Source organism: Papio anubis, chromosome 8 (genome assembly GCF_008728515.1).
Source record: "Papio anubis isolate 15944 chromosome 8, Panubis1.0, whole genome shotgun sequence".
In the NCBI taxonomy this organism is placed as follows: Eukaryota; Metazoa; Chordata; class Mammalia; order Primates; family Cercopithecidae; genus Papio; species Papio anubis.
Window position 1 is genome coordinate 112189889 of NC_044983.1, and position 72089 is coordinate 112261977.

The 72089-nt window shown below is 38.3% G+C and overlaps 1 protein-coding gene and 1 long non-coding RNA gene across 4 annotated transcripts; one reads left to right on the plus strand and one right to left on the minus strand.

Moving 5' to 3' along the window:
* Positions 1-17405: 17405 nt before the first annotated feature.
* RAD21 (RAD21 cohesin complex component) lies at positions 17406-46367 on the minus strand. 3 transcript variants are annotated; one of them, XM_003903092.5, is made up of 14 exons: positions 46193-46367; positions 38251-38426; positions 34783-34912; positions 33527-33626; positions 29964-30070; positions 28884-29090; positions 28275-28400; positions 27782-27904; positions 25863-26086; positions 24197-24356; positions 23605-23753; positions 22279-22428; positions 20327-20410; positions 17406-19161 (listed from the first exon to the last, which is right to left on the minus strand). In XM_003903092.5, exons 2-14 carry the CDS (start codon positions 38392-38394, stop codon positions 18970-18972), a joined length of 1896 nt encoding a protein of 631 aa, XP_003903141.3. In that variant the 5' UTR covers positions 38395-38426; positions 46193-46367; the 3' UTR covers positions 17406-18969. The 3 variants fall into 3 exon arrangements, with proteins under 3 accessions (XP_003903141.3, XP_021798270.1, XP_021798271.1); XM_021942578.2 differs by having other exon boundaries at positions 18805-19161; positions 45945-46199; XM_021942579.2 differs by lacking the exon at positions 46193-46367 and adding an exon at positions 45892-46001 and having other exon boundaries at positions 18805-19161.
* LOC116276401 lies at positions 45766-48447 on the plus strand. Its single transcript, XR_004185913.1, has 2 exons — positions 45766-46556; positions 46987-48447. It is a non-coding gene; the product is annotated as an uncharacterized LOC116276401 (long non-coding RNA).
* The last annotated feature ends 23642 nt before the right edge of the window (positions 48448-72089 follow it).

Sequence of the window (72089 nt, forward strand, 5' to 3'; positions counted from 1 at the left end):
TCTCTGATCCTGTCATTCTTTGACCACAAAACTCGCTGACCCAGAACTCTCTTTTTCTAAGATTAACTCAATGACAAAACTTTTCAATCTCTGTTACCTGAGAACATTTTTACTGCACACAACTCATTTTCTGGTTTAACTGTAGTAATGAAAATGAACATTTTACAGTTTATAAAGTGCTTTCTTTTTTTGATACATTAGTGAAATATTTTATAGTAATAAAAATTTTTACTTAGGAGCAAAAGAAGTATGTTATCAGTCTCAAGGTAACGCTCTTTAATGTGGACATATAAAATTCCAACTGTATGTAGAAGAGCCTCTGGTTAAATCTAAGTGGTAAGAAGTCATACTAATTAAGAGAACAGATGTGAAAATAATGAAATCCTGCCATTTTCAGCAACGTGGATGAGCCTGGAGAACATTATGTTAAAAATAAGCCAGGCACCAAAAGACAGGTATTGCATGTTCTCACTCATGTGGGAGCTAAGAAATTTGATCTCATGGAGGCAGAGAGCGTAATGACAGCTACCTGAGTCTGGGAAGGATGTGTGTGTGTGGAGGGCTGGGATGGGGGATAAAGAGAGGTTGACTAATGGCTACAAACATACAGTTAGCTAGAAGGAATAAGTTCTAATGATAGATAGGACAGTAGGGTGACTATGGTTAACAACAATGTATTGCGTATTTCAAAAGGGATAGAAAAGAATATTTGGTTGATATGATAGAAATGATAAATGTTTGAGGTGGTGCATATCCTAAATACCCTGGTTTGATCATTACCCATTATATGCATGCATCCGTATATCATGTGTACCCCATAAATAAGTACTACTATTATCATATATTAATTTTTAAAAGCCATGTTGGTATGGTCTAAGAGTAGAGGATCAGTGTTGATGGAATGGTCAAAACTTATCATTGTACCATGCTTGTCACTTAGATCACCCTCCAGCCTGGCCCCTGAAATGCATACCTGAATGATAGGGAGATACGCTGAAAGAGCGTTCCATTAAAATGCCTGTCAAACTCAAGGATGGCAAATTTCTATACTTGGGGGTCTGTGGACCCTCGTGAGCATAAGCCAGTGGCTTCTGCAGCAACAGGAAACCATGCCTGGGCACAGACTAGCAAGCTTCATCAGCAATGGCCATTCCTTAGAATAGGCACAGCAGGGGGACCAGCTTCACAGGAGCAGGGGCCCCTTTGCAGCAGAGTCTTCACCTCAGCAAGGGGAGCTCAAGGAAAATGAGGGGTGCTGCATGGAATCCGAGAGTGCCGAGTTCATAAGTACACATGAGGTTCACTTTAGGAATCCCATACAGAGCTGAGACTTATGAGCATGATAAAATGCTTTCTTAGTTATGATTTCATTTGATTCTTAGAGCAATTGTGGACATCAAGTTTTCTTGCTCCCATTTGACAAATGAGATATTATAAGCCCAGAAAGGTTCAAGGCTAGCTCTATAAATGCACTAGAATTGGAGCTAACCTAGGATTCCTGCCTCCAGAGGCAACGCTAGTTCCACAGCCCTGTACTTCCTGCTTTAGGAAAAGGAAAATGTGCTAACACATGAGACCTCAGTTTGCTGGCTTGTCTGCTCTTTGTGTTGTGCATATTGGTTTTGTTTCTCTCAAACAATGTTTTATAAGAATTCGTATGAGTTTCCAACATCTAAAAATTTGTAAATTTCACATAAAAATCTATAATCCTGGCCTGGAGCAGTGGCTCATGCTTGTAATCCCAGCACTTTGGTAGGCCGAGGCAGGTGGATCACCTGAGGTCAGGAGTTCAAGACCAGCCTGACCAACATGGTGAAACCCCTTCTCTACTAAAAATACAAAATTAGCTGGGGCGTGATGATGCATGCCTTTAATCCCAGTTACTTGGGAGGCTGAGGCAGGCGAATCGCTTGAACCCTGGAGGTGGAGGTTGCAGTGAGCCCAGATTGTTTCATTGCACTCCAGCCTGGGCACTCCATCTCAAAAATAGAACAAAAATATCACAAACCAAAATCTATATTCCTGATCTTTCCCCCTTCAAATGAATTAAAAGATATGGCCATATAGGACCCACATTACCCCAAGGCAACCAATAGCTTGGTCTGAGTGGTGGTGCTCCTTTTAGATGGCATGTGAATTTTCCAGATACTGTGGAGTCCACCAGTAACTATTGTCCTAATATTATGACTATCGGTTATCATTTATTATTGTCTTTGTGCTGTTGTTTTTCATATAGTAGATTTAAAAGAGGAACGAAAACAGTTCTGGAACTCACTTCCATCTCAAAAGTGGAGAAATAAAATATGAACCTAGATAACTTTTTGTTTATTTTTAGACTGAATTGCGTGGGTCCATTGTAATCATTTGGGAAGCTTTGAAAAAATACAGATATCTGGGCTACACAACAGACCCATTGAATCAGAATCTGCAGGAGTGGGCCCTAGGAATCTGTAATTTTTAAAACTCCCCAGATTATTCTTACTGGGAAACCACTGATTTAACTCTTATGATCCCTTTTTTGGGATGTGCTCTGATGGAAAGCAGATGTCACTTTCTCCGAGGTTCTTTTAACAACCCTGTGCTAGGAAACCCAGGTAAGCCAGAAATTGATTGTCAGCTGAAGGCAGCCAGGTGGAAACAACCCATTTGGAGTTTGTAATACATGGAACATCAGTTGATTCACTAGTTTGGCCTATAAGGTCATCAACAAAAAAGGCATCAGGAGATCACATTAGTGCTGATTCCTACCCCTTGGCTAATCACAGAACAATATCCTGATTCATGCTGAAAGGAACTGCTGTGGTTTGAATGTGTTCCCCAAAATTCATGTGTTGGAAGCAATCCTTAATGCAGCAGTGTTGGGAGGGGCCTAATGGGAGGTGTTTAGGTAACGAGGGCTCTGCTCTCATGAATGGATTAATGCCAACTATAAAAGGGCTTCTGGGAGTGAGTTTGACCCGTGCTACCCCCTGCCATGTGAGGACACAGTATATCTCCATTCCAGAGGATGACAGCAATAAGGCTCCCTCTTGAAACCCAAGATTGAACCTTCCGGTGCCTGGATCTTGGACTTCCCAGCCTCTGGAACTGTGAGAAATAAATTTATCATCTTTGTAAATTACCCAGTCTGTGGTATTCTGTTAGAGTAGCACCAGATGGACTAAGACAGAGACCTAAAATCATTCAGCATTTCTGAGAAGTTACTTCCCTTCCCTGTCTCCAGTTTCTAAATATGAAAAATATTAATAAAAGTATAAGAAGAAACAGAGACTAAATCAGGGCTTGAACACTGGTGTCCTAAGTACTAAATATGATTCTTCCAATATGGACTTCATTTCATAGAACTGGACTTTTTCTCTGAGAATTTTTTTAAAACCAGATCAGGATGGCCTAGGCTGGAGATAAATGTATATACCTTAAGGCAAAAATGAAAAATTGGAACTTTCTTGTAATTTATTTGCTGCCAGTTTTCTTACACCAAAGACAAATTTGTTACAATGCTGAATACCCTGTTGTCTGGGCCAACTATTTATGGGAATCAGAGACATGTTTTCTTTCAGGCTTTTTGGAACAATAATGATGGTAGTAGTAGTTGTAGATACCTTTTATTGATCACTAATTCTGTAGCAAGAACTCCTCTCTTCACTTTTTATACATTATCTTATTCACTCTTTACAACAACCCTCTGCAGTAAGTATTTACTTCCATATTTTACATATGAGAAGTTGGAATTGAAGCTCTGAAAATAAAGTAACTGTTTAGTATTTATTGGGCAGCTACATGGCACAGAGTACGTAAGTGGCAAAGTTTAAAATTTGAATCTCACCTTCTGATTCTCAAACCCATGCGACAGTTGTTTCTTAGGGCTCTGTTTTGTCTTTCCCTTTGGTCCCATGCTGGCCTCCATTCTGCCTTTGGTTCTAATAACATTTCTTTTCTTTTCTATTTGTTGTTGTTGTTGTTGTTGTTGTTGTTGAGACAGTCTCACGCCATTGCCCAGGCTGCAGTGCAGTGGCATGATCTCGCCTCACTGCAACCTCCGCCTCCTGGGTTCAAACAATTCCCCTGCTTCAGCCTCCTGAGTAGCTGAGACTACAGGCATGCACCACCATGCCTGGCTAATTTTTGTATTTTTAGTAGACTTTTTACCATATTGGCCAGGATGGTCTCAAACTCCTGACCTCAAGTGATCCTCCTGCCTCGGCCTTGACCTCAAGTGCCGGGATTACAGATGTTAGCCACGGTGCCTGACCCTAATAACATTTCTTAATATTAATTTCTCTACTTTATTTGATAAATATCCTGTCCAGAACAGGTCTCCAGAGGCTGGAGCCAGTCAGTGCGTGGGTAGGGTGCACAGGGGTGGGTGGAGGGTAGAACAGGAAGGGTTAAGCTCTGGATGGTGGAGGGTAGAACAGGAAGGGCTAAGCTCTGGATGCTGGGGCACCTCTAGGAATAGCCACAGGGAGGCTGCTGCACTGAAGTAGGAGTGCTGGACACATCTCCACAATGTCAGGATTTACCTCTTAAGGACAGGTGAGACAGGGTCATCACATCATAAATCTAGTGGGTCATGAGTCAAGCAACACTTCCCTATAACTCAGAAACAGACCATAGTCTGAGTGAATTGAGTGAAGGGATAAAGTTAGGAAATACCAAAATATAATGAAAATTATCAGCACATTGAGAGGTTAACTTTTAAAGCATTTCCACATACATGATTTTATTGGATGCCCAATTAATTCCAGTAGCATAGCAGAGATTCTGTATTTAGAGTGGGTCAGATACTGTTGACAGCTACCATGAGTCATCCTCCCTTTAGCCTCTCAGGAGCCCTTTCATCCCTAATCAAAGGACTGCAAACAAACCACACAGATGCTAGGCCAATTCCTGAACATAGTTCAGTGGAATACTTACATTATGTGTGCATCATTATAGAAATGGTTTCTGGGTGAGAGCAAGAGTGTTGCTTTTGAAAAACCTGAGGTGGCCCTTGGTGGACAAATGTGAGGGTATTGAGATCCTGGGAGACACTGGCAAACAAATGTAAAAGTTGCAGGAAAAAAAACCATTGAGGTGGTATGAGACAACAAGGTAGGCAGCTGAAAAGGATTTAGTTTTATGCCAAAGGAACAGAATGTTGGAACATAATTACCCTAGAGCACATGTTACAATATGATCCTTGGGGAAAGCTGCGCATAATCTAGCTTCTGTATGTGAGGATAAGCGTGTATCATTTTAATGGAATTTTGATAGAACACCAAAATTTAAAAGTAACAGGGCTGTGCTTCTTTCAAGAAGTAATTCTCTTCACAACCCATTTTTCATTTCAGTGTGCAATGGGGTGGCTCACTCATTGCTCTTTCTCTTTTCTTTTTCATGATCATCCTAAGTATATTTTTTTTTCCCAAAAAACAACCACTGACAACCCCAGAGCCATTGTTCCGAGCTCTTACTTCTGTGAGTGTTTCGGGTAATACTGTTCTTAGCATCCCATGTCATCTTTCTTATCCTTTCATTTACTTTCTTGGCTGCCAAAAGTCTCCCATTTATCTGTCTCCCCTCTCTGCTGTCTGAGAGGTAATTTTTCATCCTGTCTGTTTCCTTATCCCAATGGTCCATTCATTTCCTTCAGGCTGCTTTTCCTTGCTCCTCCATGCCCTCTTCATGACAGCACTTTCTCTAGTGAAGTTTTAAAGCATTCAGGAGCTGACGGCTGAAGATGGTGATTGGGCTGGAATGAGAGGATGAGCTGATTTAATAGCTATTACAGGGTTTCAAATCAGTCAGGGCTCTTGGCTGCACGTGATGAAAACTCAGCTCAAGTTAGCTTAAGGAAAAAGGAACGTATTGGGTCACTCATCAGAAAAGGGTATTTTGGTAAAGCAGAATGGAAGGAATTACTATAGGAACCAGGACCTCTTAAACTAGAACCAGAATTAAATGCCCCCGGGTCACTGCCTCCAATTTCTCCTCCCTGTTTTGCTGATTTGTTTCACTCTGTGGACAGGATTTCTCTATATGCTGGGAAATATGGCGGTTGACTCTTAGCTCCAGATTCATATCCTCCAGCAGACAGAGGGTTCTCTCTACCCCACCCCAACCCATCACTCCCAGGGAAAGCATCTGATTGGTTCTGCTTGGTCATGTGTTCTCTTCCTGGACCAGCCTCTGAGGCTTAGCCAGACCCAAGTCAGGAGGTAGGATGGAAAAGACTAGGATAGGGCACTGTGACTGACAACCCCACTAGAATCACTGTGTGGAGACAAGTGGTTCTTCAAAGGAAAGGATGCTAGGGAGACAAAAACAATACCCTGCAGAATTAAAACAATGCATTTTCAAATAATTTGTTTTCTTGCAACAGTGTACAGGGAAGAAGTATTTTTTTTTCTGGTGTTACCTTGAATTATTATAATTTTAAAAATTGCTTTGAGGAGAATTATAGTACAGAGGGCTCCCAAATAGTTTAAAACAACAACATCATGTTGGATTATTTTTTCAAATGTCTACAATAATAATCCCTTCCCTGAATCCACACTGCTTGAGTACCACGCTCTCATACTGAGTCTGGGCTTAGAAATTTGATTTGTGGCCGGGTGTGGCTCACACCTGTAATCCTAGCACTTTGGGAGGCTCAGGTGGGCAGATCACTCGAGGTCAGGAGTTTGAGATCAGCCTGGGCATCATGGCTCTACTAAAAACATAAAAATTAGCCGAACGTGGTGTAAATTACAGCCGAACCTATAATCTGAGCTACTCAGGAGGCTGAGGCAGGAGATCACTTGAACCTGGGAAGCGGAGGTTGCAATGAGCCAAGATCGTGCCACTGCTCTCAGCCTGGGCAACAGAGTGAGACTCCATCTCAAAAAAAAAAAAAAAAAAACCTTTTGATTTGCTTTGGCTATTTAGGCTATTTAGACAATAACAAACATGATGAAAAGCTGAGCTTTGAACCATGTTTGTGCATTGGGGCTTGTCCTCACTCGCTGCTCTTGACAACCCTGTTAAGCCTGCTAGATTGTATGTGGCGCCTTGTCTAGTTATTTATGTCCACCAACCTTGAACACGGTCGCCAAATACCAGACACGTGAGGGAGATTATGGACCACCAGCTGACCACAAATACAAGAGTGAGTGCTTGAATGTTTTCTTATAAGCATGTAGCAAGTTGTCTGCTAAATTTAAGGAAGCCGAGGGAGGGAATGTGAGCAGAAGATTTGGGGAAAGTCTTTTAAATTAATCATTAAAAGTACAGGCACTCGTGAAGGAATTCACCAGTAGTATCAATTAGTGCTGAAGGTAGAAACCAATCTATAATTGGTTAGCATAATCCTGTGTGTGTGAGACAATAGAAGGTTTCCCCTATCATCATTGATCGTGAAGTTTTACCACACATCTTAGGAAGGCATAGAGGGATAGAAGAGGAGAATGAGACTATAGGATCCCCTGCTGGTTGGAATTTGTACAAGCATCTATTTGATGCCAAAGATAAAACAATGCTACACGAGAGTGCTTGCTCACCTACCTAAACACCCATTGCCGTCTTTGCCAGATGTTGTGGTAAGGAAGAACTTAGTTCAGCTGAATAGACCCTAGGAGAAGAATGTGAGAATGAACTCCCCATAAAAGGGCAGTGCTCTCAAGAGCTTGGGAACAGGGGACCTCAAATGGAGTTGTTCTTTGAGAGTTAAATTATACAATCAGCACATAATGGACACAATGTAACTCTACAGAAGACGGAGAATGGTTCCTTAACCAAAGTAAGCTTCAACTATCACCAGGTTGATGACAACAATATGTTTGAAGAAAACAAATGGATCAGTTTTTCAGGGGAATGACTTCATTCCGAAAGATAACACTGGCAGTGGAAAATCAGTGGCCAAACAGTCTGGAATACTTTGGTCACTATGACAGGTACATCTGCATTCTAAAATGATGTCATTAAAATATTTAGCTCATCAGATACTGTCCCTGTTCAAATGCATGCTCACCAGGCAATATTCTACACATAGTTTGCTATACGTATAAGCTGTAGAATAATTATTTATCTAAAACAAATATCAAATATCTTCTATGCTTTAAGGATTTTTGTTTAGGTCTTGAAGATACAGGGGTGAATTAATTAAAACCTCCAATCCTCATGAAGTTTACATTTATCATTTATTCTAATGGAGATCCATGCATGTATGGGCACGCACACACGCACGCGTGCACGCGCACACACACACACACACGCACACACACTACATAGTACTTTAATTGTGGGCCATGGAGAAAACTAAAGCAGAGGAGAGGTACTGGAATTGCTAGGGGTGTTTCCGTTTTTGTTATGGTGGTCAGGCAAACCCTCTTTGAGAAGGTCAATTTAAACAAAGACTTGAAGAAGGCGAGGAAATGAGCCATGTAGCCATCTGAGGGAAGACCGTTCTGGGCAAAGGAAGTAGCCAGTAGAAATAATGTTGAAGTGGGATGGGTTTGGCTTGTTCTAGACATAACAAGGAGGCTTGTTCTAGACATAACAAGGGGTGGAGTGAGCAGGGGGGAAAGTGGTAGAAAATGCTATCAGAGAGATAACGGCATGGGGTGGGGGAGAAGGAATTACTATAGGAACCAGGACCTAGAGAAGTTGCATGGGACCTTTATCGTCCACTGTAATGACTGTCGTTTACTCCAAGAGAGATGGGAAGCCACTGGGAGGTTTTGAACAGACGGGCGATGTGATCTGACAAACATAATCACTCTGACTTCTGTGTTGGGGAGAGTTTGAGGGAGGGGAGTATGCTAGTGGAAAGGAACCCCAGTTGGGAGGTGACTGCAATGATCTAGGGAAAGAGAGGATGGTGACTTGAATTTGGATAGTAGTGATAAAAGTGGTAAAAAGTGGTTGAATTCTAGCTATTTTTTGAAGCTAGAGCAGTGGGATTTGTCGGAGGGCATGAAGTGGTGTATGTGAGAGAAACTAATGAGTCAAGGGCTATTCCAAGGTTGTGGGTCTGAGCAACTGACAGGACAGTTCCACTAATTATTATGATGAAGCAGCAGAAGAGCTCATTTGTGGGTGAAGATCAGGAGGTCAGCTCCGGCGATGGTAAATTTGAGATGGCTGTTAGATATCCCAGGGGAGATATCAATCAGTCAGCCGAGAGTTCAAGAGAAAAGTCACAGCTGGAAGGAGACATCAAGTTAAGAGTCATCAGCACGTAGATGGCATTTGAAGTCCTGAGAGTGGAAGAAATTGTCATGGGAATGTAAAGATGGAAAAGAGAAGTCATGGACTAAGCCTTGCGGTATTTCAGTATTAAGAGCTGGGAGATGAAGAGGAATCAACAAAGGAATTTAAGAAGGAATTTAAGAATGAGCTTCCAGTGAAGCAGGAAAAACAAACATCAAAGAGATTAAGAGTGAGATATTGCAGAAGTCAGGTCAAGAATTAGTCTTGGGGATGAACGAGTGATCAACTGCATTAACTGTGAGAACGTGCTGATTAGTCAGGTCAACAAAATCATTGTGAGCCATGTGACAACCATATTTTTTATTATAAGCTAATAACTTGGATGTATTCATTTATGTTTTAGAGACAGGGTCTTGCTCTGTCTTCCAGGTCGGAGTGCACTGGCGTCATTGTGGCTCACTGAAGCCTTAAACTCCCTGGCTCAAGCAATTCTCCCACCTCAGCCTTCCGAGTAGCTGGGACACAGGCGTGTGCCACCCAGCCTGGCCAGTTTTTATTTTTATTTTTATTTTTTGTAGAGAAGGGAATCCCAGGAATCCCACTATGTTTCCCAGGCTGGTCTTGAACTTTTGGGCTCAAGCGATCCTCCCACCTCAGCCTCCCAAAGTGCTATGATTTACAGGTATGAGCCATCATGCCCACCCTCAACACGTCTTAAATACTGGCAAGGATCAAAAGACAAACTACAAATGTGTCCCAGGCCACTAGACTTAGTGTTCTGCATTTTGGGACGGGCAAAGATTGAGAGCAAACAGAATCTCAAGCTGTTTCTCCCTTTCCTGGCTACTCACCTAGAAGCCCAGGTAACAGACAGACTTTCTCTTTTTTCCAGAAAAGCCCAGCCCTGGTTTTCCCCACTCTGGGGAGAGAAACAGCTCAGCAAGCTTGTCCACCCACTGAACCATCACCCACACTGTCCCTTTAAACCAGAACTCTGCTTCCCACTCTCCTTTCCTAACTCTTGTGCATCCTCCAAGGCTCGGTATTTGTCACTTCGTCCAGAAATGTTTCCTGACTCCCCAGTCTGAGTCCCTAACACCTGCTGCATAACCCAATCCTGGCATCTATAAAATTGTTTCAATTGCATTCTTATTAATCTGTGTTCCCTAAGATACTGTGATAGGGCCGGAATGGTGTCTTGGATATCACTGATCTCCAATCGGTGAGCCACCATGCCCAGTCAACAAATTGGATTTCTGATTTAAGTCTCCTGTGATCTGGATACTTACTCCAAGTTGGAGCATTTAGAGCAAAGAATCTGCTTTGAGTTTCCCTATCCAATTGGGTAAGCCCCAGGCCGGGTGCAGTGGCTCACGCCTGTAATCTCAGCACTTTGGGCCACCGAGATGGGAGATTTGCTCGAGCCCAGGAGGTTGAGGCTACAGTGAGCTGTGATCGCACCACTGCGCTATAGCCTGGATGACAGAGCGAGACCCTGCCTGAAAAAAAAGCAAATTGGGCAAGCCTCAGGGTCTGAACCATGGTAAATTTCCGTTACTTTGTGAGGCTGTTTGGCGACCACTGTGCTTGTACAATAGCTTTAGTGACAGTTAAGCTTTGTCACAAGGAGGGTCTACTTTGAAATTCAGTCTGCACATCTGCCTCTAACCAGCCTGCGCTGTCAGAGCTCATCGATTAGCTGCCATGAAGAGGCATCCCAAATGAGTTGGGTCTTTCATGGATAGGTTCTGAAGTCATTCCTACATACCAGAGTGGATAGTGCAATGGAAGCCATGGCCCTTATCACAGATTTGGATTTGTGTAGTAGAAAAAAAGACTTGTCTGGGAACCAGGAAATTGTGGTTCTAGTTCCAGCATAATCACTTAACTCAATCTATAGTTACTAAATTTCTTGAGGCCTGGATATACTAGGTTATGTGGCAATAATAAATTAACACTGACCTCTCAGTGGCTTCACACAACAAACGCTTATCTCTTGGTCCTCATGTGTATCTATTCCAGTTCTGCGAAGAGGCTCTCTTCCCTCCAGTCACTCAGGGACCCAGCCTGATGGAGGTTCTATCACCTAGTAGTTTCTGTAGCATTTCTCCCCTCCTTAACCACCAGTGGTCCAGGAAAGAGAAAGATGGAGGAGACGTGCACATGGGCTCTCACGGCCTTAATTCAGAGCTGTGCTTCACTTCTTCTCAGAGCCCATTGGCCAGAACTAGTCACATGACCTTGCCTAACTTTAGTTGAGCTGCGAAATATAGAGGAACAAGTGGAATCTTCAGTAGTCTAGGCCATATTGAGTTTCCGCATCTGTTGATAAAGTTATAATAATAATATGATTTACCTCACAGAGATGTTGGGAAGATGAATGTATGTGACATGATTAACATAGTGCTGGCTCATAGAAAGTATATTCTATGCCATAATAAGTATATTATTATTATTAAGTGGGCAATAAGTTGTAGCATTATGATCACTATATAGTTCTTCTAAAAGCAAAAGTGACTGTGCCTAAGCTCTTAACCATTTGTCACTTTTGGGCCATCCTGAAGGCATTCTGCTGTACACTGTGCTCAAGGATCAAGAAAAGGGAGACTTACAAAAGATTCTAGTAAAGCTTATTGTTGAAGTGGCTGCCCTTCTCCGCTCTACCTTTGGTCCTACCCCTTCTGCCAATCCTGGCCATGAACGCCCCTGTCAGCAACCCAGGGAAGAGTCTGAGGACATTGGAAGCCTCCAGCTCTTTCTTCTCCTACATGATTTTCCAGGGCTCAGTGTTCCCCTGCTGCTGTCAGTGTGAGACACTCCTGTGGTCTCCAGAGTCATGATGGGCCCACTCAGGTTTCCTGGCAGTAAGGCTCATATGCAAACAGAGCTGGAACCAGAAGGAATTCTAAAAATGGTCCCACTCCACAAGCACACTCTTGTCTGGAAATATTTTTCAGCTTTCTATTCTGTTTGGTGGGTTGTGGAGGTAAAAAAGAAAAATAAACAAAAACGAAAACAAACTGACAGGATCTGATTAAAAGCCAAAAAGGCTGTTGTAGGAGAGGTCGCACTTCTTGTAAACATACAAATGCACAGCAGACTCTCTGAAGGCAAGGTGGTCTTTGAGCCTAATAATTAGTAGCAAATTTAGCCAAGCTGCTTAGCCTGAGAGTGATTTCTGTCCTCTGACTGCTACCTTGGCTTAGATTCCTTAATTGGGTCTTCCAAATCAGTGTCATGCCTTTCTACCTCCATGCCTTTGCCTGTGCTATTCTTTCTTCCTGGAACGTCCTTTCTTCCTGTCCCTTGCACGCCACCTGTTGAATAAATCCCACTAATTCTTCAAGGTGTAGTTTAAATGCCACTCACTGTTTCCTTCTAATCTTTGAAGGTATAATCACAAGGATTATGTCTTTGTATGCTATTAGCACCTAGCATGGTGTCTGGTGTTCAGTAATGTTGAGTTGAAATGCCCCTCTTTTCTTCATTAATTTTATCCTTTAGTGTTTCAAGAAATTTGGGGAAAGCTGCTTCTGCCCCAGAGTCCCTTCAAGAAAAGCCTTAAGTGCTGAAATTCCCTGAGACGTTTAAGCTTGTAACACTTGCAGTGGTTCCCCCAAGAAATCAACCTGAACTATCTTGTATCCTCTTACCTTGCTGAAATTGACTTTCAAATGAAGGCATAATGTTATCTTCATCTCATATGAGGACTCTTCTTCCCAAGGAAGCTACCTTGTTATTATAGCAACTACTTTTGTGGAGCTTTCCAGATTGCAAAGTATATGTGCATACATTATCTTGTTTAGCACTCATTGTGATCCTGGGGCTTGGTTGAGCAGAGGATGACATTTCATACACAACTCCTACAATCTAGGGAATCTGGCAGCCTCTGTTATTTCAGCAGAGTCAATCTAAACAAATTTTGGATGGCTTGGGGGAAAGAAACTCAGAATTTACCACCTGCTATAACCCTCCAAACAGCATGAAGAAAATGACACTGTTGTTTTCTGGAAACCAAGGTTTCATACCCAAGAATTATTGTAGGGATTTGGAATCCCAAATCAAGTGTTCTCCTGTATTTTACCACGTATTTAAACTCGGAGGTGCTCGCTTCCAAACTGGTCAATGTAGCAACTGAATCGGGGGCCATTAGCCTTTTGTTCTGACCCAACCACCTCTGCTAGGTGGGCTCTGAACCAATTTCAAAAGGACACACCCCATAGGAGCCTTTTGATGGGTGAGGTAGGGGATAGCTTGGTGGCCCTGGAAGAAATGGGTAACTAATGTTCCAAGAGCAAACCTTTGACTCGTGGGAGATGGAAGGTGGCAGGTAAATTATTCTCCTTTCTGTTTTTTTTTTTTTTGCGTGGGCGGGGGTTGGGCGGGGCGGACGTAGTCTAGCTTTGTCACCCCGGCTGGAGTGCAGTGGCGCGATCTCGGTTCACTGCAACCTCCACCTCCCGGGTTCAAGCGATTCCCCTGCCGCGGCTCCCCAAGCAGCTGGGATTACAGGCACATGCCACCATGCCCGGCTAATTTTTTTGTATTTTTAGTAGAGATGAGGTTTCACTATGTTGTCCAGGCTGATCTCGAACTCCTGACCTCAGTCAACCCGCCAGCCTTGGCCTCCCAAAATGCTGGGATTACAGGTGTGAGCCACCGTGCCCAGCCCCTTTTTTGTTTTCTAAGCAAAATAACACACACTTACCAAAGCTTACAGGAACTGTATGTCTAGAAACTGTAAGAATTCATATTCTATTCTCAAAACCAATTTTCACAGAAATTGGCTTCATAGGAGTTATTTTCATCCTTTATCATGGTCATGCTGAAGCCAATAAGACTGATTGTGCCCTAACTCAGAGTCACACACTGGATTAGGTAGTTCTAGAATTACAGACAAGTCTTCCAAAGATCCATAGTCAGCTAGTCAAGAGAAGTAGACAGGCAAAGTATGACATATCATGTAAAGTTGTATCAGTTATGAATAAAATATCGTGGAAATAGAGAAGATGGGGGAATAGTTTCTCTGGGGAAATTGAAAGAAGGTTTACTTCTTTGGAGATGTCCTTTCTTGAACTTACCAAAAACTTATCAAAACTTAACAGCAACTGTGTGTTTTGTTCCCATCAGTACACTTAGTTCTAGCATCATTCCTTGCTCAGAGTAAAGCACTCAGGAAGTATTTTGGCCTGAAAAACAGCTAATATATAGCATTGACCACTGGCCAGGCACTATGCTAAGTGCTTTCTTTGCATTGTGTTATTTAATCCTCACAGGAGCCTTACGAGCTTCCTCAGAAGAGAACCAAGAGTTAAAGAAGTTAAGATGATCACCACAGTTTCTAGTTAGAGGCAGACCTAATCCTGAACTCACCTCTCTTGCATTCCAACCCATGTTCTCAACCACTGGACCAAACTCACTCGGTCAATTAGAGAAGCTGTGTTGCTGTTTTGATGATCATTGCTGGTGTGATTACTGGCCACCCATTGGTGCCCTTAACTCGCTTTCATAGCACATAGCAGACTGTCACAGTTGGAGTAATTAGAACAGGACCTGAGAACCCCTTTGGCCAGATGCCTTCTGGAAATAACAATGTACCAGTTTGCTCAAGTTGGAGAGCTTCATTCTCTCCTTGAATTGCATGAGAATTTCCCCCTGAACAGCTGTTGGCCAATTGAGAGCTAATTAGTCCTAGAGCATAAGTAACAGCTGATCATGGAGGGCATTTCCTACCCCCAGCCGCAGCTCCTGATGCTGGCCGAGCATTTGAGATGGCAGCTCCGAGGTAAGGCTGAATTCTGGTATCTGAAAACGATCCGAGAATTGTCTGCTTGAGAACCACTGGAGTGCTTATTAAAAATGCTGATTCCCTGGCTAAATGTCAAGCCTACAGGTTTACAATCTTCCATCTGACTCTTGAGCTAACATCTGAGAATTCCTGCATTGTTTGGCTTTGGAAGATATGAGGAAATGAGACTTTTGTCTTTAGGTTTACATTTTTCAAGTCCTGCTTTTCAGAAGACATTTCCATTAGGTTGGGAATGTCATACAACAGCTGTCACACAAAGTTAGCAGGGCACACATGAAGCAATAAAGTCAGGTGAGGATGCTGCCTGTGGGCCTGGAACATCAAATAGGGCCTTAAAACCATTGGACAGCATTAAGAGGAAGCAGCCAGCCTGTGGCCTTTGAAGTGGTGACAGGAAAGAGCCCAGAAAGCCTTGCTTCTTTAAGTGGCACAACTTGCTTTCCTTGTGGTCCTCAAAGTCAGCTCAACAGAAGCCACAAACCTGAGGTTTATGAGCTGGATCTGTCTGCCAAGGTGTGCGTGGCCTTCATGGTATTCAGTTTTAAATCATATATCACATTTTAAAATCAGGAGTGAGAAGAATCTGGACCTCTGGCCTTTCCTGAGGCAATGAGGCAATCCTCTGTCTCCTTTTCTGAACTAGCGGTTAGTAACATGACCAGATGCTGTCCTCAGCTCAAAGGGGGTCCCTGCCCCATTTCATCCAGTTCAGCACTGTTCCTCCTCACCCTCCACTGCTGGTCACCTGGCTGCTTCACTCATTTCCATGACCTGCCTGGCCACCTAAGCGTTTGCACACATGACCTGGAGCACAGCTGGGAGGACAGCAGGGGGAATACAGAAAGCCGGGCAGATGGCTCCTAGGGCATGGTCTTGAAATAAAAACCTTCCTGTCCTACCTTTTTCAAAGTCCCTCTGCTGACTTGCCAGTTGACTCTAATGTGTTTAGAGGAAACAGTCTAAATTTTGAGTAACTGGAGCTGTTGAAGTCATCTCTGCAAGTCTTCAATAGTGTGAGCAAAGGAATGGTTATTTGAAATGTAGGAACAGAATCACCAGGTTGAGAGGACATGGAAGGTGAAGGAGCCACTCACCAAAGATGAAGCATTAGGAAGGTCTAAAGTAGTCAAGTAGAATTCAGTTGTAGAGAAATTAAAGTGTATGTGGTTCCTGCAAGTAGAGATGTCCATTTCATGACGTACTCTAGAATTAGAAGTTTAAAACCTAAGTGCACCTAAGCGGCATGCGCCTAAGCAGCCTGAATGAAAGCCAATGTTATCTTCATCATACAAATGTTAGTTGTTTTCCAAATTGCTTTTAATTAGCTCATACGGTTTTCACAACTCTTGGAAATCGGTGGGACTTGACTTTCATTTTTAGACCCAGATACAGAATGAAGCATCTGAAGTTTCAGGTTCTATAATCAAATTAGGATTATAGCCTGGGGCCTAGGCCTCTGGCCCATTGCTCTTCCCACTATACCACTCTGGTAATTCCAAGTTTCAGAACAGTCATGAGACTGGATTCTACTGTCTACACCTAGGCCTTTGAACTCCAAGTCAAACACTCATGGTTCTGCTCTAGACATCATTTCACTTTACTATGCGAAGCCATCTTTTACATTTTAGCAAAAGCTTTTTATCATCTGAGAATCTTTTCTGAACTTCCCCCAGGTACTGTGGCATGCTGTATTCTAGGCTCTCAGCACTTTCACATTAATCATAACTCTTTACTAGAGGTATCTATGGCAGTGAGCCCCAAATTCAAGCTGCCTTGGCTGTCAGGATAATTGGTGCTTAGTCAAATCTGATTTTTTTCTATTAAAAACAGCAACATATTTACACTCAAATCAGGGTTTAAACCATAAAATCTCAGTGCTTTAAAGCTCACAGTGGGGGCCGGGGGACTGGGGGGGCAGGGGCAGCAGGACTAGTCAAGAGGCTAGAATGTAAAAGTGGGTACATGTCAGGTAACTGAATGTCCTGGTTTTCAGTTAGGCTTCTGAGACTGACCTAGGGTATTTCTAGCACCTGCCTACCCACCTAGCTTGTTTGGAGCACCAAGGATGTACACCCACAGCATATCAGTTTGTATGTACTTAGCAGTTACACATATATATTTATGTCCCAAAGCTTCCTCTGTGCCAGCCATTTGTTAGTTTCATTTTTATTCTTAATACATTCACACATAACAGTTACACATTTATTAAAATTTCAGGTCACATAGTTCTGTTAACAAAGAAGGTTGGAGACAAGCTAGTCTGTCTTCCATTTGTAGTCTAAGACCTCTTTTGAAAAATTCATTTGGTTTATATGGACAACTATTCTAGATAAGGCAAACAAATGAGGTGTTGGGCTATAATAACTTTTTCAGCCAACTTTCCCTTGGGGACCACCACCAACTGAATAACAAATACTCAAAAAAGTACAGCTTATAACACAACTTTTATTAGAAAAGTTATACATAACATAGCATCAACTATTTTCAAGAACAATATTAAACCCGATAAGCAACAAAAACCAGACTAACAAAATGTGTAACAAGAAACTAATGACCTTTCTAAAATCAAACATTCAATTATCTACAATGTCTTTTTACAAACGGGGAAAACTCCTTGGTTTACAGGCACGTCATATTGAATATAAAGCTGCAAAAGCAATTTTATACAATTACCACTCTCAAGAAACTGAATCATTAAAACAGTAATTACGAGTTCACAAATTTAAAACATTTCACATAATTTTAAATTATTGGGTATACACTGAAGTCTGAGTTTCAAAAGTGATGTTTTTGCCACAAAAGTTCCAACACTTAAGCTGTAACTTTCAGTGTTAACTTTGCCCTAAAAAGTTAAGACATATTCTGATAATCATAATAGTCACATGATTTCTGATGCTATCTGGTCTGTTAATAATAAAGTCTTTATTTGGACGTATTTTTCTTCAATTAAATTACAGGAAACTGGATATAAGATTTCGTTGCAATGCTATTAAAGTTCCAAACACAGGAGTGTGCAGCACTGGAAAAGGAGATCAGTACTAAAACTTATAATAAATACCAGAGAAGCCATTAGTTTTTACAGCATTGTCTGCTTAAAAGCTAAGTTGACCAGGTGCATAATTTCCCATCAGTCTGTCCTTGTAGTAGGCAGGGCAATTTCTGTTTTCATGATCTGAATACTCAAATATATCCAAACATCTTTTAAAAACTTTGATTTATAGCTCCTAGAAAGTTATGTTTTTTAATAGTTACTCTACTCTAATCAGGCCTAGCTTTGCTCATTTTGGAACCTCACTAAAATAACAGATTTCAGGATAGCCAAGTTCATCAGAAAGACTCAAATGGAATGATTTACAAAACAGAACACTTAAACCAAGTCAGTCCTATCTTTTTGTAGCTGAAGGTTATCAGTCACAACACAATTTCACGTACACCTCTGCTCATTAGGGAATTACACTTAAAACGAATCTCAAGAGGGCGACCTTTGTTGTTTCAGATACCATCCCTAATCGGAGAGTGGTTAACAGGAAGATTGCCAGTGTTACTGATGGAAAGGCGTTTTTTTTTTTTTTTCTTGTTAAAGACTCACACCATAGTTTTAAATTAAACTGTCAGGCATTTTCCCAGACAGGTTTTCCTTTTCAATACAGTAATGAAGAACTAAGATAAAAATCATGACTTTTGACTGCCGCTGAACATTATTACATGCACCTATATTGCACACATCTGTTCTGAACTGTTAAAATCATCTTCTGAGTCCTTGGGGTGCAGTTTTCTCCATCAGAACACAAACACAACCCATCTAATCAGTTTCCCTCAAAGATGAAATTGACAAATTTAATGTACTGGAAAAAAATGAAGAAAGAAAAAGGCAAAGACTTTGTACAGACAAAAATCTAAGTTTTCTCAAAGGGTTCTGTGTCCCCTACACATGGGGGCAATTCGTAAGCACTAGTGAATCAAACACTAGCTATAATGTTTCTAGCTCCTCATATGATATGGAACCTTGGTCCAGGTGTTGCAACGATGTCACTGTACGGTTCTTCCTGTGTCAGCTCAATAGCTTGCTGCTTTTTAAGAACCAAGAAGCTGTAGAACTTTGCGGCAGCTTGTTTTCTGTTCGTGTTTCGACATAACTCAAGCAAACTGATAGATTCAGCTCCAGTTTTAGCAAGAGCACGCTGAAATAAAACCAAAAAAGGATAACTTAAAGTAACCTGTAAAATATAGTAGTAATTCAGTGAGGATGCTGACACAGTTTGAATATCTGTCCCCTCCAAATCTCATGCTGAAACGTGATTCCCCACTGTTAGAAATGGAGCTTAGTGAGGTGTTTGTGTCACGGGGTGGGGGTGGGGATGGGGGTGGTGGTGGATCCCTTATGAATGGTTCCCCGCAGCAATCAGTGAATTTTTGCTCATTAGTTAACAAGAGAGCTGGTTGTTTAAAAGAGCCTAGCCATCTCTCTCGCCATGTGACACACCTGCTCCCCCTCTGCCTTCCACCATGACTATAAGCTTTCTGAGGCCTCACCAGAAGCAGATGCTGGTGCTTTGCTTCTTGTACAGTCTGCAGAACTGTGAGCCAAATAAACTCCATTTCTTTATAAATTACCCAGACTCAGGTATTCCTTTAGAGCAACACAAAACAGACTAACACAGATGCTAATTTTGGTTACTGGAAAAAACAAACTATATATTCTGCTCAGGACAAAGACTGCACTTTTTAAAACAGTATATGATCCTCATGTTAATCAAGAGGGTAAAAGGCCAAAGTATGTTATGGTACATCTAAAATCTAAATAAGAAAGTCCAAGAAACCAGCAAAATTGTTCTGGCATGTATTATTAAAATAATCAATTTATTTAGACAGCTAATGTAATATAATAGCAAAATCTAGCACTTACAGTTTTTAAAGTAAAAAAAAAAATTAAATGTCAACTGTCCTATTTTAAGAAACCTTGAGCAACTTGCTTGGCATTCTGCAGATGTTCAAGGTATCTTGTCTGTGTCTAGGACATTAAAGCACAAGGAAAAGTGACATCTGATGCTACATAATGACCCAATAAATGTAATAATCCATCACATTAAATTTACTCAACGAAAAACAAGAAGGTGCAGGCATACAAAGGAGTTGTGTAATATGTCACCACGGTTCTGCTTTTCAGGCTTACTCTTGGCCTAATAGTTTATGTATTTAATTAAAACATTTAAAAATAATGTCGTTTTGGGAAAAATTTCACAAAGGTATGCTTTCTGTTTCCAGCATGTAACTTTTTTTTTTTTCAGGGAACAATGCCAAAACCCTTTGATAAAGCATTCTCCTCTAAGACAACAGCAGCAATACCTGAAGACCATGAAGCATCTGCTGAGTCCTTTTGTTCCATCTTCTTTCTTCCTGATCTTGATCACCGCCTGATGCATCTTCATCCTGAATGAAAATGACCCCCAAAAAGCTGACAAAACAAGTCCAATGCAAAATGAAGTATTTCTACATCTCCTAAAAGCTCCTCAACTACCCTGAGATTGTGTATTTTGAACTAAGAGAAAACTGTACTTAATGCTGCTGAGCAATCACTTAGCATCTAGAGTATAAACTGAAGAGTTTTTCTTAAATTACAAGGCAAAGTCCTCTGTTTATATGCAAGCAAACATTTGGCTAAAAGTATGCTTTTATACTGCAGTATAAGGATGCTGTCTACACACACTATGTGGTCTGTGGATGCTGCTGATCATGGAGCTTTTGGTTACTGGTCCCTCTTCAAGAACTTAAGGATAAAAATCAACTGTACCATTAAATATAATGTTTATTTCAACTAAATATACATACATAAATATTGCAACATGATTTTGCAGATGACTTATGTTCTGGCAGACTCCTAATCTCATTGTGGAGCAGTACCAAAGAGCCTGCAGACTAGCTAAGTTGAGGATTTATTATTGGTCTATATGGCGTTTTAAAATGAACGGGCTATAACCCTTATTATATATTTCACTTGAGCAACATAGTTCTCAGCCACGTGCTGCCTAAATGACTTTTTAAAGTCCAAGGTGGGTGCAAGGCAGCAGTTGTGATGTTCCCAGGCTATGCTGAAACTATATACAGAAACCACAACTATTTTAATACTCATTCACAACTAAGTCTGAGATAATGGCATACCCTCACACATAGGAATAGCTCTGAAGCTAATTTTGGTTGTAAAATAAGGTATTCATATTAAAGATATGCACTATTATTAGAATTAAGAACAGATGTTAATGAAAATTTATCCAATCCATAACCTTTTTTGGTCCTGAAGAAATTTAAACAGCTTCAATGCCACCTAAAGGACACCTTATTTTAAATTAAAAGGTTTAAGTAACATATCTGACAGAATATCAAACAGAAGAATAAATTCTAAGTTTTAACAACCTCAATGATCCAGAAATAAGGAAGAAGAAGAGAGGAGGAGGAGGAGGAGGGGGAGGGGGAGGGGGAGGGAGGAAGGGAGGAAGGGAGGAAGGAAGGGAGGGAGGGGGGGAGGGGGGGGGGGGGGAGGGAGGGAGTAAGGGAGAAAGGAAGGCAGGAAGGGAGGAAGGAAGGGAGAAAGGCAGGGAGGAAGGGAGGGGGGAAGGAAGGGAGGAGGGAGGGAGGAACGAAGAAGAGGAGGAGGGAGGGAGGGAGGAAGGGAGGAGAAGGAGAAGGAGGAGGAGGAGGAGAAAGAGAAGGAGAAGGAGAAGGAGAAGGAGAAGAAGGAGGACCTTCAACAGCGTAAACACGCCCCAGGAAAAAGAAACTGATTCCTAAAACACCTCTTACTTTGTAAAAAGAAAAAGTCATTCAAGGCTTCACTCAGTCTAAGTTTTTAGCAAAGTTATGCTTTACCCTGGGGTCCAACTAAAGGAAAAACAAAAACAAAACCCAGACAAGTGGAAAATGTACAGTTATCTGATTTCCAGGCCACCACAGATACAGAAGAAGTTATAAGTAGATGATAACAGCAGTTAAGAATTGACCACTGACCACAAGATAGTAAAAGCGGCTACAAGCAGTCTAGAAGTCAGGCAAGAAACCAGCATAAGGGCAATTCCATGTCCTTCAACAGCCCACAAGGGAGCCAATGAGTTACAGCACAGCATAAAATTTGATGTTCCTAACGATGATCGATACCACTATGAATTTGGTAAAATTTTGCTTATATTCTTCTTTTTATATAACTCTGATGCTCAACATCAATTAAGTTAGCCCCAATATGAAAAATAAAAAAGCTGGCTGGAGGCTTTTGCTAAAGCTGGAATGAAAATTATTAATTAGTTTACCTCTTCCTCTTCATCATCTTCTTTTTCCTTTTCTTTCTCCTTCTCTTTTTCTGGCAGAAGTTCTAACTCTGGTATTAGCTGACAGATATTTGGAGGTTCTTCTGGGGGAAGCTCTACAGGTGGTATTTCCATCTGCTCTACCTGCTGAGGCTTAAAGCAATACAAATAAGACAATTTAAGATGTATGTTTTAAAAGTAGCTTATTTTAAATATGCAAATACACAGTGGCTGAAGTTTTCTAGTTGAAAATACTGAGATTATATCTCCACACTTCCCCACAAGAAAAAATTTATTATAGTATATATTTTTTTTGATTTTTTATAAAACTACATTGAAGTAGCTTACAAAAGAAACTGACCGTTATCTTAAACCATGTTTCATTTTCATACTTACTTTTTAGGAGTCAAATGTTTTTTAACTACTAAAGCTTCTGTAAGGTTATTATATTTTAACTTAAAAATCATAAGCTTTCACTCTGAGAGTCTTGAATGTCTCACGGCAGCAAATAATAGGAGTGAGGACATTGCTTTTCTGGGTCCACTTCCTATATTTATTTTCTCTCAGGCTTAATATAAAAGAGTTAAGAACATCAAAACCAGTCTTTAAGAAACCAAAGAATTACCAGAAGGAGGGTGGTTATGCAAGTCACCTACTCATTACTGTCTTCCTAGTCCTGAGCTAATACAGAAAAATGCTCTTATTGACAACTCTTACCACCAGAGGGCACAGAAAACTAGTTCTTAAAATTGGCAAAGTATTCTTGATGGAGGCTGAACAAGAAGCCTAAGGTTATCAAAAAGCCTCCCTTTGCTCAAATTCATTTATTCTATAGACTTAAGATTGGAAAGCCCGAAACCAAACCCTACTATTTCCTCCTTCATAATTGCTTAGCTTTCCTATCCTAGCCGAACTTAATGGTAGTCAAAGTTTGAATGAAGCAGACAGATAGTGCTTTACATTTTCTCAGGTATTTGACAAGTTTATTCTGATTACTTAATAAGATGACCTAAAACTGCCTAGTACTGAAGGTATGCAGGAATGTTTGCCAAATAATAAATCAGAACCAACTTCAAAGTCAAGGATGCTCACTCTGGAGCACTCTAAAGCAATACTATTCAAAAAGAGTCGGAAAGACTGCGGAGACTCCCAGAACATATCCTCCCATTAGGAGTGGACTATCTATATCCTGTTGCTCTTCTTCCTCGGGACTCATTCCTTACCATTTTCTGTCAAAACCAAGATACTTTAAAAGGCCTCCCTAAACACCACTTGCTACTGCTGTATGAAAACCTTCAAATGACTTAATGGATAGATTTGCTTACTTACAGGCATCACAGGCTCTGGGTCAATTTGTCCAGCTTTTCGCTTAACTCCCTGAGGCGGTGGTGGAGGCATAGCTGACTCATCTATGTTTGTTCTGCTGGCCTCCATCACTGACTCCTGGAGGCGGCTTGGCTCTTCTATAATGGGCTCATCTGCAATTGGTCATATGAAGAGAAAACATAGGTCATACAGTTTTGAACATTATAGAACCATTTATTTTTTAAAACTAGTACACTAAGACATATGTAATGTTTTCTTTAATGAAGACGGCCAGATAAAATTTTAGTTCCATAAAGGTTTAGTCAATTTTTAGCAATATACGTAAAGGGGATCTTAAAAGGACAAGTCCTACCCCCAGTACGATGTAGGACAATTCTTTAGCAGACTATCTCCCCTGCCAGTTCTGAACCTTAAACCTCTGGAAAGACAGGAAGCTTCATACTTAAATAAGGCAATCAGGTCCAATGTATTTCCCTGCCCAAACATTTGAGTCTATCTTTGATTCCTCATTTCTTTCACTCTGACAGTATAAAGGTAAATGTTAAGCCAAATACTCATGTGAACTTCATCAAGGAACTATTCTAACAGAACAAACCGATAACATCACGCTGCTGATGCTGCTGTTGCTGGTCCTCTCTAGGAACCTCTGGATTTTCAAATTCTTTGAGGAATTCATCCAAATTATCTGCCTCTCCTCCTTTCCTCCTTTTCCTAAGGTCTTCTGGTACAAGCGGTGTAAGACAGCGTGTAAAGAGCTATAAGAAAAAAAAAGAAATATTTCAATGATAAAATAAATCTAACTAAAGTCACCACTGATTTATATCTTCCAAAAGTATATTCTAAGTGTATAATTTAGCATGGCTTTTATCATATTCACAATTCATTCCATCTGAAAATGATTTTAAATGAGTTTTCAAATTATAACTGCAGACATTTTAGATAAACTAAAAAAATTGTATCCATTATCTCACAACCTTAAGGGGTTTTCCATTTATCTGCCTGCAGTTTATTTTCATATTCATCAACTAAAACTCATCCTAACTGGTCTCATACCAAACAGCTTTAAATTGTGTTTTCTTCACTTACATAGTAACCTTATTAGCTATCATTCAAACTATTTTTTATTTTTATTTTTTGAGTCGGAGTCTCGCTCTGTTGCCCAGGCTCGAGTGCAGTGGCACAATCTCAGCTCATTGCAACCTCCGCCCCTGGGTTCAAGTGATTCTTGTGCCTCAGCCTCCTGTGTAGCTGGGATTACAGTGTACCACCACACATGACTAATTTTTATATTTTTAGTACAGACGGGATTTCACCATGTTGGCCAGGCTGGTCTCTAACTCCTGACCTCAAGTGATCCACTCGCCTCAGCCTCCCAAAGTGCTGGGATTACAGGCGTGAGCCACTGCTCCCAGTCTCATTTAAACTACTTTTAATGGTTACATATTTCATTTTGAACCATTCCTCTACTCTTAAAATGTCAGGCTTCTCTCTTTTTAAAACTGTGAACAAGAATGTAATCAACATTAACAGAGGTAGCTTTTCCATACTTTGAATTACTTCCTTAGGAAAAATTTCTAATAATGAAATTACTGAGTCAAAGAATAAATAGTTTAACGACCTTCTTAAAAATAATTATATGACAGTGCTTACAATAAAGAGCACAACTTTGTTGCTCTGGGATACTTTAGATTTAGAATATATTACCATATTCTAAATACACAGTAAAATCAATAGGTTCTGTGCATATCTCAACTTCAGACAGAATAGTAGCCGAACAGCACTGCTTCATTCACCAGACACCTGTGAATCTTATTTTGGAATATTGTGGAATGTGAGCAGAAAAGAGCCTATAAATGGAACAACAAACAAAAAAACCAAAAAACCTCCTGAAGCCAGAATTCTTTACTGTGGAAAAAGCAGAACCACTCATGTTTTATTCAGAAAACATTTCAAGAATTCAGATGTAAAACACACTAAGACGATATAACTAATAGTTCATTACAGACAGAAGTATTATTAAACATGTCAGTGGCTTTTTAAAATAAGGAAAATTCATTTTACATCTTTTAGAAATGCAGGTGTCACTTATCCATGTATTTCAAATAAAGTTATGCCCAGTACACTGTGATTTAAGGCAGAAAAAAGAAAACGTGCCATACGGTTGCAAAATACTTAATCAAAAATGATTCAAAGGTTTTAGAATCTTTTTTTTTTAGATGCTCAGAATGTATATGAAGTAAAAATTCTGCAAACTGTATTACCTTCAGTAGTCTGTTATTCCACAAAGGCTGAGCAGGTAAAGAAAACAATTTTTCTACTCCTCCGGTCTCTTTCCACATCATCAGTTTCTTGGTGGGTGGTGCCAGATCCAAAGTAGTAACAATATCAGAATAATCACTAAGTTGTGCTCTAATTGTCTTGCTATCCAACTCTTTGACACTGTCAACAATGAGCTTCCTCTTCCTCTTGGCTTTTGTTTCTTTAACTGGAATGATAATAAAAAATAAGATCATTTTCCTGAGAGGCCAGCATGGAACACACAGTTACAAGATCTGGCCTGACTATATTCCCTGCTTTTCTACACACAAGACTCGAGCAGGAAAGTTAAACTTCATGAGGATAGAATGTTTTAACTGATGTTTTCCAACCATCATTTAGAATAGAGGCTGGAACAAAATAGAGGCATTCAACAAAAATTTGCTGAATGAGTATAGACTTTTAGCACAAAATAAGTAAAATGATGTAAGGTCCAACACATTTTTGCCTATGTAGTTTTATACTGCAAACAATGAACATATCATACCCTTCAGAGTTGGGCTCATTTTCTCATTTGAAACAGGGCCCATCACTCAAACTCACAGACTGAGTTTTCTTTAATGATTGCAAATACTATTATTTTTATTAGAAAAGTTATAATTCATATATGGCAGTTGTGGAAGCTGCTTGATAGAATGAAACAAGCCCAGGCCCAGTCAGATAGAACTGTAACTCCATCCTAGACATTTTAAAAGAGTCATTTCTAATCCTTAAAACTTACAAGTAGGTGGTATTGTCTCACTTTTTTAAAATGCAGAAAAGCTCATGGGGTTAAATAAAATCCTCAAAATTTCACCCTGTCAGACATACCCCAAAGGTTTTTGGATCAACACTTAAAATATATATATACACAAAAAGATGTTACACACAGTGAGAGTCTCTCTCTAATCTCACTATCTAATAAAGTATATATTTTACTTAATTGTACATTTCCCTCATCAATGGGAAACCCAAAAGGGTAATCTTGTTCTACTTAAAGGTAAAAACTATGTCTAAATTACACTGTAATCGATTTCAAGTATTATTTCCTACTGTCCTCATAAACCATCTAGAAACTGTTAAGTTTTATATCCCCATTATCTCAAACTGTCATTCAGAAGCAGCCCTCCTCAAATATAAATAATGTGTCTTGCAATGTTACTTAAAAAAACTACAAGAAAAAAATTACTTATTCTAGAATTTTTGACATTTCCAGTTTTTAAATTTAAAAAGATTTCTTTTTTCAGAACGTGCGGAAAAAGGCAAATTCTAAGAGCACATAAAAAAAAAATTTTTCTTTTTGAAGAGACAGGTCTTACTATATTTACTGCCCAGGCTGGTCTCAAACTCCTGGCCTCAAGTGGTTTTCCTGGTTGGGCCTCCCAAAGTACTGGATTACAAGTGTGAGCCACCACACCAGCCTCCAGTTTTGTTTTGTTTTTTTAAAGAATACTTTTAGTTTTTTTCCAGCTCGTAGCCCAACTGTACAGCATTTAGAATTGTAATTTATTGAAAAATGCTTTTCCAGTGTTTTCTGGTTGTTACACATGTGAGCTGCTAACATTTTGGGAACCCCAGGAGACTAAGATACGCATTATCAGAAAGCTTGTTCTATACTTTTATATTTCACAGCAACTTGCACAGACATTCTACAAAATACTCAAAATTATAATTCGATAGAAGACTATGACAGATGACTATGACATAAAAGCAAGAAGCCTAGTTAACGAAAGCAACAGTAGCATATCAGTAGACAGGCAAAATACCAGAAAAAAGCGAGAAGCCTAGTTATCTAAAACAACAGTAGCAGATCAGTAGACAGGCAAAAACCAGAAGTAAGACCTTATGTTGTATGCTGTATAAATCTAAAGGTTCATATGCTCACCAGTTATATCAATAGGTTCCAATGCAAATGCTTCTTCCTCATTTGGAACAAGTGTTGTTTGATCAGTCATGGTTGGCATTGGTTCAACGGGATCCACCGAATCAGGACTATCAGGCCCACCCACTGTAAAAAAAAAAAACAAAAAACAAAAAAAAAAAACAGTCACAAAAACTTTGGTATGTAATATATATCCTACAAATGGTGGGAGAAAAATCTCTTCATGAAATAGAAAGAAATCCTATTATTACTAAGAAAAAATATTTTTCTAGTTAATGGGAAAGCCCCACCAGACTTGTAACTCAATTGGCCAAAAAATGGGGAGGGGCGCAAGATTAAACACAGAATCAGAACCAGTAATCAATCATAAGCACTGTACTTAAGGATATTTGTAATTCATTAAAAACTATAACTTCTAGTTTGTCATCTTCTATGGTAAGTATCTTTTTGGATGCCATACAATCATCCCCAAAATCACTGAACATGAAATGCTTACTTGATACATTATCATCCTCATCCATATCGTCATGTGCAGGTTGCTCTGGCAACATCACCCCTGCCTCAGAGAGGGCAGGGGGGTCATCAAAGATACCGCCATCATTATTACTAATAAGTTTGTCATCTGAAATAGGGAATGTAAGTTAGTTGTAATTTCTAAAAGAAATGCCAAAACCACAATAGCCAATCAATGGAAAAACAAAATTACGTTAAAAGGGATAAAATTTAAACATATATTCAATTTTTATCTGTTTCTCCTCCAGGTAGTTTATAAAAGTATAAAACACTTAGTATATAAAAAAATTATCATTCTTCATTTGTATTTTCTAGTTCATTTATCTATTTTAAAAAATATTTACTTAACACAGCTATCAAACACAAACAGTTTTAAGTACTAATAAAATTCAGCATTCTGATAAGCATATTTAAGTTTTGTTATAATATTTTAAGAGGCTGATTTTACCGAAATGTCTTACTGAACCAACTGATCACAATTCACTCACATATATCTAAAAGTTGTTCAAGACTCAGAATTAGCAACTGCTTCCAAAACTTTACAATAAAGAAATTCTGTTTATGTTCGAGTAACCATCATTTTCTCACATACCTAATATTCCACCATCATTTCCTTCTCCAAAATTATCATCCTTATATTGGTCTTCATATTCTAAATGGTTAATTTTCTCATTCAGATTGCTGGTGCTCTGTTCAGACTCTAATAGGAGGTTAGAAGTAGTAGTGCTTACTAACATGTCGTCATCCTCAAAAGCACTGCCTTCTCTCATTATCTCACGATCATCCATTCCAAAATCACCTAAACAAATTTTGTCATTAGTTTAGAAAGATAAGAAATAGCACTGTGATAAAACAGCTAATGATTTATTATAATTATGTCACATTTGCTTACTGAAGTCTTATCTTCAAATGTTAAAATATCTAGTTTAAACTTTAAATCTTAGCATCTAAATTTTTTAAAATGACTCAATTACACACAGCTACAATACTTGGGCATGACTAGCAAATTCAACCTTAGATCTAGATTTAAATGATCCTAAAATATGTTAAACTCTAAATATGTACATATGTTAAGTTACATTAATAGTCACAGCTTAAACTTTCTTGTTATAATGTGTTTCATCAAGAAAATAATCTGGTTCTGGGTACAGTGGCATGTGCCTGTAGTCCCAGCTACTTGAGGCTGAGGTGGGAGGATCACTTGAATCCAAGAGTTCGAGGCTGTAGTGTACTATAATCCTGCCTGTGAAGAGCCACTGCACTCCAGCCTGGGTAACACAGCACAGACCCCGTCTTTTAAAAAAGAGTATGGCTTGCTACTAGTTTTGAATACCTGTTTTTGAATAGCAAGTATAATAGGGAAACTAACCGTTCCAAAATGGTTGGTTTAAATGTGATCACTACTTCAATATTGGGACTCCTCGCAGAAATCAATATATAGGTTCTATGATTGTATATAGGGAGAGGAGTAGGTAAACAATTAGCTCTAAATATGAAAATGATGCTTAATATACTGGTAAGAAAGCCAAATTCCTTTCTTGATGAAAATGCATTACATGAAATTTTAAGTCTTTCTGTCAATGTGAATATAGTTTGGTTTTCTTCTGAAACTGCTATTAGCGGCACAATATAACATTATAAACTAATGGCTAGTAAGTTGTTTCTCTTTTACCAAAATCATTTTCTTGTAAAATGCTGATGTTCCCAACTTCTTCTCTCATGGTTATCTCTTCCACTCTACTCTGATTCAAGCTGAACTGCTGGGCCACATCGATGTCACTTTAAAAGAAGGTCAAATACATTTTAGTCTCAAGTCTCACTGTGTTTATAAGAAAAAAAAATCCCAATTCTCTCTATAAGAAAAATTAAAAAAAAAATACACATATATACACACAACCCACCAAGTTTTAGAAGCCTTAATATTTAATATCTTCATACATTCCAGTATAATCCAAGAATGCAAGTGATTTGGAAATTAACTTGTATTTAAATTTGAAAAGCATCAATAATCAGCAAATACAATGTAATATGCAGAAGTCACTAAACCAAGTATAGAGGAAAAAATTAGAAATGATGGGCTAGATAGGCATGGGTTTTCATTAGGACCCTGCAACTTACAGGCGGTGTAAACTCGAAAGTTCCCTGACTTCCCTGAGACTCAGTTTCTTCCTCTAATAAAGAATAATCTCTCATATAGTTTAAAAATACTAAAAAATAAAAAGTGTACAACGCTAAACACCAATCTAAACACTATCAGCCATATCCAGAACATTAATACCTCAAAACAACTGACGAAGTCTGTACAAAAAAATAGACGGCAAGGAAAAAAAAATAGGAGGGAGGCAAAGCTATAATAGATTCTTAGGAGACCCATAAGCTATATCAACCAGATGCAGTTTGTAGACTTTGTTTAGCCTCAACTCAAACTGGAAAGAGGGAAAAAAAAAAAAAAAAAAGCCAACATGTCAACTGGGGACAGTTGAATGCTGACTAGATATCATATAGGCATACCTTGTTTTACTGCACTTTTTTTTTACTGAATTTCACAGATGCTGAGTTTTTAATAAACCGAAGGTTTGTGGTAACACTGCCTTGAGCAAGTCTATTGGTGCCATTTTCCAGCAGCACAAGCTTACTTCATGTCTCTGTGTCATATATGGTAATTCTCATGCTATTTAAAAACTTTTTATTATCATATCTGTTACCGTGATCTTGATTAGTGATCTTTTAAATTTTTTTGCTTATTTTTTAGTAGAGATGGGGGGGCGAGATCTCACTATATTGCCCAGGCTAGTCTCAAACTCCCGGCCTCAAGTGATTCTCCCACCTTAGCCTTCCAAAGAACAGGGATCACAGATGTGAGCCACCACACCTGGCCCAGTGATCTTTGATGCTTCGATGCTACTATTTTAATTATTTTGGGTGCCACAAAGGATGCCCAAATAATATGGCAAACTTAAGAAACATTCTGTGTGTTCTGACTGCTCCTGCCCTCCCGCTCACCCTGCCCCTGCCCTCCTGCTCACCCTGCCCCCTGCAATGTTTCTCTCTCTTCTTGGGCCTCCCTGTTCCTTGAGACACAACAAATTGAAATAAGGCCAATTAATAGCCCTACAATGGCTACTATTTGTTCAAGTAAAACGAAGAGTCACACGTATCTCACTTTAAATCAAAAGCTAGAAATGACTAAGCCTGGTGAAGAAACCATGTCTAAAGTTGATTTAGGCTAAAAGCTAGGCCTCTTGCACCAAACAGCCAAGTTGTGAATGCAAAGGAAAAGTTCTTGAAGGAAATTAAAAATACTACTCTAGTGAACATGAATAAGAAAACAAAACTACCTTACTGTTCATATGGAGAAAGTTTCAGTGGAATAGAAAGTTTGGAAGAAATTAATTTTAACCCTGATGCATGACTTTGAGGGGTTCAAGACTTCAGTGGAGGCAGTAACTGCAGATATGGTGGAAAAAGCAAGAGAACTAGACTTAGAAGTGGAGCCTGAAGGTGTAACTAAATTGATGCAATCTTGGAATAAAACTTTAACAAATGAGGAGTTAATTCTTATGGATAAGCAAAGAAATTGGTTTCCTGAGATGGATTCTACTCTTAGTGAAGATACTGTGAATATTGCTGAAACAACTACAAAGGGTTTAGAATATTTCATAAACTTGGTTGATAAAGCAGTGGTAGGGTTTCAGATGATTGGCTCCAATTTTGAAAGAAGTTCTATTGTGGGTAAAATGTTATCGAGTAGCATTATATGCTACAAAGAAATCTCCCATGAAAGAGTCAATCGATGCAGCACACTTCACTGTTGTCTTATTTTAAGACATTGCCGCAGTTACCTCAAACTTCAGCAACCACCACCCATTTCAGTCTGCAGCCATCAACATGGAGGCAAATCCTCCACCAACAAAAGAACTGTAACTTGCTGAAGGCTGAGACGATCACTAGCATTTTTTTTTTTGCAGTGAAGTATTTTTAAGTTGTGCCCACTGCTTTTTTAAACATAATACTATTACTGCACACTTAATAGCTATAGAGTACAGTGTGAACATAACTTTTATAGGCACCGTGAAACCCCAAAATTTGTGTAACTTGCTTTACTGCAGTGGAACCAAACCCACAGTATCTCCAAAGTATGTCTATAATAAGGAATTACTGATAATTTTTTTAAAGGTGTGATGTGTTATGGAGGCTTTAAAAATTATTTTACCCCTAAGAGACAAATATCGAACTATTTACAGATGAAATAAGATTATCTGTTACTTAATTTAAAATAATCTGGTGGGGGCTGTGAGGTAAGCTGGGGGAAAAATAGATGTAATAAGACTGGCAATATACTTGTAATTTAACAAGCTGAATGACATCTAAGGTTCATAATCCTAATTTCTCTAGTTATTAGTTATGTTTAAAAATTTCCACAATAAAAAATTTTCAAATAAAATGTCAAAAGGAGAGAAAAAAGTAAAATAGCTAGATAGAGCCTAGAACTAATCAATACACATGCAATAACAAAATAGGTCATGAACTTACTCTAATTAGAAGCCACAGATCATTTCAAAAAGCAGAGAAATTTGTAACAGTGTAGAGTGGCTTGGTTGTCAGTTATGCTACTAAGTCCCTTGGAAAGCTACAGTCACGTTCCATCATGGCATGATAGCTGGATGGTAGGTAATGGCTTGAGAAAAGGGAAACATACTACAGTACTCTGCTATAACGGCCATTTCTGTGTAACTCTCTCCTCTCAAATGTGTGTCGTGACAATGACCCTTTGTTGCTCTTCATAAAAAGTTATCTCGCATGTTCATTTAAAACAAAAATAAAAACAAACCAGAACAGAATTATGGCTCTGAGTATAGCCTGGCCAAGAAGATAACCAGTAGCCGACTTTAACATGTAACTCTGAAAAATATCATGAAGCAACAGTTTACAATCCCTGCTATCATTATGTAACAAGCATACCTGACTGTTTCAGTTTACATAAGCTTTGGCCTAAGCGCGTCAAAACTCTCACATCTTAGCTGTGTTAAAGCTGACATCCACATGATTTTCTTACAGAAGAACAACTTTCTAGGTTTTATGTTCCGTATTTATATACTATCCTAAACAAACATACATATGCATTTTAGCTACCTGTTAATGTAAAACATTCCAAGGAAAGCTATATATTTGAAAGCTAATACTACTGCTTTTTGTAGACCAAGTCAACAATTTTTTTTAAAAGAAGACACATACTCTAAGTCAGGCAGTGGCTGATCAAAGTCATGAAATTCTTCAGGTAAAGTAATGGCATTATAAGCTGCTTCCCGATTTTCCTCAGGCAGGTCAACAACACCTAGAAAAGAAATGGTAAGCTTGAATATCTAGCTACCCATAAATTATCTAGGGATTAGAGAGAGATAAGTAGGTATAATTTCCTAAGTTTATATTCTAATAGAAAGGTTGATAACATATGCAAAATACCTTGAAGCACAAGTACTTCTCTTTTTCCATGCTCATAAATCGTATTCCTTGCTTTAGGAAAAAGTCAAAGCACTAATTATGCATTAAGCTCATAAATGTTTAAACGGACATATCAACAAATAACCAGTAATAGTTTCCTAATTAAACAGGATATTTATGAGGGCGGAAAAAGAATGACTGCAAAAGAGTACCTTAAATGTTAAAAGGAGCTGGTTATTTTAGAGAAAGAATTACACAATTTTAATTTTCTTTATATTTTTCAAGTTGTCTATAATAAATATGCCTTACTTTGAAAGACAAAAAGCATGTTATTTAGATAAAATGTGCTGTTGGTCACATGTTAAGTATTGTAGTCTTTTCCTAAATATTTTACTTTTAAATAAAATCTTAGATCTCAAACATTTTACTGTTCAAATATTGACATAAACTGAAGTACTAGAATGTATCCTCAGTAGAAACTGTTTAAGGTGTTTCTACTATACACATTATTTTCATTAGAATAAAAATTTCATCAATGCTTTTAAAAATTATAGAAAGATACGTGAATTTAAATATTAATTATCTACTCAGATGGTGGTGTGGTTGGCAGACTCCAGTTTTACAACTGATCATTACCTAAAACAAAATAACAAAAAACTACAAAGAGTATTTACTCAGGAAAAAAAGTTTAAAATCCTAAAATTGTCTTTTCTGAGCTATATTTTAAAAAATCATTACATAACAATTAAGTTTTCAACATTTCAACCTCTTGATGACTCAGTCTATGTAAGCTGCTGAAAAAAGTATTAAAAAGGCAGCTCCAAAGGAAGAACAAAAAAGGGGGTGAGCTCCATTACCTCACAGGGAGAAGAGATGCAAGTAGGTGTCCTCCCTTGAAGCACTGCCTCCCCAAGCCTTGCACTATCTTTGAAGGGTTCCTTGTATTGCAATTACAATAAAGCAAGTAGATTTAGAAAATGTGTTTAGCTAAGTAACACAAAAAAACAAGAGAAACTCCAAAGTAAAAAAAAAAACAAGTTCAACAATACCTGGCCGAAAAGCCATCTTTATCTTAATGAATGCTTCATTACAGTCTGCAAGAAGGTATTTGGCTTTCCTGTGATAGATTCGAACTACTCCCAGTAAGAGATGTCCTGATGTCCGTAATGCCATTTTCACCTACGAATAAAACATTAATCATATTTCAAAACCTGCATTTCGTGCTATTTATAGTCATTTTTTAATCTTTTTCCTTCAAAGTTGCCTTATAATCACGTACATTTCTCACTGTCCTTATCTATAAATTCCCTGAATATTGAATATCCTGAAAAGACACAGTAAGTGGTAATCGATGAATTAACACAAACATGAAGGAAGCTAGGAAGTGAGCACTAAACCATTCCATGAATTGTGTCATTAGCACATTAAGGAGCACGTAACACTTTGGTTGCCAGACCAGAGCCATTGTTTCTTGCTGGCTAAGTCAATTCTGATTTTGTTTGAGAAGCAAATGTCCCGCACATTGACAGATGTCTCATTCTTCTCTACTAATACCTGTTCATGAGTGGGCATGAAACAGTCAATTGAGTAATAGGTGAAGTATGCCAGAGAGTTTCCGAGAAAGATTTTCCCCCAAAAAGAACAACGTCTCTCTCTTCCTTCCCTCTTTCCTGCTTTGTGAATAGGTAGGGCTTGCTTGGTGCTTCACGCAGTCACCCTGTAAACCACAATGCTAAAGTATGAGGACAAGAAGCCAACACACTAAGGATGGAGAATCCTTGGATGACATAATCAAGCTGCTGAACCAATCTCAGATCTCCCTGTTTCCAAAATTTTAGTTAATTAAGTCTGTTATTTCCCTTATTAAGTTACTTTTTACCAAGTTTCCATTAATTGGAAAGCATACTGATTTAAAAACAAGGTTTGGAAAGCATACTAATTGATAAAGAACAATAGTAGCCATAGCTTTTCACCAGAAAATATACTCCCAACCTTTTTTCAAGGCAGATCTTGATCAACATTAATGAGATACAGTAGGTGGAAAAGCAGTAGTTGATAAAATAATGAGACAAGACTCCATCTAAACACAAGTATTCAAAATTACTCTAGCCATAAGGAAAATTTACTGAAAGAACAAGGCAATATGAACTCAAACATCCCCAGATACTTTCGAAAACCATGCCATAAAACGCAACAAGTTCTAAGGTAACAAAAAAAGCTTTTAAACATTTGCTTCATGTTTCAATTATGCTTAGTTTATTGTTATTTGTAAAAGAAAATATTGTATTTTAAATTTTATGTGTATTCTCTATAGCACTCTAGGACCCTGCTTATGACACTCAGGTTCTGTATTTATGAGCATTTTATGTGACTTACAGCATAAAGGATGATGTCTATGGCCATACATTTTTAGACATCTGAAATTATACCAAATTTGTGATCAGATTCAGAATGTATCAGATGATGAATCCCTAATTTAAAAAAAAATTCAAATTAAAATGTTGCTCCTAATGGAAAAACAGAATCTGTTATGTGGTGCTATAAAATTCAAAATTAATATTGACTGAACCTTCACCTAAGAATGGAGGAGGGAAAAAACCTCTGCTAACTATTATCTTATCTAGCACTAGCAACTTTCAAAAAGTGGTGTTTGGGCAAAAGCTTTCTTTCTGGATTAGTTTGGTTCAGAGTTTAGCCTAGCAGTAGGTAAAATGACGTATGGCATATGTTTTTGAGCCAGGGTGTGTTAAAGTGTAAACATAAATATAATAAAGATTTCAGGCTACATATTCTGGGAAGGCTCTGCAAAGGGGGCCAGTGGCTCTTCCAATGGGGGAGTGGAAGAGAGAAGAGAAAAAGAGTATGCAAGCTCGCAGTTGCAAATAAGCCACGTGTGACACTTATGCTAAACAACTAAACCAACATTTTCCTAACACGAACTGCACACCAAAGCAAACATTAGAAATTTCAGGCCAGCTCACTCTCTGGAAATATCTTTACATCTCGTTACCAAATAGATAAAAGCTCAGTCAGAAATGGTTTAAAAAATTTGAAGTAAGAGAAATCACTTTCTCTCATAAACACATTACAATCTTTTACATTATTCTTGAACTGTCTGCTTTCCTTTGTGGCTGTTCGTGTATATGTTATCAGATTGTCTCATACTCTTTTGTAGTGTCCCTAAAGGGGCACAAAGTACTCGGTACATATCATGAAAAAATCTGTTATCCTTTTAAGCTGAACACTCGATACTTGCTTACGGATGTTAAAGATTAGCCACACATATACTTTCCAGAAAAGAGTATGATTTCTACCTTTTCCATTAACTTATCCCAGCAAGCATACCTATTAAAAAAAAATGGAAAATACCAATGTTCTCATACAATTTGACCAGCACTGCAAACTGGTACAATCTCACCAGAACAAACTGTTAGTATTTATCAGAAATCTCAAAAACATGTACATCACTTGGCCTATCAATTATAATGCTAAAAATAAATCTTAAGAAACACTTAAGGGTGTGAACAAACATTTAACAAAAAATGTTTACTAAATGGCTAGTCTTTAAAAAGAAAACAAAACAACCTGTAATCCTACCACCTACAGAAATCTGTAATAATCTTTTGGTATGCCTTCTAGGCTTTCCTGTGTACATGTACACAAGTTTTCTTTGTGTATATACATAAAAACTAACATAACAATTGTTAGAAGGCTGCATCCAGGAAATAGAGCAAAACTTAGGAAAAGGCACAGATTTCTCATAAACACCCCCTTCCTCACACACAGACAATCTTACCCACAATTGACACCTCTCATCAGTGTTGCATTTATTAAAATTGATAAACTTATAACACATCATTACCAAAAGTCCCTAGTTCACAACAGGGTTCACACTTAGTGTTATACATTCTGCGAGTTTGGACAAATGTAAATTTGTTAACTATTATACTATCAAGTAAAACAGTTTTACTGCTCTAAAAATAATCGTCTGCGCTCTGCCTACTCACGCCTCCATTCTCTCCCCAACCTCCCATCTTTTTACTGTCTCATTTGTATAGTTTTGGCTTTTCCAGAATGTCCTACAGCTGCAATCACATAATATATAGCCTTTTTAGATTGGCTTATTTTGCTAAGTAATATGCATTTACAGCACTTCCACCTCTTTTTTTTTTTTTTTTTTTTTTTTTTTTTTGAGTCAGGGTCTCAAATAAAAGCTCCTCTAAGGAACAGGTCAGTAAACAATATTTGGGCACTGCCCTGACTGATGCTTATTTGCCATTAAAAATAGGCAAATCAAAATATCAGTGCATATAGAGAGTTTTTTAAAGAAAAAGAGAATCATACCGTAATCATATCAAATGTATCCAGAGGTGATAAGGACTTCACATAATAAAGAAAAACTTCGAAGGATTTTCCTTGCCCTCCAATGCACCTACCTAAAAAACTTTCAGAAGTTCTATTTTCACATATCAATAAAAAATCAACAAAGTGAATAAAAATGTCAACATCAAACATACCTTTGGTGAGATGATACTCTCCACGCTGCTCTCTAAATTACACTCAAACACATGGGCTTTGGTTAGCTTCTTATCCCAATGGGCCGCTAGCCAAATTTTGGCCAGCGGCCCTCTTTTACTGAGAACAAAATGTGCGTAGAACATTGTTCTGGTTGGCTATGAAAATAGAAGAAAACCTAAGGGGAAAAACAGTTAATGTAAATATCATCTGACAATTGAAATACTTATCAAGACATAAGAAATCTAAAATTTTTCTTCACTAATATAAAAACTATAAAAGGCTTGAGTAAATGTTTAATATGTATTTTAAAAACAACAGATTTAAAACAAATCTATTGTTTTAACTTTAGAGAGAAGAAAAAAAAAACAGACCCCAAAATACTAAGAGCTAAAAGTAAAAGGGCCAAGAGTCAAATTGCTTTCATGCCTTGTTTCATTTCTATCATGACTGACAGTAGAAATAGTCTGTTTACTGGCCAGAAGTTAGAGAATATATTTTTCATGGCAAGAAAAGAAAATCTATGAAGAAAGATACTCAGATACAGGTATCAATCTGTGGAAATTTCCATTTTTAGAATCCCATTAAAAATCGTGATTCTGGGATAAATTATCTGTAAAACTGCTACTACACGAAAAGTACTGTACTAAGCATTTCACATTCCACCAAGCAAAGCTAAGCAGGTGGGCTGGCCCCATTTTACAGGTGGGTAGTTTAGAAAAATCGAGGTTCAAAAAAAGGTAAAGAATTATATATATAGTTTTCTTAACTCAAGAACTTACAAAGCATTTGTCTACTTATAATTTAAATATGAAATCAGGGACCATGGTACAGCAGAAGATTTATCTTATGACTGAAAGTCTTGGAATCACAAATATGTTACTGACATTTTACTTTCCTTCAGCACTCTAATGTATTCAGAAAGGCAGCCTGAAAATCCCAGTTCAGAAGAGTATATTAGCTGCATGAATTTCCAGATTTAAAACAAATCTATTGTTTTAATTTTTTTCTAAAATGTCCACTACTAGAAAACGATATATGCCTTGCTTTATAGAAACAAAATTAAGTACATGTACAATACATAAAAAGCACTTTAAAATTTTAATTTGAAATAGTCACAGGGAGTTATACAGACAGTAGGTCCTGTGTACTTTACCTAGTTTCTCCCAATGGTGACATCTTAAATAACCACAATATAGTATCAAAACCAGGGCACTGACATTGGTTCAATATGTCTATAGACTTTTATAACAGTTTATCACATGTGCAGATTTGTATAATCACTACTGCAAAAAGATACATAGTTATTCCATCACTATAAAACTCTTCACATTCATCCCTCTCTTCCTGCCATTCCTAAGTCTTGACAAGCACCATTTCTAATTTCTAATTCTACATTTCTAATTTTGTCACTGTTTTTCTTTTAAGAGATGGGGTCTCATTTTGTCTCCCAGGCTGGAGTGCAGTGATGCGATCATAGCTCACTGCAGCCTTGAACTCCTAGGCTCAAGCAATCCTCCTGCCTTAGCCTCTCAAGTAGTTGGAACTACAGGTGTGAGTCACCACACTGGACTTAATTTTGTTGTTTTGAGAAAGTTATATAAATGAATCATATACTATGTGACTTTTTGAAATGGCTTTTTGGATCTAGCACAATGCTTCTGTGATCCAAGCTATTATATTTATCAATAGTATATTCCCTTTAACTGTTGGACAGCATTTCATGGGATGCATATACCACCATATGCTTGGACATTCACCTACTGAAGGACATTTAGTTGTTTCCCAGTTTTTGGCTATTACAAATAAAGCTTCTATAAATATTCATGTACATATTTTTGGTGAACGTTAAGTTTTCATTTCTCTAGGACAACTGTCCCGAAGTGTGACTGCTGACAAGTATCATATTTGTTTAGTTTTTAAAGAAATTTTAATACAGTTATTAAAATAAGTGAGTTTTTTTACATTTATAGACAAGATCATCAAATTTATATGGAAAAGAAAATAAACTAAAAAAGCTAAAACTATTTTTTTAAAAAGTGAGAAAAATTAGTCTGTTTGATTTCAAGACTTACTGCATAGCTATAATACTCAAGATTGGTATTGGCAGAGGAAACACAGTCAATGCAACAGAACTGAGAACCCAGAAATAGCCCGCACAACTAAGTTCAACGGATTTTTTTTTTTTTACAAAGATGCAAAAGCTATCTAATGGAGAAATGATAGATTTTTTCAACAAACGGTGCTAAAGTGATTAAATACGATCGGAAGGCCAGAAAACATGCACGCATGCACACACACGCACGCACGCACCCCCAACAAAACAAAAACGGCAAGGAAAAAACCCTCCACCTAAATGTCACACATTATATAAAAATTCAAAACAGACAAAACTTTTAAAAAATGGCAGAGGGAACCTTCAGTATCTAAAGCTTGGTAAAAATTTTGACACAACACCAAAAACACAACCCATGAAAGAAAAGTTCTTGCTCAATAAACTCGCCTTTATCAAATTAAACTTTTGCTCTACGAGAGAAATGCAAAGACAAACTATAGACTAGGGAAAAAATATTTGCAAACCACACATCTGACTAGAACTCAGATATAGAGTATGTAAAGAATTCTCAAAACTTCAGGGGTAAAAAGAAAAAAAAAAATCCAATTAGAAAGTAAGCAAAGAGGCAAGCATGCTGGCTCATGCCTGTAATCCCAGCACTTTGGCAGGCCAAGACAGGCAGATCACTTGAGGCCAGGAGTTCAAGACCAGTCAGGGCAATCTGGCAAAACCCCATCTCTACTAAAAAACACAGAAATTAGCCACATGTGGTGGCATGCACCCATAATCCCAGCTACTCAGGTGGCTGAAGCAGGAGAATTGCTTGAACTCAGGCTGTGGAGGTTGCAGTGAGCTGAGAAAGCGACACTGCATTCCAGTCTGGGTGACACAGCAAGACTGTCTAAAAAGAAAAAAAAAAAAGGTGAGCCAAAGAAGAGAAATTTCACAGAAAAAGTTTAGTGATGACAAATAAGAACATGAGACGTTCAATCATCCTAGGCATTTGAGAAACACCAATTAAGGCCAAAAACGTTATCACCACACACTTAATAAAGAGCTAAATTAAAAAATAGCGGCAACATCAAATGCTGGCAGAGACAGAGAAGCTGGATCTCTTACACCACAGGTGGGACTAAAATCTCTTTTGAATTAGCTTTTTTCTAAAAGACACAGAGTAACTGTTTTTCATATTGTCAGAGTCTGTAAATCTTAAAATGAGAATTTTGCTTACTGTACTTTCAATTAAAAATGTGCCAATTCTTTCCAATGATGTAGAGAAAATATATTTTAGTTAAGCATATCATAGGCAACAGATTTCTTACATGTCAAAAATATTTGGGAGGGTGGGGGGCTGTGGTGCAAGACTACTGCAGTCAGGTTTGCTTTATCTCCATTTCCATCACTTAACAGCAAAGAGCCTTGAAATTCTCATTCTCTCAATCTCATGTTCCCAAAGGATTATTAATTCATACCAAAAAAAATTTTCTCTCAAAAGAAAAACAAACAGGCTTTTTCAACTGTCTAATGTTGTAAACTCTTCCTCCTAAATTTGGAGTTAAGGAAGGAAGAAATTGGCTAGGCGTGGTGGCTCACGCCTGTCATCCCAGCACTTTGGGAGGCCAAGGTAAGAGGATTGCTTGAGGGACAGGAGTGCCAGACCACCCTGGTCAATATAGCAAGACTCTGTTTTTATTGGAAAAAGAAAAAAAAGAAAAGAATGAAGAAATACTATGCTCTATACTAAGAACTCAGACAAAATATTCTTAACGTACAAGCATTAACTAATAACACCTAAAAGATGCTTTATTTGCCATTTAGTATTTTACAGATTAAAACACGCTTCCCATACTGGAAGAGAGCCTCCTATGTTTCAAATCAGTGCCTACTTCAAGTCTTAAAATGTTCTAACAAAACTTAAGCTGCTCCTACTATGTTATAAAATCTAGAGAACTTCATAGAAATCCAACATGGCAGCGTTTTCTGAGAAATATAATCGCTGTTGTACAGGACAAGACCCAAGTTCCACTACGGAAGCAAGCAACTGTATCCTAAACAAAAAACTCCGTAATATTAAGCTTCTAGAATACTATCTGTTGCACGACAATTACTAAATATGTGCTTAATGAATAAGTAAATAAGATCCACCAAGTGATCTCATAATTGACATATGTAAAAAATTTTAGACGTTTTAAAAATTAAAACTACTGGTATTTTTCAACAGGTGTCAGTAGCTCATGGCCAGCACTTCAGCTGCTGGTCAGAGCACCGTGCCTAAAATATCCCAGCTATGCAGAGGCAGAGATTCCTAAATAGATGTCTGTTTGGCATAGGATGGGGCTAAGGAAGGCAGAGCGATGCTAAAATTAATGTGGGAAACAATTAGCAAGAGGAAATCACTCTAATAGCTAAAGGAAGCCAAAGGAGCAGTGGTGGATCGACTCCTGGTATGTATCTGAATAAGGAGAAAGTATAATTATAATTCCCTTTTAAGCCAATTTTTTTTTCCCTTGATAATACCAAACTTTATCTAATCTTTTAAAAAGTCGATTAAGCTCTTCAGGTTTTGAAGATTCTATATTCTGCTAAATCCTTTATGAAAACCCTGTGCAGAAAATCTGCATTTGATACCAGAGCATAACTTAGCATTTCATGATTTGAGAATCATTTTTTTCTAAAGCAGCAAGCATTTTTTTTCAATTGATCCTAAAAATTTAAAGTCTGATGTGAAACAGCAGAAAGACTGCTATTTTAGAACATATTCAAGAATACAAAAAATGGCAATTTAAGACTGTTTCAAAGAATCAGTCAAACTGAGGCTCATGCTTCTAGGATAGTATCAGTCATTACCAAAATTTCACACATTAGAAAGCATGGCAGGACAGTGGTTGTGTAAATTGGTACTGTCCTCTCTGAAGGACAATATGACAACATTTTATAAAAATTTCACTTACACTTTCTAGCCAAAAATTGCATTTTCAGTAACCAAAAGATACACTTGGAGATGCATATTACTAAAGACAAAACCAAAAATCCAAACACCAAAAAACCCCAAAAAAACTTACTAAAGCACTACATGTTTCATGTAGCCAACCTCTTCATGACTGTCCTACAGAAGTAAATACTGGCCCATTTTACAAATGGAGAAAACAGATGAAGATAAGTAAATGTCACTAGTATTTAATGGAAGTGGAACTTGAACTTCAGAATCCACACTTCTAAGTACAACACTATGCTGCCTTGCCAGAGCAGAATAGAACATTCGAAATAACCTACTTGGCCATCAATAAATGATATGATAAATTAATATACCCAAACAACGGAATACAGTCCGTCCTCCTTATCCATGGCTTCTGCATCCATGGACTAAACCAACCCAGGATCAAAAATTGTTGGGGGGGGGGAGGAGACAAAAAATAATACAAATAAAAAACTATAACAACTATATTAACTATTAACATAGCATTTAAATTGTAATATTATAAATAGAGATGATTTGAAGTATATGGGATGTGAGTAGGTTATATGCAAATACTACACTATTTCATATAAGGGACTTTGGAATTCGTGGTTTTGGTCCTGGAACCAATTCCCCTTTAATATCAAGGGACGATTGTACAGCACAGCTTTAAACAAGAAAACAACATTTGGGCTAACATGGAAAATCTCCAGGTTAAGTGCAGAAAAGTTGGAGTTTTAAAAAAGAATGCTCTTTCTCTATATATTTAGTTCTTGAATAAGCCTAAAATATCTGTGATGTACACACGAAACTGGTGATACTGGTTACCTCTGGAAAGTAGGTATGCTGGGCAAGCGAGGCCTGCCTTTTTGTACTGTTTGATATATATATATATGTACACACACATATATTTTAATTCGGGACATACACCACCTATTCAAAGTAAAAACTATTTCAGAAGACATAATCCTGCTATTGTCATTAACTAGCAGGTTAAGCCGCCTAACCTTTATGCAGTTCAGTTTCCCCACTATAAAAACCTGAAAGGTAGAAATCTGGTGATTTACCAAACCTTTGACAACATCAATACCTAACTCAGATCAGAATGGAGCTACCTCTGCAGGGGAGTGGTGGGAAGGATCTCAGAAGGTATTTCTAACCCTGCAAACTAGAACTCCATTTTGGTTCTAACATCCTTTGACTAAAGGTTTTACAATCAGACAGCCGTAGCTTCAAATTCAGCTCCCTCTTTTCTTAGTTGTTCTGTAACGGTGAATACGTTATTTCTCAACTACAAAGTGGGATAATACTCACCAAAAAAGATTATGAAAATTAAATACAAGGGCACACCTAACATAGTGCCACTGCTGATGCAGAGTAACTCTGAGGACAATCTTGCAGCAAAACATTAACCAGCTAGTATAATCATGCCTAACAACTCTGGTATGACATTTAAACTAAAACTACAGCCTTTATTCCTCAAGAATTAGAAAATTTCCATTCTGTACCAAACGTAAAAGACAGTTTCTCAGAATTTGTATGTTTCACAAAATAATAATTCACCAGAAATTCTCTTTTGTAATCCCGACTTGTGTATAAAAAGCACTATGTCTATTAGTTATGCACTGCTGTCACCTCAACTATACAAACTATTAACTTATTTGAAGATTAGATACGGCGTATGGTATGTCCTCATCAACGCCTTTCCAAGAATAATTGGTTGCCTCCGACATTAACAAAGGTATTTAATGACTTCATGATTTCAGAAACCTTCTCCTGCCTGTCTCCAAAATCCTACAGACTCGCACAGCCCGCTGGCATTTACACCCAATTTAAGAAAATAGAAATTTTTGCCTGAAAACCAATTACTCTTCTAACCAGTATAATGACAGCAAACATTAACTTTCCCTTGCAAAAAGAAGCCGATAAACACAAGCCTTCCCCAGAAACCCTTCACACAAACGCTTTTTTTTCCACGTTGAAGACACTAACAAATCAGAATGACCAAGTAAATCCCCAACGTTTCCCTCTTACAATTTGAAGAAGGCCGCTAAGTCTGGCAGCAAAACCCGACAGTGTCACCCCACACTATCAGAGGGGATCATTCGCAAAAAGCCTTTTTCAGAGACGAAAAGGGCATCAAGCATTTATCAGAAACACACACTTCCCCAGAGAGTCTCTACAACACCCGATATCCTTAATCACTTTAAAGAATGATTGGAAAAGTTGAAGGGAAAAACCAATTATGCAAATATCCTTGGAATAAGCAGCAACTTCCCTCCGTCGCTTTTTCTACAGGTCAGGGCAATATTTAGCATTCCCAACGTAAAAAGTATCTTTTTAAAAAAGGAGGGCAGCAGCAGTCACTGGCTGAGGGGCACCCACCGACCTCCCCCCCACCGCCCGCCCCACCAGGTCCGCACGTTCTTGAGCCCCGCACCCGAGTTTGGCGGAAGGTTGCTGCTCCCGGGGCTGGCACCGCGGGCGCCGGGCCCGCCACCGCCTCCTCCCAGACAGCCATTTTTACCCGCGGAGTAGGCGGCCCGGTCCCCAGAGCGGGCTTGTTCAAACCTCCTCCCCTCCCTCCGCAGCCCAGGGTTTCCCCGGCCTCCTGGGAGACGTGAGACGGACCCGCAGAGTAACAGCCTTTATAGATCTCAGAATGGATCAGAACCATTTGTTACCGAACAAGCGATGATGCGGGCCCAAGCTGCATGGGTCCGGGCCGAGGGCGGGCCCGGGGCGAAGGGGGCTGGGCGGGTGTTGCCGCCGCTTGGGCGCCGGGAGGGTGGCAGCAAGCGGGGGCGCGGCGAGGGCCGCCTTCTCCCTCGCCCTCCCGCCCCCAGGAGTCCGGCTCCCCGACGGCAGCGCGGCGGGGAAAGGGTGGGGGGAGGGAGCTGGAGGAAAAGAAGGGGTCGGCCGAGTCTCTTACCTTGCTCTCCCCTGGGAGTTGGGCGGGCTGGGTGGCCCGGGGAGGGGAAAAGGGTCGGGGGAGGGGGCGGGGAAAGGGGGGAGCCCTAGCGAGGTGTAGCTTCGGAGCAGCTCCCGCCGCCGCCACAGCCGGCGCCTCCTTTCCGATTCACTCAAACAAACAAGATGGCTGCCGTTACGCCGCGGCTCTTCCTGCCGCCCAAATCCTCGGTTCAAATCGGCAGGATGTTTACGGTCAAAATGGTACCTGTGCGCCTGCGCAGCCAGCCTAAGCCCCAGAAGGAGCGGCGCAGGCGCAATGACTATTTCCTTTTCTTTGGAACCCGCCCTCTGTTTGTGGAGTCCGCAACTGAGCAAGCGCAAAGGTGATTATCTTGCGACAGGGTCTTTGAGTGTTGCAGTGTTAGCCAATAGCGCGGGATAGCGCACGCGGAGTGCTCTACAGTGCGGCGAATATTTGCGTTTAGCTTTATTCTTGTGCTTGTTTTAAAGAGAAAAGCTGTCGTGGTGCAATTTTGTGTGCCCCCACCAAAAAATTCATTTTATGGCTCTATAGGGATGAGATAACATAAAAACCTCAAACTAACTCCGTAAAATATAGAGGTTCATTTGTTCAGTCGACCTATATTATAGAGGGTCTTCTGTTTGCTATACTTTGGGCTCTGGATATAGTGATTAATATAACAGAGATAATACCTGCTCTTTGGAAATTTTCAGTATAGCTTGGGAGGAATCTTAAAATTTCTTATCTTAAAAGACTTACTTGTAAGAAATTTACTTTTGTTTTTATTGTAGAGATCTTTCCAGTGATGAAAGAAATTGAAGAGGACACACAAAAAAGGGAAATATATTCCATGTTCATGGATTGGAAGAATCAATATTGTTACAACTCTCATACTACCCAGAGCAATCTACAGATTCAATGTAATCCCTATCAAAATATCAATGACATTCTTCACAGAAAGAGGAAAAAAATCCTGAAATTTATATGGAACCACAATAAGACCCAGAATAGCCAAAGCAATCCTAAGCAAAAGAATAAAACTGAAGGCATCACATTACCTGACTTCAAATTATACTACAAAGTTATAGTAAACAAAACAGCATGGTGCTGGCATAAAAACAGATACATGGACTAATGGAACAGAAGAGAGGACCTATAAATAAATCAATACATATACAGTCAACTAATTTCTGACAAAGCTGCCAAGAACATACATTGGGAAAAGGACAGTCTCTTCCAAAAATTATTCTGGAAAAACCAGATAATTATATGTAGAAGAATGAAACTAGATCACTATCTTTTGCCATATTAAAAAAATCAAAACAAAATGGCTTAAAGACTGGAATCTAAGATTTGAAACTACTAGAAGAAAACGTTAGGGAAATGCTTCAGAACCAAATATTTCTTAGTAAGACCTTAAAAGCATAGGCAAGCAAAGCAAAAATTGGCAAATGGTATCATGCCAAGTTAAGAACCTTCTGCAAAGCAAACAAGAAAGTGAAGAGACAACCCATCAACTGGGAGAAAATACTTGCAAACTACTCATCTATCACAGGATTAATAGCCAGAATATATAAGGAGCTCAAACAATATAGGAAAATAATCCAATTAAAAAATGAGCAAAAGACCTGAATGGGTAGTTCTCAAAAAAGACATACAAATGGCCAACAGGTATATGAAAAAAATGCTTAACATCACTAATCATCAGAGAAATGCAAATCAAAACTGGGATGAAGTATAATCTCATCCTAGTTGAAATGGCTTTTATCCAAAAGATAGGCAATAATGAATGCTGATAAAGATGTGGAGAAAGAGGAACACTTGTACACTGTTGGTAGGAATGTACAGCACCGTGAAGAACAGTATGGAGATTCCTCAAAAACCTAAATATAGAGCCACTATATGAGCCAGCAATCCCACTCCTGCATAAATAAAAAAAAAAAAAAAAAAGGAAATTAGTACATTAGAGTGGTATCTGCCCTCTCACATTTATTGCAGCAAGATTCACAATTGTCAAGATATGGAATCAACGTGTCTATCAGTGGATAGATGGGTAAAGAAAATGTGGTACATATACGTAAGATAATATTTTTCAGCCACAAAAAAGAAAAAAGTCCTTTCATTTGCTGCCACATGGATAGACCTGGAAGACATTAAGTGAAATAAACCAGGCACAGAAAGACATTAGTGTGAATGTTCGCACTAATATGTGGTAGCTTAAAAAAAAAAAAAGAACTCATGGAGAGAGAAGGTAGAATGATGGTTACCAGAGCCTGGGAAGGGTAGTGGGGAGGGGGCAGATGAGTACAAAATCTGCCCCCTCAGATTTGGTACAAAAATACAATTAGAAGGAATAAAATCTAGTGTTTGGTAGCACAATAGGGAAACTATAGTTAATAATTTACTGTGTATTTCAAAATAACTAAAAGAGTGGAATTGGAATGTTTCTAACACAAAGAAATGATAAATACTTGAGGTGTTGGATACCTCAATTACCATGATTTGTTACACAGTGTATGCTTGTATTGAAATATCAGATGTACCTTATAATTATGTACAACTATTATGAATCCATAATAATAAAAACGTTTTTTAAAAAGAAATTTTGTGTCCAGTTTCTGAATGTATTTTCATTTTAAAGTAAAACACACAAGAAAAACAAACATTTAAGTCTATATATTCTTCACTGTCAGCAACCACTACTTCTGGACTGATTTGTCACACATTGTATGCTTGTATTGAAATGTTAGATGTACCTTATAATTGTGTACAACTATTATGAATCCATAATAATAAAAACGTTTTTTAAAAAGAAGTTTTGTGTCCAGTCTCTGAATGTATTTTCATTTTAAAGTAAAACACAGGAAAAGCAGACATTTAAGTCCACATACTCCTCATTGTCAGCAACCACTACTTCTGGACACTTCCAGGGTTTTAATGACACACAGAACAACTCACTTTTACCCTTCTTATGCTGCTATAGGGGGTGGATAAGAAAGTGTACAGTCTTGTGCTCCACTCACAGTGGGTCAACTGTTTTGGGGTTGGGGCAAGGTTAGTCTTACTGGCTGGAATCCATTAGCTAAGTGGCCATACTGGCCAGAGCTCAAAGCTTCATCAAGTGAATTCCTGTTTTAGTTAGCCAAATATGTTAGGTTCTTTTGGTGTGTTTTTTAATGGAGACTTTAAGAAGTTGGCATTAAGGCTAGTTGTTAAAATCCCAAGCTGGAGAGTGAAAGAGTACAAGCACTTTTAACATTTTAAACATGCTTTCCCTCGACCAATATAGATTAGACGCTCAAAGCACTTAAATCCTTCCTGCTGGTGTGGCTTTAAGCAAACTCAACAGTGGCAGTTGTTGCATCATCTCAAGAAAGAAAAAAAAATACACGCTCATTGACAATTAAACTCCTTGCAACAGAAATTAGATTTCTGTCAGTGAACAATTTAATCCTTCACTTCAAAATAATTTAAGTGTATCAGCTGCTAAATGACCTCAAAACTAGTCATGTGGGAAAAGTCTCCTGTCAGGTTAAGAATCACACAACCATGTTGCATGGTGAAGATGTTGTTGTTCATATTAAATTTCAGTTTAAATCAATCTTAGCTTCAAACGACGGCCAGGTGAATATGCATTGGTACTTCCTGTCTCTCTTATATTACATTAGCTTTTAGAGTTTTTGTTCATGGAACCATATGTTTCTCCTCTGTATTTGAATAAAAACAATTATCTTTTCCTCATTTCTAGCAGCAAGTCTGATTCTAATATTTAAATCAACAGGCTTACCTTTTTCTTACGACTTTTTTTTTTTCACTTTTGGGGGATGGTTATGAACATGGGCTTTGGGTTCAAATTCTTCTCTTCTACCTCCCAGCTGTTTTAACATGTACAATTAATGTCTGAGCTTTGATTTCTTTATTTATAAAATGAGGATAATACTTGTCATGATGGTTGAAATAGTTCAATTGGATCACATACACAAAGTGCTTAGTATAGTGCTTGGAACTGAGTAGTTAACAAATGGCAGCTATTACTCTAGTTTTATCTGCTTTCTGAGTGATAAGATATCCAGCAAGGTATGGGAAATATTTATCAGATATTCAATTTATAAGAACATCAGTAAACACCAGGATACTCTAAATGCCCCATTCTAACTATATCCTGTTTCATGTCTATATTTGAAAATTATTCTCTCTCTCTCTCTCTCTGTCTTCTCTCTCTCCTCTCTCTCCATCTCTCTCTTACGTGCTGTTCTCCTACCCCAAGTTACCTCCCAAAGTACTACATTTCTTTTCTCTTGAACTATTTATTCTTACTCAGAGCTCTCAACTCTGAGCCCACCTTCCCATTTGTAGATTTTGATATAGTTTCTTCACATACAATCCTAATCCCCTAAACTGCCAAATGTGATTCTTTTGAACAAGGTGTATGTTTTATTCTGGCTTGGAGTCTCCACTTATCAACATACTCATCAATCTTCTTGTATTAAAATGTCAAGTTAAATTTCGTATTGCAGGAGTTAGCTGCAGTATCTCTTCTCCCTGGAATGTGCATTTGTCAAAATTAGTAATTGTGAATTTGTTTGACTAAAACCATGAGAGGACAGATTTCAATTACAGATTTTGTCTTTCTTCAGTTGTAAATGGTATGCTTTCCTTTTCTGATTACTCAGTTGATGACTTGTATGATTTGAGGAAATCACTGTCTGAGAAACTGGGTGTTGTCACTGTCTTGAGTATATCTATAAAAACAGCTGTGTTCTGTCTATATCATGTTATTTTATGATGAAACCCCCACCCACACACACACAACTGAGAGTTTTTTGTGAGATAAAAACTGTTATACCAAAAAAAAAAAAAAGAAAAGAAAAAGAAAAAATACTGTTAATAGAAAAAGACGAAAGAATTTACAGTAGCAGATTTGTTTAAGATTTACCTATACTATTGTAGACTTGTTCCTCTGAACTGGCAAACTTTTAAAACAGGATTCTCTATAACATTAAAATAATTATAGAATCCCAGCACTTTGGGAGGCCGAGGTAGGTGGATCACAAGGTCAAGAGATCGAGACCATCCTGGCCAACATGGTGAAACAAAATTAGCTGGGCATGGTGGCGCGTGCCTGTAGTCCCAGCTACTTGGGAGGCTGAGGCAGGAGAATTGCTTGAACCTGGGAGGTGGAGGTTACAGTGAGCCAAGGTCATGCACTCCAGCCTGGCGACAGAGTGAGATTCTGTCTCAAAAAAAAAAAATAAATAAAATATATATATATATATATATATGTATATATATATATATATAAAATTATAGTAAGTAGGAGGGGTTAGATGAAGAGAAGAATAAGACAAGAAAATAGATATTTCGATGTTTGGGAGTATGAGTATTAAACATGTGGTGCACTAGATTTTTAAAATTTTTTATTTAAATAAAAAGGTATAAAATATTTGTTACATGAGGTTTCTAAAGGTGATCAAAGAAAAGTTCAGAAAGACTGAATAGCCTCTTTAAGATTTTGGGCCAAGCAAAGAAAAATGGACTGAAAGTGACTAAAAAATTGTAGACTCTGGCTTTTCTTCTAGTGCCAACAGTATCTTATCTATCCTTACAAGGGGTTTTGATCAAAAAGGGAATGCATTTTAGGGACAAAATTCAAGGAAGAAATGTCATAATCAGACATAAGTGTTATATGAGATGTAGAGGAATTAAGGACAAAATGTCATTATTTGAAACAACAATTCTTAATTCACTAGATATTAATTAAATTAGTGGTAATAGTGTGTACGTGTGTGAGAGAGAGAAAAGGAGAGAGAGAGAGAAACAGAGAGAAAGAAAGAGTTTTGTAAGCCTTAGAAAACATAGGTTTCATTCACAGTCACATCCTCAACTTCAAGCAGAAGCTGAGGTTTGAGTTTTAACGTTTGAGTTGAGGTTTGGGGTTTGAGGCAGGACTCCAGAGAGCAGCTGCAAGCATCCCTGTTATGGCTGGGCTAGGGGTCTGCTCAGGCAGGTATGTATCAGCAATGGAAAATCACCAGGGCCCAGGAGTGGGCCCAGGGATAATAGGGGGTAGTCTCTGTGCCAAATGGAAATGTGAGTTTGTCAAGAACTGAAGTGGAGACCAGGGGAAGCCTCCGAGGCAGAAGCTGGGTCAAGGTCTGTGTTAATCACTTGGACTTTTCTCAGAAAATTTCATTATGATAATATTTCAATGCTGGGAGCATTTTTAACTCTTATCTGGGAATTTTTCTCAGTGAGTAGTTTGATGCATTTCCTCTATTTTAAAGCCCATCATATCTTCCATAATTGTGCCGCATCTTTGAGAATAATGGGTGCTAGCTGGATACGGTAGTGTGCACCTGTAGTCCCAGCTACTCGGGAGGATGGCTTGAGCCCAGGAGTTCAAATCCAGCCTGGGCAATGTAGCAGACCTCAACTCCAAAAACAGAAAAAAAAAAAGAAATAAAAAATAATGGGTGCTTTCTAAAAGCAGAAGGTTAGTGTTTATTCTGAAATCCTTTCGCCATTCCAGAATGCAGACATTTTTGTTTTAACACAATGTACGTTGTTCCTTTCGTTCTGCAAAATTGATTGGAAAAATTACTGGGAAAACTAAGGAAAAATAGGATTGAGATAGATTTCTTAAAACCAATGCAACTAACAACAGTGCCAAAATCCTAATAAGAATTATTAAAGACATGTTAAATTGCCACCAATCAAGGAAATAATATAGCAAATATAGTACTTTTACTACAAAGAAGGTGAAAGTGCTTGGTGGAAGGGGTATAAGAAGAGGAAGAAGTTGCTGAGTTATGAGAAAAGAGAGTCAATGCAGAGATTAAGTGCTTGCTGCAGTAAGCAGTTCAAAGACACAACATGGAGAGAAAGTGAGCCAAAAGCTAACTTGAAGTGAATGGGCACCATGTGCCGTGCTTTGTTCTCTGTGGCTAGATGCTCAGCTGTGTTAATTTGTTTTACGTGGACTTGATGGGATCAAAAAATTAATGTGCTGGGAAAAAAAGTCACAGCTGAGTCAAGGTGACTTCCATACTGCTTGGAAATCATTCCCCTATTTGCTAATGACATATGAGGAATTCGTGTTACTACAGAAACTCACACTGCAACTTAGTCCCTAAGACTAAATTTGGGGTTTTATTATCGGTGAGATCTGATATATTTATAGTAGGGTGGTAGAGAGTGGTATTTCTCCAATTATAATGGGCTTACTACTTACCTTGGGGTCTTGGTTAAATCAGGTTCAAATTTAGTAGTTTGGGGTGGGGGTGGGGAGTCTGCTTTTTTAACAGCTTCCAAGTAATTCCAAGGCTGCCGCTACATGGACCACACTGAGGATTTTTCTTTGATTTAATTTAAAATCATTTTAAATTTATTTTTATTTTCTTTTATTTTATATTACTTTATTTTTATTTTAGATTGTTCTCCAACCCTGTTATATGAAGAGAATTTTTGAAAAATACACTTTGGAATCAAGTAGAACTGGGTTTACATCATGGCTTTTCTATCTAGTAGCTGTGTAACCTTCAGTAAGTTGCCCAACCTCTCTAAGGTTGAGTTTTCTTATTTGTAAAATCAGGTTAATTGTATCTACCACCTCAGTGCTGTGTTGTTTATGATATGCGATGATGTGTATAAAGCATCTAGCATAGTGTTTAGCATGTTATGTGATTTCAGTAAACAATGGTTAAAGAGTGTTGCTCTTTTGCCCAGGCTGGAGTGCAGTAGAAATCACAGCTTACTCTAGCCTCGAACTCTTGTCTCCAGTGATCCTCTTGCCTCAGCCTCCCAAGTAGCTGGGACTACAGGCATTCACTAACATGCCTGGCTAATTTTTCGTAGAGACAAGGTCTCACCATGTTGCCCAGGCTGGTCTCAAACTCCTGAGCTCAAGCAGCCCTCCTACCTCTGCCTCCCAAAGTGCTGGGATTATAGATGTGAGCTACCACGCCCAGCTCTAATCACATACTTATTTTCCTCAACATATTTACTACTTCTTTTTCCTCCTGAAATGTACTTATTCTCTCTTTCCTTAATTTATCTTTATTCTATATGGAGTTCTATGGCAAAAGCTGAGAATTGTTTCCCAACATCTTTGCCTTTTTTTTTTTTAGTTTGGCACATGGCACCCAGCTAAATGATTACATTTTCCACTGTCTCTTGCATCTAGGTGTGGCCAAGAGAATATGTTTTACTCAAATTTTATGTGGGCATTACTACAAGACATCTGCAAAATGGAGCAACCTTTCTTCTCTTTCTTTATTTTGCTGCTTGGAATATAGATGAAATGGCTGGTGCTCCAGCAGCCATTTTGGGCAATGAAGACAAAGGATAAACTAAGGATAGTAAATCAGAGATATGGGCAAATCTGAGCATATAACAACTTTGTAGAGTTGTCTCATAAACCAGCAACTGACTACCTCCAGACTTATTTTATGTAAATGAGAAATAAAGTCCTGTCTTGGTTTTTTCCTGTTATATGTAGCTTACTCTAATCCTCAGTGATACAAGCACTTACCTGGTTCAAAGAAAGATGAAATACAGGGGGCACAAAAGTTAATGTCTGATCTCTCCTTGCAAGTTCAACCTTCTATGTCATATCAGTTGTCTTTCATAGAGTACCATTTTATAACTTCATTGAGAGAATTTTCCCTCCTATAAACTTCACTTCCAAATACTCTTTCTCCCTTATTATTCTTTTTTTTTTAATCATTCTGGTAAGTCTCCCCCAAAATGTGTTATTCCAAGTCTAATCACACATTCCATTCCTCTTTAAAAACATAAACTATGGGGAAGAAAATCAAGACCTGTAAATCAATACTTATATGGCCAGTTTATCTAATGTCTTTTATTTTCAGAGTCAGTACCTTCACAATTGAAAAACTGAATTTACATGTTTAATCTCCAAGCTTGCAGTTCCCTAACATCTGGAGACTTTTGGCTCCCTGACAACATGAGTTTCCTCTGCAGGCAGCATTTAATTTTATCTGAAATGGCTAGTCTTTGATGAATTTAATGAATCCTGGAAAACTCTCTATTATCTCTCTCTCCAAGATGTTGCCTTTAAAACTGAAAAGCACCTTTTTTTGGCCATGTCAAGTCCGCATACGGCAGTTGCTGAGCATCTCAATAAAATGATCAGGATACTGGGTGGGTGGATAGAATTTTCTAGCTAGCACCTTTCCTCTTTGATACACTATTGAGTATAGGTAACTATAGCCTTTTTCTCTGGGTGTTCCAGAATCAGTCACTGTTCATTGGCTCAGTCGCATCTGATATAAAACTTTTCCCTTATGAACTATGTACTTCTTATCTGAAATTAACTGGATTCAATTTATGTCAGTGTTAGTTCAACCCACTGATAGAATTTTAAGTTGAAGAATTTAGGTTTTCACACTGGACAAACTCTTTGTCAACTAGATAGTGGAAGGCTGGGTTAAAAGGGATAATGTTTAGCAAGTATTGTTTATTTTTTATGTGAAAATGGTATTGTGATTATGTTTTTAAAGAGTGGCCTTGTGCTTAAAAGATACATACTAACATAGCTACAGGTAAAATGATATGTTATCTGGGATTTACTTCAAAATAATCCCCAATAAGTAGGAAAAGGAGTGGATGGAGTTATAAACAAAGCAAGATTGGCTGTGGGTTGACAGTTGTTGAACTTGGGTGATACATATGTGGAGGGTCATTTTAATCCTCTTTCTACCTTTGTGTATATCTCTCTTTACCTTTGTATATCAATAATAAAAGGATTTAGAAAAGTAAAACAATTAGATAGAGATATGAATACTAATTTTAATAATTTAATAATGGGAATCTTCAATAGGCAGATTTCTAAAGATTCATAGAATATTTTCAATCAGCATTTGGAGTTTATTGGAGCATATTTATATGCAATCATCTAATTCTATGAATCATTCATCTGATATATTCACCAACAATGTATCAATAGGAATAGAATTTCTCATTCACACAACTGGCTATTAGCACACATGAGTGAGCTTTATCCACTATCTCACTAGAGGAAGACGAATCGGGGTGAAATCTAATTGCTTTTCTAAGCAATGTGCCAGTTAGTTTCTATGGTCATCTATATTTTATATTGCTTTCCTAGTACCATAATTCATTTCTTTAGCATAGTGAGGCCATGAGTGTCAGTGGAAAAAGTGGGTCATGATATCATCTGTTATATCATCTGTTACGGCTCTAAAGATTCAATGTCAGTCTTCATCTATTCATCCTGAGGTGAACTCTGGCACTCTCTATGCCTGTCTGGTAGCCACATATCATTTATTCATTCATTCAACAGCATCTACTTAATAATTATAAAATGCAACTATCTTCAATATTTTAAAACCTTTCCCTTTGCTCCATATCCACTGCACCATTTATCAACTCCCATTTACAGCAAAAGTTCTGAAAGAAATGTCCATATTTTCCCTCTCCAATCCCTTCCCTCTCATAATCTATCTTTTTATTATAGTACAATACACATAGTATAAAGATCACCATTTTAACTGTTTTAATTGTACAATTCAGGGGCACTTAATACATTTACAACTTTGTGTTACAGTCACCAGCATCTAGTTCCAGCACATGTTCACTACCCCAAAAGGGAACTCTCTACTCATTAAGCTGTCCCTTCCCATTTCCTCCTCCCTGTAGCCCCTGGTGACTACTTTTCTATGGATTGACCTATTGAGTATATTTCATATAAATCGAATCATACAATATGTGGTCTTCTGTGTCTGAATTCTTCCACTTGGTAATATGGTTTGGATCAGTGTCCCTGCCCAAATCTCATGTCGAATTGTAATCCCCAGTGTTGGAGGAGGGGCCTGCTGGGGGTGATTGGATTGTGAGGGTGCATTTTCCCCTTGCTGTTCTCACGGTAGTGAGTGAGTTTTCATGAGATCTGGTTGTTTAAAAATGTGTAGCACCTTCTCCTTTGCTCTCTTCCTCCTGCTCCAGCCATGTAAGATGTGCCTGCTTCCCCATTACCTTCTGCCATGACTGAAAGTTTCCCAAGGCCTCCCCAGAAGCCAGGTAGATGCTGCCATGCTTCCTGTACAGCCTGCAGAACCAGGAGCTAATCCTCTTTTCTTTATTAATTACCCAGTTTCAGGGTATTTCTTTATAGTAATGCAAGAATGGACTAATGCACTTAGTGTAATGTTTTTCAGATTCATCCACATTGCAGCATGTGCAGCATGCTGCTCTAAAATATGTAACATTTTAGTTTCATCCACACTGAAGCATTGTTTTTTATGGCTGAATAATATTCCACTAAATGGGTCTATCACATTTTGTTTATGCAGTCATTAATTCATGGATATTTGTGTTGTTTCTACTTTTTGTCTACTATGAATAGTGTTGCTAGGAACATTTGTGTACAAAAATTTTTGTTTGACTATCTGTTTTAGTTCTTTTTGGTATATATCTGGAAGCAAAATTGCTGTATCATACGCCAATTCTGTGTTTAACTTATTGCAGAACAGCCAAACTCTTTTCCATGGCGCTGCACCATTTTACATTCCTATTAATAATGTATCAGGGCTCCAGTTTTTCACATCATCACCAGCTCTTATTACTTTCTGTTTTTAAAAATTAAATCCATCTCAAGTCAGGTGCAGTGGCTCACGCCTATAATCCCAGCAATTTGAGAGGCTGAAGCGGGCAGATCACCTGAGGTCTGGAGTTCGAGTCCAGCCTGGCCCACATGGTGAAACCCTGTCTCTACAAAAAAATACAAAAATTAGCTGGGCATGGTGACATATGCCTGCAGTCCCAGCTATTTGGGAGGCTGAGGCAGGAGAATCACTTGAACCTGGGAGGCGGAGTTTGCAGCCAGATGAGATTGAGCCACTGCACCCCAGCCTGGATGACAAAGTGAGACTTTGTCTCAAAAACAAAACAAAACAAAACAAAAAAAAAATATATATATATATAGAGAGAGAGATCCATTTCAGTGGATGTAAAATGGTATCTCATTGTGGTTTTAATGTGCATTTTCAAAATGACTAAATAATGTTGAGCACCTTTTCATGTGCTTGTTGGCCATTTGTATATCTTCTATAGAAATATGTCTATGCAAATCTTTTGCCCATTTTTAATAGGGTTGTATGTCATTTTATTGTTGAGCTTTATGAGTTTTTAATATGTTTAAAATCTTAGACCCCTGTCACATTCCTTATCAGATATATTATTTGTAAATATTTTCTCCACTATTAGTCATTATTGAGAAAGAGTAGCACAAACTTAAAAAATGTAAATATTCTGATATTCAATTGTGTGGGCTGAAAGTATATAGGTTAAAAGAGCAGTTTGTCTATACGCTCACTGTTAGTAGAAGTAAAAAAATATTTCAAACTCTTGAGTTGTAAGCAACAGTAGAGTCTACTTCTGGTGTCCAAACACTCTCCCAAACATTAAAGTATTTAGATGTACAATTTAATTCTCAGACTGATCTTCAAAATCATGTCTTGGAGACACAATTAAAATACATGGTAATTGGTTTAAGGAAGTCTACCCTAATAGAAGTTCAATTTCTTTGAGACTTTACTGATTCTTGGATCTTTGCAAAATAATATATGTTGATTAATTAATGTGCTAGATTATTTGGCCTTACATGCCTGACATTCCACCACATAGGTTAATTTAGTTTGGAATGTGGTAAGCTCCTGACATTTGTGACAAAAAAGAAACCCCATGCAGAATTTCTATGAACCTCCTAGAAATGTTGTGTCAGTCAGGGTACAGTCAGGAGATAGAAACTACTCAGTAACTTGAATGGAATATTTCAAATATAAAGAATTATTATAATGGACTAAGAATTAACTAATGATAGGATTAACTATGAAGCAATAAGGGTAACTCTACGGAATACAATAATAGCAGATATTGGAAGTAACTACTACCTCTGTAGCTGAGGCCAAGAACCCATGGAGGGAAAAGACTTCCAAGGAGGCCAACATTGAGATCTAAACTCCCATGGAGAGGGTGTGGCCCACTTCATGACAGAGAAATTTGCTGAGGTCCCAAAGATACGGGACGACTGGAAACTGCCAGTTGGGGTTACCAGTGAACTAATTGGGAATCAGGCCTCTGGAATGCTGGTGAAACTCACTGGAAAGCCACCTTTTAAGGAGCTAACAAGACTTTACAGTGGTGCTGGCAAAACTTGCTGGAGCACGAACGCCGCTGGGTGTTCCACACACTGCTTGCTGTCAAGTGCTACCGGAGCAAAAAGGCACACAAAAATCAGGAAAAGTCCATTCCCCCTGCAATGTCCCTCTTCTGCCCTCTGTTGACAAAGGCTAGCATTGCACCCTCTGACAAAAGAGAACCCTTTGCATAGTCCAGCTCCCGTATCACAAAGCAAGACAAAGGTGAATTTGGAACTGGGATGCTATAAATTGATAAGTGGCACAGATGGAGATTTGTGATTATTTGAGGGAAGAATCCAGAAAAAAGATGGTTTATGAGGAAAATTTCAGAAGTGGTTATTTATACAACACAGGGTAGCAGTGCGATTACTTTGAAGACAAAAGCTTAATAATGGCTAAACCAGAAAACCTGGTTTAAATTAAACAATTAAAATTATTTTAATTTCGATAATTTAATGAAATTAAAAAACACATATGTTGATGATAATCTGAATCTATGAGCCAAAAAATCTCCAAAGCAGAAAATTCTCTTAAAGCAGATCCCAAAGACAAGGTCAAAGGTAGGTCCTATACTATCAAGTGAGAATTGATACCACATGTTCTAGGTGAAGTGTTCTATGAAATAACTAATTGCAGATATAAGCAAGCAAGTTATTTTATTTGTTTGTTTTGTTTTGGGCTGCTGTGGTGAAGGAGTCATCAAATCAGAGTGGATATATTTTCGAGGATCTTGAAAAAATAAAATTTCCTCCTTTTAGAAGTACATCAATAGAAGTACATAAGTTAGGTGCTGCATTCACTGCTATTACTAAAAAAGAGAAAAGAGAAAAAGAAATACATCAATTAGGAATGCTTTTTGCTGTATGTAATAAATGACCTGAATAACAGAGATTTCAGAAATAAAGAATAAAAACTTTTTTTTTTCTTTTGAGATAGAGTCTCACTCTGTTGCCCATCCTGGAGTGCAGTGGCACGATCTTGGCTTACTGCAGCCTCCGCCTTATGGGTTCAAGTGATTCTCCTGCCTCAGCCTTCCCAGTAGCTGGAACTATAGGCGCACATCACTACACCCGGCAAATTTTTGTATTTTTAGTAGAGACAGGGTTTCGCCATATTGGCCAGGCTCATCTTGAACTGGTGACCTCAGATGATCTGCTCCCAAAGTGCTGGGATTACGGGTGTGAGCCACCGCGCAGACTAAAAACAGTTAATAATCTCATATAACAAATGATCCAGAGGAAGCAGTTCCTTGATTTCTTCAAAGACCCACCTCTTTTGCATCTTTCTACTCTAGTATCCTTAGACTACTGTCTTGTTGCTTCATGGTCAGAACATGATGCTTCTTGTTCTTTCACCATTTAGACAAGAAGAAGGAAGAAAGGAGTTAATAGGTGCATCTGCATTTATGAGTATCAAGCTGTTTGACAGATATTAATTGAACCATCATTCTTTTGTGTGTGTGTGGGGGGGGGGCAGTGTGTCGCTAATAATTAGTCAAAACATGTACAATTTTGGCCCTTTAGCAAATCTTACAGATCCAAACATGAGACTTCTTCCTAGAAATTTCTTTTTTACCCTATACATGCCTGACTACACAGAGGGTCATTCCCCAACCCCTGCACACTCATAGCAATTCTTCTGCTCTGAATCTTCCTGGTGCATTCTGGGAGTTGTCCTGCTTATTTATACTTACTACATAATATATTGAGGATGACATCTTATGTAACAGATTTTTTTTTTCTGGTGCTGTAATTCTCTAATACAAAATCCTTAAAAATATAATATGCATTGGTAACAAAGATTTTATTCTTTTTCTCTAGTCTCCCTCTCTGTTAAATCTAATAAATGATTAAATCATAGGAAACTGCAGTTCTTAAAGGGCATTCTCTTTGTTGTTAGGATCTGATTTCCATTTGAGCAGTGGAAAATTTAATGTTGCGATTGCAAAGAGAGAATCTCTCTTTTATTAGCTTTTATACAATTTCTCATTAATTTATAACTTTGAAGGGACTATTCATTCCTTCTGTACTTTTTTGGACCACTTTTTAAAAACTTACGAAATAATTCTTTAAATACATAGAAAAAACACAGGGCCAGGTGCAGTGGCTCATGCCTGTAATCCCAGCACTTTGAAAGGTTGAGGCTGGCAGATCACTTAAGCTCAGGAGTTCAAGACCAGCCTGGGCAATGTGGCAAAACCCCATCTCCACCCAAAATACAAAACGAACAAACAAATAGTCGGGCGTAGTGGTGCATGCCTCTGCTCCCAGCTACTCAGGAGACTGAGGTGGGAGGATTGCTTGAGCCTGGGAGGCGGAGGCTATAGTGAGCTGAGATTGCACTCACAAGGAAACAGTGTGATAAAAGTACAATAAAATTAACCCACGTATTTTTCAATAACTTTGCATTGCTAACTTTCAAATATTTCTGAAAAAACATATTGGGCCTATTCATCCTCTGCTCTCTCCAACTTCATTTGTTTTCTACATTGTGAAATCTCCTGTTTCCAGATTTAGTTCTTCAGAGAAGCAGCCTGTCCTTGGCTTGTCTGTTTGATGTTATGTAAATAATGGATAGAATTTTCCCTGTCCATGTTTTTTCTGAGATGGTTTTCTCAAAAACAAACAAACAAACAAAAAGTTTCCATTTCAAAAGCAAACTCCACAAATATACACAAAAAAACTAAACATGGAAATAGGTTTAGTTGCCTTAGATTGTGCAAAAGACTAGAAGTAACGGCCAGATTCTCAGCCCCTGATTGTCCCAAATCACACGTCATCAACTGAATAACCAGAAAAGGAAAACAAGTCAGTTTCAGATGAAAGAAGATTTGATTCTAATATAGATTGTAAACCCACAATGACTGTTTTATAAGCAAAGAGCCACTTTTGTGACTGAATTTGAGTTTTCCACTGCAATGTTTCTTGAAAATTCCTAAAATATCATACATTATACATTATGCCAAACACTCAACTATTGCGTGGCAAGATTTTATTGTTTTTGGGAGCACCCTTAACAGGCATTGGTAGGAAATGCAAAGAATTCCAGAAAGAGAGGTGGTCTGGAAGGAACGCATTTATCATTAGTTCCAAAAATCTATGTTTCTGAGGATTAGAAGAGGAATTTCTTGGACTGAGTAGGTTTTAAATATTCTGAACCATTGGCAGAGGGAGCTAGAATTGTTCTGTGATGTTGTGAAATACATATTTGATCTTCATTCCATTTCCTGGCGTACAGCTCCTAAAATCCTTGGAATCTCCTGAGTGATAAGAGTTCTTTTTGTGTATGTTACTGAGATAACAGTGGCTAAGAGCACTTAGGTAGCTTCAGGATGGGGGTCACTGGAAAGACCAAGGCATGATTAGAGAGTTGAGAGTTTCAGCTTCCCCAACCCTACTCCCCAATCCCTGTAAGCAGCAGAGAAAGGCTGAAGGAAGGTTAAGTTGATCACCAATGGCTAATAACGTAATCAATCATGCCTATGTAATGAAGCCTCCATAAAAAACCAAAAGAACAGTGTTCAGAAAGGCTTCTGGATTGCTGAACATGTGGAGGTATTTGGAGGGTGACACACCCACAGAGGGCATGGAAACTTCACTTTACCTTCCACATACATTGCCCTATGAATGTATTCTGTCTGGCTATTCATCCATATCTTTTGTAATATCTTACAGTTCATTTTGTTTGTGGGATCATATAAACTTGGGCTTGACTTATTGTTGTCATTTTATGTTCCTGATACTTGGTTTTCTTGTTGTAAAATGGGAGTATAATTGGGGCTCAGTTTTAGGTGACAGGAAACATTATGAAAATCTGAAAAGAAAGAGGTTAATCACAGGGAAGAGCTGGTTTTAGCCTATGTCTCCGGGATTGACTTCCAGAATGTCAACTGAGAACCAGCTCACCAAAGAAAGGGCTACCTCTGCAACCTTCAGAAAGCTGGGGAATCAGGAAGACATTATTCCAAACACTTGATTCCACTATCACACCACCTTAGCTATTAACTGGAGTAAGAAGCTGCCACCAGCATTATAGACTCAGAGCCTCATGGTGCCTACAAATCAATTCAAGCAAAATGTGTGTCACCTTCCTTCCTTTTATTTACTGATTAATGCAATACATATTTACTGAATTGTAATAAAGAAGTAAAATATGTAATACATTAGAAAGAGATAAATGCAATACATTAGAAAGGGATAAACAGAATACATTAGAAAGGGATAAATGCAATGAAGAAAAATAGTGCAGGGGATGGGAGTAGAGAATATTGAGGGCAGCTGCGTTAGTCTGTTTGTGTTGCTGTAAAAGAATACCCAAGGCTAGATAATTTATTTAAAAAAAGAGGTTTATTTGGCTCATGGTTCTGCAGGTTGTACAAGAAGCATGATGTCAGCATTTACTTTTGGTGAGTGTTTCAGACTGCTTCCGCTTGTGGCAGAAGGAGAAGTGGAGCTGGCATGTGCAGAGATCACATGGTGAGAAAAAAAGTGAGAGAGAAAGAGGGAGGTGTCAGACTCTTTTTAACAACCAGCTGTTACAGGAACTAATAGAGCTAGAACTCACTCATTATCTCAAGGATGGCACCAAGCCATTCATGATGGATCCACCTCCATGACTCAAACACCTCCCACTAGGCCCCACCCTGAACATTGGGGATTATATTTCAACATGAGGTTTAGAGAGGTCAAGTATCCAAACCATAGCGGAGTCAGAGAAGACCTCCTTCAGAAGGTGATATTTATGTGAAGATCTGAAGAAAGGGAGAGGATGAGCCATGTGAGTCTTTAGTGGAGAAGTGTCTAGGAGAGGGAAGAGAAAATGCAAAGGCTCTGAGACAGGAGATTCTCTGGAAGGCAAACAAAAGCACAGAGGCCAGCATGGAAGGAATGGAGTGAGTGAGGGAATGAGCCTGCTGTCAGAAATTCACATTTATTTCAAAGTAGAAATTTCCTAAGTAATCTGTTGCTTGGTTTTCTATATAGACAGTGTGTAAGTATTTTGAACTAAAATATTCAAAGATTTTGATGTAATTTAAACGAATATATGTTCCTTTAAATGACAGAGCTACCAATATCACTATATTTGAAGCTACTGTTATTTTAAATAATATTCCATGCTATTAATAATGCCATTATCTGGTTTTTTTTTTTTTTTTTTTTTTCCTCTTTTGAAGTCAGGGTCTTGCTCTGTTGCCTAGGTTGGAGCACAGTCGCATAATCATGGCTCACTACAACCTCCACCTCCCAGTCTCAAGCAATCTTCCCACCTCAGCCTCCGAAATAACGGGGACTACAGGCACATGTTACCAAACTCAGCTAGTATTTTCTGTATTTTTTTATAGAGACAGGGTTTTGCCATGTTATCCAGGCTGGTCTTGAACTCTTGAGCTCAAGCAATCCACCTGCCTTAGCCTCCCAAAGTGCTGGGATTACAGGCATGAATCATCATGCCTGGCCTTTTTTCCTTTTTTTATAAGACTTTTTTAATCATAAAAAATACATATCTATCTTTGATGTGACTTCTTTTGTGTGGAATTAATGAGTTACATGATTGAATTCTACCTTTTGAAAGATTCTTACAGTCTTCATCTTTATAATAGCACAGTTATAACAGCTGAAAAAAATCTGAGTATAACTTGTCAGATTCATCACTGAAATGTGTCTTAAGGGTGCAGAATAATAAGTAGGCTGGCTTTGAAAAACTGCTTTTTTTCAATGGAAGGTTAAAAGTGAGAAAATAAACTCATTTCTGTAGGAGATAGAGACTTACATTTGTTTTTCTTTGACAAACTACTTCACTCTCACACATTATACACCTATTTTAAGAAGATTAGTATTTGTCTGAGACAAAGTGATCTCAGACTTTCAGTTTAAATGGTGGCATAGACACAAGCTGGTCTTATTACCCCACCTCCTTGCCAGAAAACCAAAAACAAATATACAGCAACAACCCAGAATCAAATATGAGGATGAGACAGATCGTGGGGACACAGAGAAATGAGAGTACTTTGAGCAGATGGTGGGAGAATCAGACTTCCACATCCATGACACCCTTTCCCCCCATTCTGCGTGGCAACTAGCTCCTGGACAATCTTCTCCAACTCATGGTTTCTACAAACGAAAAAATGAGATCGAGATGGCCAACCAGTTGTTCTACATCTTGGATTTCTTGGGAGGAGACCTGTTATTGTCTTAACCCAAGGGAAGCATTGTGGCTGCCTGAAGGGAGAAACATCCCAGAGGACAGGCAGAGACAAAGGACGGAAGTGGAACTACCAACCCCAGCCCTGGAAACTCTGCTCTGCAACTTGGCAAAAGAAGTCACCAAATCAGAGTGGCTGTTCAGGAGCATTACACCATAGAAGGTATGTTTCATAGTTTCCTTGGACGTAAACTCCTAGTTAGCCTTCTTACACTTCCAGGTCCCTTTAGGACCTTGTCCATTCAAAACAGATGTCACTGTAATCATTCACCAAAGCCAAGGCGAACCTGGACTTAAGACATCACCTAGGGCCAAAAAGAAGGCTGCAACCTGGTGGTAAAGCTTTGCTAGGCAAATATAACCACTAAAAAACAAAACAAGCCTGTCAGAGGAAATTTGAAAAAATAATTAATTCTTCAATACAAAAGCATAGATGTATCCAGGAGGGAAAGGAAGGACATTTTCAAAGTGTTCAAAGAAAAGAAAAATCTGCCATCCAAGAATACTGTGTCCAGCCAAATTATTCTTCAACTATGAAAGAGAAATAAAGTCTTTCCCAGACAAGCAAAAGTTGAGAGAATTCACCACCAGCAGATCTGTCTTACAAGAAATGCTGAAGGGAGCTCTTCAATCTGAAATAGAAAAAAAAGTAATGCACAAAAAGAAAACTTTTCAAGGTATAAAACCCACTGGCAGAATTAAGTACATAGACAAACCCAGAATATTCTATTTCTATAATGGTGGTGTGCAATCTACTCACATATCTAGTAATAAAAACCAAAAGACAAATCTGTCAAAAACAATAACAGCTATAGCAACTTATTAAAAGATATAGATCATAAAAATATATAAATTGAGACAACTAAAACTCAAAATATGAGGGGGATAGAGTTAAAGTGTAAATTTTTTTGTATGTGTGTTTTTTACCTTTGATTCTGGTCTTTATTGTGTGATCTAAGGTAAATTGTCGTCTGTTTAAAATAACTTGTGATATGTATGCTTTTTTTTGTAAGCCTCATGGTAACCACAGTGCAAAAATCTTTAATAGATTCACCAAAAATAAAAAACAAGACATTAAACCATACTACCAGGGAAAATCACTTAAACATGAAAAAAAAAAAAAAAAAAAAAAAAAGACTGAGAAAGGAAGAGAGTAATCTCAAAACAACCAGAAAATAGGCAACAAAATGACAGTAGTAAGTCCTTACTTATCAATAATAACATTGACTATGAATGGTCTCAATTCTCCAATTAAAAATCATAAAGTGACTGAACTGATAAAGAAACAAGACCCAACTATATGCTGCCTTCAAGAAACTCACTTCACCTATAAAGGCACACATAAGCTGAAAGTGAAGGGGTGGAAAATATATTCCATGCAACTGGAAACCAATAAAAAGCAAAAGTAGCTACACTTATAACAGATAAACTAGACTAAAAAGCTAAGGTTATAAAAAATGACAAAGAAGGTCACTATATAATGATAAAGGAGTCAATTTTTCAAGAGGATATAACAATTATATGTATCTATGCACCTAACATCAGAACTTCCAAGTACATAAAGCAAACATTGATAGATCTAAAGGAAGAGATACACTGCTGTATAGTAATAATAGGATATTTAATATCTCACTCTCAGTAATGGACAGATTATCCAGACAGAAAATCAACAAAGAAGCACCATAGCTAAACTATACACAAGATCAAATAGGCCTGACTGAAATTTGTAGAACATTTCACCCAACTACTACAGAATACACATTCTTCTAATCGGCACAGGGCACATCCTCCAGGATAGACCATATGTTAGGAAACAAAGTGAGTCTGAACAAATTTAAAAAAATAGAAATCGTATCAAATGTTTTATTCTGACCACAATGAAATAAAACTAGAAGTCAGTAAAGACTCTGAATAGCCAAGGTAATACTGAGCAAAAAGAACAAAACTGAAGGTATCACACTACCTGATTTCAAAACTTACTATAAAATTATAGTAACCGAAACATCATGGTACTCACATAAAAACAGAAACATAGGACAACTGAACAGAATAGAGAATCCAGATATACATACACACATTTACAGCCAACTCATCTTTGACAAAGGCACCAAGAAATAAAATGGAGAAGGGACAGTCTTTTCAATAAGGAGATCATTTTGGAGCTTTAAAATTTGACTGCCCTCTTGGATTTCAGACTTATATGGGCCCTGGAACCCCTTTGTTTTGGCCAATTTCTCCCATTTGGAATGGCTATATTTACCCAATACCTGTACCCCCATTGTATCTAGGAAGTAACTAGCTTGTTTTTGATTTTATAGGCTTATAGGTGAAAGGGACTTGCCTTGTCTTGTCTCAGTTGAGACTTTGGACTGTGGACCCAAAAGTTAATGCTGAAGTGAGTTAAGACTTTGGGGGACTGTTGAGAAGGCATGATTGGTTTTGAAATGTGAGGACATGAGATTTGGAGAGGCCAGGGGTGGAATGATACAGTTTGGCTGTGTCCCCACCAAAATCTCAACTTGAATTGTATCTCCCAGAAGTTTTGCGCATTTTGGGAGGGACCCAGGGGGAGGTAATTGAATCATGGGGGCTGGTCTTTCCCATGCTATTCTCATGATAGTGAATAAGTCTCATGAGATCTGATAGGTTTATCAGGGGTTTCTGCTTTTGCTTCTTCCTCATTTTTCTCTTGCTGCCACCATGTAAGAAATATCTTTTGCCTCTGCCATGATTCTGAGGCCTCCCCAACCATGTGGAAGTGTAAGTCCAGTTAAACCTCTTTTTGTTTCCAATTTTGGGTATGTCTTTATCAGCAGAATGAAAATGAATTAATACAGCATCACTAACCATCAGAGAAATGCAAATCAAAATCACAATGAAATATCATCTATTTCCAGTTAAAATGGATTGTATCAAAAAGGCAATAACAAATGCTGGTAAAGATGTGGAGAAAGGGGAACCCTTGTACACTGTTGGTGGGAATGTAAAATAGTATAGCCAATATAGACAACAGTATGGAACTTCTGCAAAAAACTAAAAACTAAAAACAGAACTACCAGCAATTCCAATACTGAGTATATATACAAGAGAAAGGAGATCAATATATCAAAGAGATACCTGCATTCCCACATTAATTGCAGCACATTCACAATAGCCAAAATATGGAATCAACCTAAGTGCCAATCAATGGATGAATGGGTAAAGAAAATGTAGAATATACACATAATTGAATATTATGCAGCCATAACAAACAATGAAATCCTGTCATTTTCAGCAACATGGATGGAGCTAGAGGCCATTATGTTAAGTGAAATAAGCCAAGCCCGGAAGGACAAGTCACTCATACATGAGTCACTCATACACTCATACATGAGAACTAAAAGAGTGGATTTCATGAAGATAGAAGATTGTTGTTTACCAAAGGCCAGGAAGGGTATAAGGGAGAAGGGTTTGAAGACAAAAAAAGAATATAAAAGGAGCCATTACTGCTTAATTGTACATTTTAAAATGGTAAGAATAGTAAGTTTTATATGTATATTTTATCTCAATAAAAACCCCACAAAATTCCAAAATTACTTCTTTGTAATTATAAGCATATACTAGCCTAGGGATTGGAAGGAATACATGGAGGTGGAAGAGTTGTTCCATTGATGGCATGGCTACTTGGAAAAGTGGTCAAAGTTTATTGGTAATAGGAATTTTCTTTTTGCATTTTAGAGCTAAAAAGGGGCCTTCAATGTCATATTTGAGTCTGGCAACTAAACAACCAAAAAAGATATCCTCTATGTAATAGAAAATACGGAATCAAAATCCATGTGAGAGAACACAGGTAAAGTTGTAAGCTTGGAAATCATCTGTCCAGGGAGTGGATGAAATGGCAAAATGGGTAAATCAAGAGAAGAGCTGCTTGCCAAAATGGGAACCTTGGCAGACACTACCTATTAGAACACCTGACAATAAAGAGAAGGCATAGAAGAAGAAATCAGTGAGGAAGTAGGAGAACCAGGAAAGTACAGGGGCGAAAAACATTTAGAAAGGAAATAATATATATTATTAGGATTTCCTACCACTCTGAGATACAAAAAGAGGCAAAGTTAGTTTGGGGAATTCTTCAAGTTAAGAAGCCTGGATATCTTCATTCAGAGAATGGAAGAGCTCAGCCTCACCTTTCAATTCTCATTGGCTCCAAAACATCATAGGGGTTGGGTGGATAAGTTACTTTGCAGCTTTTATATCTATTTGTGGCTATGATCTGGGTTGTTTGCACTTTGTAAATAATTTTACAGACATATAACTAAATTAATTTTTTGAAAAAGGAATTGCTATAGGAGAGCAAGTGTGGAAGGATAAGACCCACAGTGGAATCCAATGTGGATTAGTAATGAAGCTCTTTAAACTTGTCCAGCATGACAATGATCTAGAGGAACATAAATGTCTTCTTGGATTCATTCCATGCAAGCTAACTTGGCCTCCGTGCTCCTATTCCATTGTTCCCGGAACATAACACTCATTGTCCTTGCACTTGCTGTCCCATCTACTCAGGAGGCTTTTCGTCCCAGTATCTACAAGGCTCACTAACTCACTCTCTTCAGGTCCTGCTCAAATGTTACGTTATCAAATCAGCCTTTCCTAACTGCTCTTTTGAATACAGTAACTACCATTTTTACCCTAGATACTCCTTACTGTGTTCAAGGAAATTAGGATAGACTTATTACCATCTGATACACTACGCATTCTCTTATTTACATGTTTATTGTCTGATCTCCCTTCCCCCTGTGCACATACTAGCAAATTATCTCTATGATGATGGCGACCTTTTATTTTATACTTGCTGCTACATGCCCCATGTTCTAGAACAACTGCAGGTACTCAACAGATGTGGAATGAATGGATGAAAAGGCACTCTCTTCACTCTCTTCAGTGCCTTTTCAGTGTAGTGTAGTGGTTAGGAGAGATGACTTTGAAGCAATGTTGCCTGGGTTTCAATCCTAGCAGTATTACTGACTAGTTGTGTGGAAGGTTAGTTAACTTCTGTGTACTTCATTTTTATTGTCTCTAAAAAATACCATAATAAAAATATAAGATTGTTGAGAGAATTAAACGAATTCCTTCATGTAAAGAACTGAGGATAGTGCCTGGTACAGAGTTGTTGCTCTGTTAATGTTAACTATCACTGTTTTCTTTTTTCTTTTCCTTTTTTTTTTTGAGACAGAGTCTCACCCTGTCACCCAGGTTGGAGTGTGATAGTGTGGTCTCAGCTCACTGCAACCTCTGCCTTCCAGGTTCAAGCGATTCTCCTGCCTCAGTCTCCCAAGTAGCTGGATCTATAGGTGCGTGCCACTACACCCAGCTAATTTTTGTATTTTTAGTTGAGATGAGGTTTCACTATGTTGGCCAGGCTGGTCTCGAACTCCTGACTTCCTGATCTGCCCGCCTCAGCCTCTCAAAGTGCTGGAATTACAGGTGTGAGCCACTGCACCCAGCCTTAGCTATCACTATTAATGTGGTTCTGTAATGTGACTGAAAAGTGTAGTACTTTCAAATCTGGATGTAGAAATACGTGCTATCCAGAGGTCAGAAGGGAAGGGATTGTTAGGGCCAGAGAGGCAGTGAGGAGCTGTAGCAGACTGAATGCAAGAATGGTCACCATCAATTCCTTCTACCCTACACGTGCCATTTCTCTATCAACAGGTAGAGTCTACTTCTCTCCTTCCTTTAAATCTGGTCTGGCAAAGAGTGCAGTGGAAGTGATGTTTTGAGACTTCCAAGGAAGATCATAACAAACTTTTCAGCATCCTATGGGGCCTCTTAGAACGCTCCAAGTCAAGTCAGTCACTATCTAAAAAGTTTAACTACTATGAACCACCATTATTAAAGACACTCAAACTAATAATATAGTAAAACCACGTGGAGAGAGAGTGATGTAGGTCAGCCCCTAGCTATTCCAGCCATTCCAGTCAAAGAACAGGGAATGTGAGCAAAAAAGACATTTTGGACATTCCAGCCTCAGCAGATGCTGTAAGGAGAAAAATCAAGACCACTGTCATATGGCCCCAATTTAGTCACCTCATCCCTCTTCAGCCATTTGTGCTACCCTAGATGAGGGCCCAGATATTTTGGAGCAGACATGAGCCACATCCATTTTCCTCCAACCACATTTTGTATACAGAGAATTGTGAGCATAACAGACTGATTTTTAAATGCAACTATATTTTAGGGCAGTTTGTTACATAGCAACATGTAATGGGAGCTGGAGACATTCAGTTTGCAGAAATTAGAAAAACTAAAATGCTCTTTATATTATGAAAACAATGATAATGAAGATCATGATAATGACAACAACACTGGTAGGCATATTTTATTAAAGGCCTAATATATCTTGGGTACTCTAATTGCTAAATTCACTTCTTACAAGTTTGAGTAGTGTGTGTGTGATGGTTAATACTCAGTGTTAACTTGATTGGATTGAAGGATGCAAAGTATTGATCCTGGGTGTGTCTGTGAGCGTGTTG

What these genes read in the sequence shown, in the direction of transcription:
- RAD21 (XM_003903092.5), bottom strand. Translation starts at nt 38,394, where the DNA reads ATGTTCTACGCACATTTTGTTCTCAGTAAAAGAGGGCCGCTGGCCAAA. An exon ending in TTTACAAGAAAATGATTTTG is followed by an intron (nt 29,091 to 29,963) that starts GTAAAAGAGAAA and finishes AAATTTGTTTAG; the next exon opens with GTGATTTTGGAATGGATGAT. An exon ending in TCAGCAGCGTGATGTTATCG is followed by an intron (nt 23,754 to 24,196) that starts GTTTGTTCTGTT and finishes GACCAATTGCAG; the next exon opens with ATGAGCCCATTATAGAAGAG.